Raw genomic sequence first — 71,310 nt, forward strand, 5'->3', positions numbered from 1 at the left:
GTAGGGTCCAGGTGTGGGAGCTGCCTCCCTGGCGTCGGTAGCATTGGTGCTCAGCACGGAAAACAAGATCGACGGAAAACCCGGAAAACAAATCAAAGGAAAAAAAAAGGTTTAAAAAATACTTTCTGTATTTTTTTTATTTTCCCACAAATAACTTCCGGCCAATTATAGTTGGCCGTCTTTTTAAAAATGCGTTCAATTTCGTTTTTTGTTGAATATTAACAACCGGGAAATTTTTAAGATTTGTACCGAGAAAACCGGCAATTTTAAAATGAAAATTCACTGACCAGGTAAAGGGAGAGAGATTTAAATTAAAGTATGCTAAGTTGAAGGTTTTAAATGTAGCTGCGGATTCAATATAAGCTTTAGTGTATGCGCCGAATAATAAAAAGCATGCTATATTGTGATTGTGCTACATTTCCCCGAATGTTACTTCCCCGAATCCCATACAAACATATACCCCATTTCCCGAATGTAATTTCCTCGAATGAAATCCAAAAATTTATAAAATAGCTTGACTGTACTACATTTCTTAGGTTGGTTTCGCGAGCATTAAGAAGACATCTTTGAATATTGCAACAATTAACCCTTAAATAACAGCTCATGTTTAATCAGGGGGGTTTAATCAGAAGGGAAAATCTCTGTTCAAAGTAAATCAATGGGGCGAGAGTTTTAGTGAGGCGGCGGCAGTACCACAAGTGGAAGTGTAAAAATTTGTAATATATTTTTAGGAGATTTTCCCTTCTTCATGTATAAAGAGCAGTTCTTTCAGGAACTTAGGCAAAACTAATACCAATGATTTGACAGATTGATAATATATTTTTAGGAGTTTTCCCCTTCTTTTTAAATTTATTTAGGAGATTTTCAGCCGTAGGCCGTATTTTTTCCTTCTTTTATAAATGTTTTTTTTTTCGAAAACTTTCTCAAAACTTGTGAGATTGACGGTTTGACAAATTGGTAATGTATTTTCAGGATTTTTTTTCCTTCTTTTATAAACGAGCAGTTCTTCCGAGACCTTAGACAATATGTGAGGTCGATGGATTTAAAAATTGATAGCATATTTCTTTTATAAATTCAAATCGACAAATTTGGCAAAAGTTGTGAGATATATGAATTGACAAATGAATCGAGGAATGCTGTACACTCACAACTACTGACAGCATACCCGAGCAAAGTTAGAGATTAAATTGAAATCAGAATTTGCTGTTATGATGTAACTTGTTTTGAATACTCCATTTGATTTCATTTTGGTTGACTTAACGGTTAACACAGCAAAAATGAGAGCAACATTTTACTCAAACGGAAAACTAATCCTGCTTTCAATAAAATCAATTTAATTGCTGATTTTGCATTCATAATGTTTAACTGAATACGGGCCTGGCGTAAATGGTTAGCATCCATGCTTTTCACGCTGAAAGACTTGATCTCAAATCTCACCTCGGTTTAGTCACGAATGACCTAAAATGTGTTAAACAAAACAAATAAACAATAATCGTTAGTTCAACGACAGATGAACTTAAATCAAATTTTAAACAAGAAATTAACAGCAGAACTTCAAGTTAAGTTGCTTTGATTTAAAATATCTTGACTGCATAATGAAAGCACAATATGAAATCAGACTTCTGTCGCGACAGTTGAAATCAAAATGGATTTTTCATTATGATAGGTACTGCAAACTTTAATATCGATTTGCTTTCATTTTGTTAACCGACTTTGCTCGGGTAGCGCCACTTTCTATGGACGAAGAGTTAAACCGAAAAATAATGTATGCAGATTTCAACATTTTTATTAAATTATCGTTTGTGGAGGCGAAACGAGAAAATATAAGAAAACTTCTGTACCATTTTTTTAAAGGGCCGAGAAAGAGGCTCTAATTTAATAAAATAAATATTTTCTGGTTTCTGCGTACAAAACATATCGCCATAACTTATGTTTATTACTGGCACGTGTTGAAATTTGGTTGCAGTAATTTCCGAAACAAGTTTTGCTAAATTTCCCGAAAGAACTGCTTATGTAAAAAAGTAGGAATAAAAATATTTTACCAATTTGTCAAACCATCGATCTCACATGTTTTTTCCAAAGTTCTCGAAAGAACTGACTCGTAAATAAAAGAAGGCAAAATCTCCTTAAAATTTATAACCAATTTGTCAAACCGACGATATTTTGCCAAATTTTTCGATATAAATTCAAAAACGAAAGGTAAATATTCTAGAAATATATTATAAATATATATATATATATTTTTTTTATTAATTACTTTATTTGTACAGGCTCAATCGAATAAACTTTAAAGAGCCGAGTTATCATTTTTGTTATACATTATTGATTTCTTATATTTAAAGTTAAAGGAGCTGGACCGGATACTCGCGGTTGTCTCGAGGTTAGTGGGGATTTACAATTTTTTTTGGATGGGAAAAGGGAGAGGGAGGTTTGAAATGTGGTTTACGATACAAATATTTAATTAATCCTAAAACATGAACTAATTTCTATTCATCTTGAAAACAAACATAAAAAAAAAACCACACGTACAAAATACAAACTAAACACAAAGTTAATAAAACTTACAATCTAATGTTAATATTCTTAAAGTAAACATATATGAGTTTCATAAACTCCAGATCGCGTCTAGCCAAAATATCCCGAACTGGAACATTTGGTTGTCTACCTCGAGCCCGAAGGGAATTGTACAATTCAGATCTGACTCCGCGATGCTCAGCACAAGACCAAATAATGTGATCTGCGTCCTGGTAACCTTGTCCACATTCACAGAGATTGCTGTCCTTCAGCCCAACACGGAACAAGTGAGCGTTTAACGAATAGTGATTGGACATGAGGCGAGACATCATACGAATGAAGTCTCGACCCACATCCAACCCCTTGAACCAAGAACTCTTCGACACCTTAGGGATGATCGAGTATAGCCATCGTCCCAAACTCCCTTCACTCCACTTATTCTGGCAGCTGACGAGTGACTGTTGACGATAAATGAAGAAAAATTCATCGAAGGCGATTTGTCGATCGTAAATATCGCCTTCCATAGCGCCCACCTTAGCAAGTGAGTCAGCAATCTCATTGCCCGGAATCGAGCAATGAGATGGGACCCATGCAAAGGTGATGACAAAAGATCTTAAAGATAAAGCACTTAAAAGCTCTCGTATTTTCATGAGAAAATACGAGGAGTGCTTTACCGGCCTCATAGAGCGAATAGCCTCGACAGAACTGAGACTATCCGTAAAAATAAAATAATGATCTGGTGCAAGTGAGGCGATCGTTTCTAGCGTATAATGTATTGCCGCCAGCTCAGCAACATATACGGAACAAGGAGCTTGAAGCATTCGAGAGGCGCTATGAAATTCGTTAAAAATACCAAAACCAGCGGACGACTCTATTAGTGATCCATCTGTGCAGAACGATCTTGCGGAATCAACTTGGCCAAACTTTGCAGCGTAAATTGACGGAACATTCATTGAACGATGATGTTCTGGGATCCCACGAATCTCCCGCGTCATAGATAAATCAAAACTAACTGAATTGCCGAAGTCGGAGAAGCATACACGATGAGGATTATGCTGTGAAGGGCTGACATCCTGTCGTAGTACAATGACATAAAACGAGTTTGAGGGTTCAGCTCAAGAAGCTTTTCAAAGTTTTCGATTACCAGTGGGTTCATAACTTCGCAACGGGTGAGGAGCCTGAGGGACAATTCCGAGAACCGATCCGATAGTGGCAACATGCCCGCCAACACTTCTAGACTCATCGTATGAGTCGAGTGCATGCATCCTAACGCGATACGAAGACAACGATACTGGATACGTTCCAGTTTGATGATGTGAGTTTTAGCCGCCGACTGGAAACAAAAACTACCGTATTCTAAAACCGATAAAATCGTTGTCCGGTACAACGTTAGAAGATCTTGCGGATGGGCTCCCCACCACGTTCCGGTAATTGATCGGAGAAAATTGATCCTTTGTTGGCATTTTCGTCTCAGATACTCAATGTGGGATCTCCAGGTGCATTTTGAATCGAACCAGACCCCAAGATATTTGAAGGACATAGAATAAGTGATCGGTTTACCCAAAAGTTGAAGCTTTGGTTGTGCTGGGCTATGCTTCCTAGGAAAAAAGACCAACTCAGTTTTCTCCGTGGAGAATTCGATACCTAGCTGAATAGCCCAAGTAGACAAATTGTCTAAGGTATCCTGTAAGGGTCCTTGCAGGTCGACCCCTTTGGGCCCTGTCATAGACACTACGCCGTCATCTGCAAGTTGTCTTAACGTGCAGTTGTCACTTAGACAATTGTCAATTTCTCTGACGTAGAAATTATACAAAAGGGGGCTTAAACATGAGCCCTGGGGGAGACCCATGTAACTAAATCGAGAAGCTGTAGAGTTTCCATGAGAAAAGCTCATATGTTTCTCTGACAGCAAATTGTACAAAAAGTTATTTATTAATGGAGAAAGGCCACAAGCGTGGAGTTTGTCTGAAAGGACTTCAACGGATACTGAATCAAAAGCCTCTTTTTTAGCAAAGGCCAACTGAATTTCTGTGGAAAGCAACGCGAGACAGTCGTTCGTTCCCTTGCCCCTACGGAATCCAAATTGAGTATCTGAGAGTAGGTGGTTCGTCTCAACCCATTTGTCCAAGCGAAAAAGGATCATTTTCTCCAACAATTTTCGAATACACGATAACATCGCGATGGGACGATACGAGTTATGATCTGACGCGGGTTTTCCAGGCTTTTTAATGGCTATAACTCTCACATGCCTCCAATCATCCGGAACAATATTGAGCTCCAGGAACTGACAAAACAAGTTCAACATGCGCCTCTTAGCGACGTCTGGGAGGTTCTTCAACAAGTTGAACTTGATTCTATCAGCCCCCGGAGCCGAATTGCCACACGAAAGGAGCGCGAGTGAGAGCTCCAGCATTGAAAAAGGCTGGCTGATCTCGTCTACCGAATTCGTCGATTCGCGAGGAATCATCTGTGCCGGCACAGAATCAGGACATACTTTTCGCGCGAACTTGAGGATCCAACTATCGGAGTACTCCTCGCTCTCGTTGTTTGAAGACCGGTTACGCATCCTTCGCGCCGCATTCCAAAGCGTATTCATCGACGTTTCGCGCGATAATCCGTCCACGAATTGCCGCCAGTATCCGCGTTTCTTGGCTTTGATGAGGCTCTTGAGTTCGCGTTCAAGAGCCGAGTACGCTTCGAAATGTACGGGTGTTCCACGTTTCCGGAAAAGCTTAAACGCGTCGGACTTTTTACGATAAACCTCAGTGCATTGCTGGTCCCACCAAGGGGAAGGAGGTTTCCTACGGAAAGACGTTCCTGGAACCGGCCGAGTTTGAGCTTGAAGCGCGCTGTCCAAGATCAGATTGGAGAGGAAGTTATATTCCTCCAACGGTGGAAGCCCTTCTACCGACGTTAGGGCATCTTCTATCACATTCTTGAACTTTGTCCAATCGATATTACGGGTAAGATCGTACGCGACGTTAACGGGTTCCGACGGATTGAACCCACTGGCAACTGAAACTTTGATCGGCAAGTGATCACTACCGTGGGGATCTTGGATCACATTCCACGTGCAATCCAACGATAATGAGTTAGAGCAAAGTGTGAGGTCTAATCTACTTCCATTCGAGGATGGGCCAGCCAAACGTGTTACTTCTCCATTGTTAAGAATTGTCATATTAAAGCTGTCGCAGAGGTCATTCATATATCAAAGTAGAACGGTTGTCATCATACAGTTCCCCCCAGCCTGTACCGTGGGAATTCAAATCTCCCATAATCAACCGTGGAGCAGGAAGTACCGAACAGATATCTGAAAGTTGTTTGCGATTAACAACGGCTCTAGGAGGAATATAAACAGAAGCAATACAAAGGCTCTTACCTTTAAAAATAGCCTGACATGCAACAACTTCAATACCTGGAAATTGTGGAAGATTCACTCTATAGAAGGAATGGCACTTTTTGATCCCCAAAAGTACCCCTCCTCCACGCGAATCCTCACGATCCAGTCGAATAATGTTAAAATCATAAAAAGGAAGATCGATATCTGAAGAGAGCCAAGTTTCACAAAGAGCAAATGCATCACAATCATTATTGTGAATTAAAAACTTAAAAGAATCTAATTTAGGAATGAGACTTCGACAATTCCACTGTAGAACAGTGATCAAATCCCCGACCTCGTTTGGAAAATTATCCATCGAAGGAAATGATTGCTGCAATGAGGGGCCACTTCAATGTCAATTGCTTCAAGAGGGTCTTCACAGAAGGAAGCATTGCCAGAACAATGCTTTTGAGAGGATCAGAAATATTGAGGTACTTGAGAATATCGTCCACAATTTTATCAAATGAGAACAACCCGGATGAAGAAGGGGCTTCTGTTCTTAAAAATGGGCCATCAGGGGTTTTTGATGTCCCCGGGAGAGATGGAAAGTTCTGGTTATAGTCAGTTCGGCGGAAACCAGGAGGAGTTGAACTTCCTTTTTTCCATCACTCCTTGATTTGGGCAAGCTGATTTGGGGTTCCTTATCTGCAACTTTCCGCGAACGGATGCGTTTTCGTTTCCGTGCAGAACCTTCCGGAAAACTGAAAGAAACTCCCTCCTCAGCCAAGTCAGAGTCAGACTCGTCATCAGACAAAACAGCAAAGGGATTTTTGTCGTTGGTTGATGGTGTGGCTGTTTTTAGCATTGCTGCAAAAGACTGCCTGGAACGCTCCTTAAGAGAGCGTTCTAGTTTCTCCCCGCGTTGTTTGTACGCCGGGCACGATGAGAGACCATGAGGAGTTCCCTTACAGTACACGCATTTTGGTGCAGTGACTGTGCAGGCGCCATCCTCGTGCTTCTCCCCGCATTTGGAACAGCGTGCCTTGCTGCCACAGTGAGAGGCCGTATGTCCCAACTGTTTGCAATTTTGGCAGTTCATGACCCGAGGAACAAACAAACGCACAGGTAGCCGAAGTTTTCCCAACTCGATGTAGTGAGGAAGGGCTGAACCAGAAAAGGTCACCCGAAACGAGTCTGTGGGGGTAAAGCTCTTTTTACCCTCGCTGAAAGATACTGAGTTCAGCTTCTGGACTTCCAGTATCTCAACCGTGGGAAGCAAGGGGTTCTTGAAACGGCCAACCGCTTGCTTCGCCAAGATCTCGGGGGTCAGACTCGCTTCGGTGACCACACCTTCGATCTCCACATTACGAGCTGGGATGTACACTCTATACTCGAGTGTAAAGAGCTGGGAGGCAGCAATCTCGTTAGCTTGTTTCAGGTTAGAGACGACAACGCGAAGTTTATTGTACCTCACCTTCGAGATTTCGGTCACGGCCGAGAACCGTTTCGTCAGATCATTAGTAATTTGCATTACATTCAAAGGTTTCTTTTTGGGCTGAAAGTAAACAACCCATGGGCCAGTCGAGTCTTCTGGGTAGGCTCGCGATCGGGGGCTTATCTGTCCCTGTCCATTACCAGACTGAGATGACGAACCAGGGATGGCATCATCTGATTTCTGGGATGACAGACGTTTTCGACCCTTCTTGCTATCGCGTGGCAAAGTGGTGTCATCTTCCGACAAAACGTCCATTTCGTCTTCCGACAAAATGTCCATTTTGCCGTACTAGTGGGAGCGAAAAACGCTCTACCACTGCAACGATAATCAAAATTACTCGGACACAATACACGAGAAAAAAAAATACAAACACAGAAACACAAACTTAAAATTTAACTGATGGGAGAAAGAAAGAAACAAGAAACAAAAACTTATCTGATAATCCTATACTACTATCACCGAGCGTTTACACAGCAGCAGCGGAGCGACGCGCAGCTTTGATGATCTTCGATCCGCGTGTGCGGGCGGCCTTCGTTGGTGTGTGCTTGTATGAAGCTCGGCACTCAGCTGAACACACGAGATGGATGAGCGGTTTGAATGTGGAGACAGATGCTGACACTCGATGACGATGATCCGTGTGCACAGGTATGCGTGACCACGCACCGATGGTGCGCAAAATGGTTGGCGAATTGGCAATCGCAAAAACAATTTTCCTTCTGATGATGCCGAAAACACACTTTCTTCTCAGAAAAAAAAACTCACTTTTTGATAAATTTATCGGGAATTATGCCAGGAATCACTAAGCGAGAAAAAACTGATTATTTACGTCAGATAATAGCGAGAAAACTTCCAAATTAACGGAGCGCGAAACAAGTCGACCGTACTTCTTGCTAGGACGCAGTGAGATGCCCGAAAAATTATAGTTGGTCGTCTTTTTAAAAATGCGTTCAATTTCGTTTTTTGTTGAATATTAACAACCGGGAAATTTTTAAGATTTGTACCGGGAAAACCGGCAATTTTAAAATGAAAATTCACTGACCAGATAAAGGGAGAGAGATTTAAATTAAAGTATGCTAAGTTGAAGGTATAAATGTAGTACTAGCTGCCTGCCCGGCCTTGCTCGGGATTCAATATAAGCTTTAGTGTATGCGCCGAATAATAAAAAGCATGCTATATTGCGATTGTGCTACATTTCCCCGAATGTTGCTTCCCCGAATCCCATACAAACATATACCCCATTTCCCCGAATGCCATTTCCCGAATGAAATTTCCTCGAATGAAATCCAAAAATTTATAAAAATACCTTAACTGTACTACATTTCTTAGGTTGGTTTCGCGAGCATTACGAAGACATCTTTGAATATTGCAACAATTAACCATAAAAGAACAGCTCATGATTAAAAGAAGGGAAAATCTTTGTTCAAAGTAAATCAATGGGGCGAGAGTTTTAGCAACAATCAATACGAAACTAACGATTTTAAATTGGCTCACCACTTTAGTAGCCTATTGGTCCCAAGCAAACGATTAACGTACCCTATTCTAGTTGAAATTCTATTACTACACTATGTTTGTTTTGATTCGCTATGAAAGTTTGACAGATAACATCAGGGGTGTGTGGATTCATGCAGAACATGCAGGGGTGAGTGAAATAGCTTGGGACTGCTTGGGACCGTTGTTCTGGTACTGAGTGAGCCAAAAATAATAATGATTTTCTTCGGGACCCAGTGGTCTTAGAGTTACCTCTATGGTTTTAGTGAGGCGGCGGCAGTACCAGAAGTGGAAGTGTAAAAATTTGTAATATATTTTTAGGAGATTTTCCCTTCTTTATTTAGGAGATTTTCAGCCGTAGGCCGTATTTTTTCCTTCTTTTATAAATGTTTTTTTTCGAAAACTTTCTCAAAACTTGTGAGATTGACGGTTTGACAAATTGGTAATGTATTTTCAGGATTTTTTTCCTTCTTTTATAAACGAGCAGTTCTTCCGAGACCTTAGACAATATGTGAGGTCGATGGATTTAAAAATTGATAGCATAGTTTTACGAGATTTTTTCTTTTATAAATTCAAATCGAGAAATTTGGCAAAACTCGTGAGATATATGATTTGACAAATGAATCGAGGAATGCTGTACACTCACAACTACTGACAGCATACCCGAGCAAAGTTAGAGATTAAATTGAAATCAGAATTTGCTGTTATGATGTAACTTGTTTTGAATACTCCATTTGATTTCATTTTGGTTGATGTAACGTTTAACACAGCAAAAATGAGAGCAACATTTTACTCAAACGGAAAACTAATCCTGCTTACAATAAAATCAATTTAATTGATGATTTTGCATTCATAATGTTTAACTGAATACGGGCCTGGCGTAAATGGTTAGCATCCATGCTTTTCACGCTGAAAGACTTGATCTCAAATCTCACCTCGGTTTAGTCACGAATGACCTAAAATGTGTTAAACAAAACAAATAAACAATAATCGTTAGTTCAACGACAGATGAACTTAAATCAAATTTTAAACAAGAAATTAACAGCAGAACTTCAAGTTAAGTTGCTTTGATTTAAAATATCTTGACTGCATAATGAAAGCACAATATGAAATCAGACTTCTGTCGCGACAATGGAAATCAAAATGGATTTTTCATTATGATAGGTACTGCAAACTTTAATATCAATTTGCTTTCATTTTGTTAACCGACTTTGCTCGGGTAGCGCCACTTTCTATGGACGAAGAGTTAAACCGAAAAATAATGTATGCAGATTTCAACATTTTTATTAAATTATCGTTTGTGGAGGCGAAACGAGAAAATATAAGCCACCTTCTGTACCATTTTTTTAAAGGGCCAAGAAAGATGCTCTAATTTAATAAAATAAACATTTTCCGGTTTCTGCGTACAAAACATATCGCCATAACTTATGTTTATTACTGTCACCTGTTGAAATTTGGTTGCAGTAATTTCCGAAACAAGTTTTGCTAAATTTCCCGAAAGAACTGCTTATGTAAAAAAGTAGGAATAAAAATATTTTACCAATTTGTCAAACCATCGATCTCACATGTTTTTCCAAAGTTCTCGAAAGAACTGACTCGTAAATAAAAGAAGGCAAAATCTCCTTAAAATTTATAACCAATTTGTCAAACCGACGATATTTTGCCAAATTTTTCGATATAAATTCAAAAACGAAAGGTAAATATTCTAGAAATATATTATCAATATATATATAATACCACAAATGGTTCAACCTTGTCCCATATTGTTGGAACTGAGTACTGAGAACTGAGAACTAAGCACTTTTTTAAGGTTTTTGTCTATGGATTCCCCATCGACCTTACAAGTTTTATGCCAAATGGGACCTTACGGCAACTTGTACTAATATATTTTTCAGTTAAAAGTACAAAATACAGGAGGGACAAAAATTAGTACATTTACCCAATATGCGGCAGATAGAAATAATAATTTGCTATGGATTTGATTCCTAACTTTTTTTTCGGGGAAGTGTCATTCGGGGAAATGTAGCACAATCCTATATTGTTCGTAGCCCCCCCTCTTATCTAAGGGCTACCCCCTATGAACATCTCCTTATACCTCCACATGCCAAATTTGGTTCCATTTGCTTGATTAGTTCTCGAGTTATGCAGAAATTTCTGTTTCATTTGTATGGAAGCCCCCCTTACAGAGGGGGAGGGGTATCGAACCATCATAAGAACCTTTTCCGGTCCCAACAACCTCTGCATACCAATTTTCACGCCGATCGGTTCAGTAGTTTCCGAGTCTATAAGGGTCAGAAAGACAGACAGAAATTCATAGCAACCGTTATGACCATTTTCAAAAGTGATAGTTATTCCGAATCACCCTGTATATAGTGTTTGAAGGTCATGGGATGTCACTGAAGTGGTTTATATGTAACTAGCTGAGCGTTCCCGGTCTTGCTCGGGATTCAATATTAGGTAGAGTTTTTGCGCCGATTAAAAAAAAAGCACGCTATACCGAATGTAGCCCCCCCTATGACCATCTCCTTATACCACCACATGCCTTATTTGGTTCCATTTGCTAGATTAGTTCTCGAGTTATGCAGAAATTTCTGTTTCATTTGTATGGGAGCCCCCCCTTACAGAAGGGGGAGGGGTCTCGAACCATCATAAGAACCTTCCACGGCCCCAAAAACCCCTGTATACAAATTTTCACGCCAATCGGTTCAGTAGTTTCCGAGTCTATAAGGGTCAGACAGACAGAAATTCATTTTTATATATATAGATAGATTTTCCTCACAGTCGCTGTCCGACGATAGCACATCGGTTACTAAGGAATCAAGCAAGTCATTGAATTGTGGAAAGCCTTTATGCTTAAAGGCCAACGAAGTATTGACAGGGGAGAGTATAAGATAAGATGTGGAGCCAGTGTCATACTTGTTGTTTACCGCAACCATGTATCGTTGTTGAGTTGCTGATGTTTATAATAATAATTATTATTGGTGTGACTTGTCATGAAATATGGATACACCCTTACCGGATTTACTGTCTGCCGGCTGTGTACGCACTGAAACTAGAGTGTAATCTATTCGAATTTTCTTAATCAGCTCTTAGGATGTTCTCACGTTTAACATCTGATAAAATGAAACATTACTGGTCATCTAGTTTAGGTCTCTGTATTTCCCTCGTACTATCGAACAGTCATTTCGTAGCGTATTTCATACATAATAAAACTTATGAAACGCTTACAAAACCTCTCTTCACACGAGTTTCGAAGATCCTTAATCATAACGAAGGGCCTTATGGGAACAAAAAAAAAGAATATAAAACGGAACCAAAGCAAAGCGATTCCCAATCGAACAAACTAACCACACCGCTATCTTGCTAAATATTGAACGCATTCTCCTCGACTTAAACACCCATCTTCTTCTTCAGGTCGTCATCCTGCGCGGACATGGCCGTCAGCTTTTTGCCTATCCGTTCGTGGATTTCCAGATACTTGGCCACGCATCGATCCAGGCAAACGGATTCGCCCTTGCCTACAAAATACAATAGTACCAAGTTCAAGTCAATCGAACATATTAGAAAGCATATTTTGTGGAATTCATACCAAGCTCGGCATCGGCGTACTTGGGTGGGATGCACTTCTTGTGGCACGCTTGGGTCATCCGGGTGTACAGATCGGACATCATTTCGATTTCCATCTCCTGCATCAGTTGCAGCTTTGCCTGCTGGGCGGCATCCATCTGTGGCATACTCATCTTGTCTTCTTCTGTGCTTCAAACTAGCTTCCCGAGGTAGTATTCACTATTAAGATTATATTGGCTGTAATTCGTATTCACTTGATTTGATTGCTTTAGGACTGGTATCTTCGGGAATTTTCCACTGAGTATTCGCCTTCGTTCGATTTTCTCATGCGTTCACGAATTTTCATATTCTCATAACGATTCTTATCGACCGAGCGTTTCGAGTAGACGAAGCCTCCGATTCCTAGCACCGTGATGATACCCCTGTTGGAATTATAGAAAAAAAAAGAATTAAAATCGATTTCAAGTCCGTCAGCATATTCCAGTCCGAGATAACAAGAAAAGTAAAATAAAACTATAACCTCGTTCTTTATGTTTACTCATGTAATCGATGCGCTGATGCATCCGAGTACTTACCAGCCGATTCCGATTTTTCCTAGATGTCCCAATTGCATAATTCGTTACGAAACCAGATAAAATAAAATTTGAAGAATCACGTTTTCCTAGTTTTGTTCTTTAAGAACAAAACAACACTTTTCTGTGCAGGTTCTTACGAAACAACCATCCGACCGATTCCCAACAACGTGCTTTTTGCTTTTGCTTCTGCCCAGACCAGGGTTGCCAAAAGGTAGGTAATCTGTGTTTTTGGTCCAAAAACACTTTTTATCTTATTTTTTTGTCTAGAAAATTTGTGATGATATCCCTAATAAAAAATACTATAAACGAACGGTAACCCGGATGGTAGAACTATCCCTCAATTGGTTTGGATGATACCCTGAACACGTTATTAAGTAAAATAAGCACAAACATTTTATAAGGAAATATATTAACATTTACTGCTTCTGATAATTTCTTATTCTTGTTTTTTAATTGCGCAATTAAAATATGTTGATATTTATAAGAAAAGGTGATTCAAAAGTTGCACTACATTGAAATAAAGATAATGTTTCTATAACAATTTAAGTTTCAGTACAAATCTGTGTAATCTATTTAAAACTAAAAAATATGTGATCTTTGAATACAGCCCTTATAAACGGGTACCATACACAAACGATATCATAAATCGTGTGATCATACCGCATTGGGCCAGGATGATATCGCGTATTGGTGGTTTTCATAATGTTATTGGTTAGGCTTGTATGGTTTCCCTTATAAAAATTGTATGGTTAATTTGTGGAACAGTTCGATCATTTGGTTTATCGTTAGTTTATGGTATTTTTTATTAGGGATGCCTGTTTATGCGGGAGGTTCTTGGTTTTTGAACACTAAAAAAAACTGTAGAAACTCAGTTTAATCGGTAGTTTTGGCAACCCTAGCCCTGGCGGCCGAATCGTCAAGCGTTACGAATCTTTCTGTCAATGATAAGTGCATCATCACGAGCTGACAGTGAAAAGGGTTTGACCTGTTTTACTGAGTTGTGTTTTACCTTGAACTCTTCAAAATGCGTACACGGAGAAACGAAATAACTCAAAATTAAGTTATACTCATCTTGACAGCTAAGTAAAACCAGCGAACTCAATTTGAAGTACCTTGCTAAGACCATCTAAGACTTCGCTCTGAGTAAAATGCTCCTCTTCTTCATTTTTCTTTTCTTGGATGTGTTGATCTGGTCATCTAAAATCAATCATTGTGATTTTACCCATGCTTATCTGAAGAGAATTAATTTTATTAAAATCTTCCTTATTCAGACTCCAATGTGACGTCCAAGTACATTAGCCTCACGTTACATAAGAATAAAACATCTTGACGATGTAAAATTTGACATCAGGACACATAGGTTGATATCAGAATTAAGTATTACATAAGAAACTAGATTCATCACGATGTAAATTGTTGCACGCTTAAAACATTAGATACATCCTATGACACAATAACCAAACGTTACAAAAGAAGCAAACTTCATCACGATGTGAAATTTTGCACGCATATAAAATCAGAACATCTGAATACATGCGATGAAATATTAACCAAATGCTATGTTACCGCGAGGCAATTAATTTCAAACCAAAACCATAAGATAACCACATAGTTGCATCTCGTTTGCATAGCCCTAGCTGACGTTGATACCAAGGCCAAGAATATGAAATGAAAAGTAGGGCAAAAGGAGCGAGAGCTCGTTTTACATAATCTAACTGCAGTATTTACTTAGGAACGTTTCTGCGTTCAAGTAGAATAAACACGCCCACGCATGGCATGCTTGCGCATCTAGGTTACGTTTAGCTTTCCCTCTCTGTTTATCCTTAACGAAGGATATAATTATAATATTTAAACGTTACAAATGTCTCATTCTTATTTGTAGAGCCATATCAGATCTGAGTTACGAAAATAAATAAACTTACAAGATACCTGAGAAATCCCAGATCTGAGAGGGCATAGTATATAAGGCCTGAACAACACAAATTTACCCTTTCAAGGGCGATCGGAATCCTAGCTTATTAGAATAGGCAAATTAGGTTAAAGTTCGGTATTGAAAGGGATATGTTAAACCCTGGACAAATCATGTAAAAGTTTTACATAATTATAAGTTGCTAATGCAACACGTAGCCGTAAGATCACTTTGTACAATTTTGTTGAATAAAATTAAGTTTCGTAGGTTACTCCAGATTCTTCTCTTTTTGAATCCGAAAGAACTTTCGGCCTAGAAGTGAAAACTTCTCTCCTTAACCGGAGAAAAAAGTAGCTCCTAGAAGAACTCTTGACTTGGAAGTGAAAACTTCTCTCCTTAACCGGAGAAAAAAGTAGCTCCTAGAATCGAGAAACAGTGTCTGACCTAGTAAGCGAAAGACTCTCCCTAACCGGAGAAGAAAGTAGCTTTTGGCGGCGACACGCTACATTACAATCAAACTTCATAACGATGCAACTGAAACTGGTCTTCCATTGCCGATTTCTTGCAAACGACCATTCAATCACACAAAGTATACCATCAGACAAAGAAGATAATCTCCAATCTATTGATAATGTTGATTTGAAAGATTTACTCGTGGTAAGTGAGGAGGTTCGACTGCGGATATTCGAGTCCGACTTGTACTTTCAAAACTTTTGCCAAACTGCTATTCTATTCGTTAAGTATATTTGTTGTTGCCTTTGCATGCCACTTTTTTTAAGTTACATAAGAATAATAATTTTTAAATACATCACATCGCGTAATCGAATGTGTTGAAATTCTGGGAGAACATGTGACCCATATTATTTTCTTCACACTCATATATTAGGTTTAAATATTTTTAACCCTTAGGGGGTGTCACTCCTAACTGAGTTTTCAAAATTAAATCCAACTGAACCTAAGTTCGCAAGAAGCACCACCAGATCAAAGATTATAATTGATTATGTTTACTTACAGCTAGTTGCTGTAAAATTTATGTACAATTTGACGATTTGGCTGAATTATCAAAAAGTGTTTAATAATTTTCATGCTGGCTTAAAAGAAGTCTAAGGGTGAATTGTGAAGTAAAAATGTACGAACTGCTCTCAAAAATATATATTGTCCTACAATCTGATGCATGTGTCACTATAACACCACCTTCTGTCAAGACGAAACTCGAAACGTTGTGTAAAAAAATCGGGTCAGGATTTCGAGAAACTAACAAAAATGAATTTATCAGCTCCGTAAAGCATCCGCGATTGAAAATAAAAATGCATAGAATAGCAACATACAGCAATGTGTTGTCTAAATGCGTGGAAGTAGGCGCTGAGAAGAATCATAACACATTACGGTGCATACAATACCATTGAATAAACATAGAATAAAATACATACCTTTCACTGGTGTGCCCGTATTATGAACTTCCATCAGTGCAGAAATTTGAATTTTTATGCAAATATCTGATCTGGTTATTGGAAACTTTTGTCCCAGGATGATAGCAGTAATTACATCCGAACCGTCCATTGAATTGTGTCGTGTTGATTATTTTGCTTTTTCCTGGTACATCTGCAATAACTGCTGCAACTGTGAATTTGTAAATAGTTCCATCGATTACCAGCCCTTCGGAATATAAATGTTCCAGTTCCTGAGTAAATTCTTTGAGAAATACGGCCATTGGTGGGCTTCCGTGATTATTCCGTGGAGATTTTTTTTTTTTTTTTAGCTCTTTATTAGTTCCAAATTCAAAATAAATTACATTTCATTTTTAACCTAGGTGCTCCAGTTACTGCAGTAACGTACCAGCCTTAATTGTTATGATATATATCTAAGTGTTTTTACATTGTTCATGTCTTGGCAATTAAGTATTTTAAACAGGTTTTTTAAACCTGCATGTCAGTATAACAATTGATATCTTAAAACTAAAAACTAAAACTAAATCTTATCTAAGTATAAAGGGAATTAATCGTTGCAATTGAGGATTGCAACGATTTTTGCCTGAAATTATTAATTATTTTGTTGGACATTTGTGCTAAAGTCTCAACATTCGAAATTCTATGTACTTCGGTAGTACTGTACCAGGGAGGCAACTTCAAAATCATTTTCAGAACTTTGTTCTGAATCCTTTGAAGTGCTTTTTTCCTGGTAGTGCAACAACAAGACCATATTGGCACAGCGTAAAGCATGGCCGGTCTAAAAACTTGTTTAAATATTAGAAGTTTATTCGTCAGGCAAAGTTTGGATTTCCTGTTTATAAGAGGATACAAACATTTAATATATTTGTTACAATTAGCTTGAATGCCCTCAATGTGATCTTTAAAAGTTAATTTTTGGTCAATTATTAATCCAAGATATTTCACTTGGTTTGACCAGGAAATTGGAACTCCGTTCATAGTGACTATGTGACTACTACTAGGTTTCAAAAACGAAGCTCTAGGCTTGTGTGGAAATATTATAAGTTGAGTTTTGGAAGCGTTGGGAGAAATCTTCCATTTTTGTAAATAAGAAGAGAAAATATCTAAACTTTTCTGCAGTCTGCTGCAAATAACACGAAGACTTCTTCCTTTAGCGGAAATGCCTGTGTCATCAGCGAACAAAGATTTGTGGCAACCCTGAGGCAAATCAGGGAGGTCCGAAGTGAAAATGTTATACAATATAGGCCCAAGAATGCTACCCTGAGGAACTCCTGCTCTAACAGGTAGTCGATTATATTTGGAATTTTGATAATTTACCTGCAGAGTTCTGTCAGTTAAATAATTTTGAACTAATTTCATAATGTAAAGTGGAAAATTAAACTTTTTCAATTTAGCAATCAAACCTTCATGCCAAACACTGTCGAATGCTTTTTCTATGTCTAGAAGAGCAACTCCAGTTGAGTGGCCTTCAGATTTGTTTGAACGAATTAAATTGGTAACTCTTAAGAGTTGATGAGTAGTTGAATGCCCATGGCGAAATCCAAACTGCTCATCTGCAAAAATTGAGTTCGTATTGATGTGAAGCATCATTCTATTCAAAATTATCTTTTCAAAAAGTTTACTTATTGAAGAAAGCAAACTTATTGGACGGTAGCTAGAAGCTTCAGCTGGATTTTTATCCGGCTTCAAAATTGGAACAACTTTTGCATTTTTCCATTTATCAGGAAAGTATGCCAAATGGAAACATCTGTTAAATAATTTTACCAAGAAAGACAAGGTACTCTCTGGGAGTTTTTTGATGAGGATATAGAAAATTCCATCATCACCTGGAGCTTTCATATTTTGAAACTTTTTAGTTATAGACCTTACTTCGTCCAAATCAGTCCCCCAGGAATCATCAAAAATATTTTCCCGAGAGAAAATATTCAGAAAATCCCGAGCAACCTGATTCTCAATAGGACTAGTAAGACCCAAACTGAAATTATGGGAACTCTCGAATTGCTTAGCAAGTTTCTGAGCTTTTTCCAAATTTGTGATCAAAATTTTACCACCTTCTTTAAGCGCTGGAATAGGCTTTTGAGGTTTTTTCAAAATTTTTGTGAGTTTCCAAAAGGGTTTGGAACTCGGGTCTAATTTAGAAACATTATTTTCAAAAGTTTTGTTCCTCAGGGCAGAGAATCGCTTTTTAATTTGTTTTTGCAAATCCCGCCAGATAACTTTCATGGCAGGATCGCGTGTTCTTTGAAATTGTCTCCTACGGACATTTTTAAGACGGATCAAGAGCTGAAGATCATCGTCTATTATAATTGAATCGAATTTAACCTCGCATTTTGGTACTGAGGCAGCTCTTGCTTCAACTATAGAAGTAGTCAGAGATTCAAGAGCATAATTAATTTCATCTTTGGTTTGCAAAGGAATGTTTGGATCGAAGTTATATTCCATAAATGTTCGATATTGCTCCCAATCAGCCCTATGGTAATTGAAAGTAAAGCTGTTGGGATTAGAAATTATTTCTTGGGATATTTCAAAAGTTACTGGAAGGTGATCAGAACCGAAGTCAGCATGGGTAACCAATTGGCTACAAAGATGACATGAATCAGTTAAGACCAAATCAATAGTGGAGGGATTTCTTGCAGAAGAAAAGCATGTTGGACTGTTTGGATATTGAATAGTGTAATAACCTGCAGAACAATCATCAAACAGAATATTACCATTGGAATTGCTTTGAGCATTATTCCATGAGCGGTGTTTTGCATTAAAATCACCAATAATGAAGAATTTAGACCTATGACGGGTAAGTTTCTGGAGGTCACCCTTGAGAAAATTCTTTTGCTGGCCTACGCATTGGAATGGCAAATAGGCAGCTATAAACGTAAGTTGTCCAAATTTTGTTTCAACAGAAACTCCCAAAGTTTCAAAAACTTTGGTTTCAAATGAAGAAAGAATTTTATGTTTGATTCGTCTATGAATAATGATGGCAACGCCACCACAGGGTCCATCAAGACGATCATTTCTATAAATCAAGTAATTTGCGTCCTTCTTAACCTTATGGTCAGGTTTAAGGAACGTTTCAGTTATAACGGCAATATGCACGTTATGAACTCGCAAAAAGTTAAATAGCTCGTCTTCATTATCTTTAAGAGATCGAGCATTCCAATTTACAATATTTAATGCTTTAAAATCCATTACTGAATTTTAAAGTCATGACAATATTATTTGCAAATTTTACTCCAGTTTGAATAGCATCAAACATGGAGTTAGATTTAAGCATATCAGAAATCATGTCAATTAATGATTTCTGTAAAAATTCCATTTTAGGGGCAGTAATGCTTCCTAAGTCAAAATTGTCAAAATTTCCGTTAGAATTACTTTGGTTAGTATTTTGATTTCTACCCGCTGCAATAGCAGCATAGGTAGCTCCATAAACTCGCTGAACATTGTTAGCAGCGAGGGGAGTAGGTACAGATGAAAAATTTGAAGCAGGGGTGATATTTGTACCTATGGGTACGAATGTAGAATTTGTTCCTCGCTGACCGTTGTTAACAGCAGAGGAATTTGTACCTGGTCGGAAACGTGGAGCGTTTCCTACCTGACGGTTAGAACGAGATTGTAGGATCGCTTTGCGAGTCTTACACTCCCAAAAATTGGATTTGTGGTTTTCACCACAATTTGAACATTTAAATTTCTTAGGATCTTCCTTCACAGGACAGTCGTCCTTTGCGTGAGAGGAATCACCACAATTCATGCATTTAGCTGGCATGTAGCAATTTTTAGTTCCGTGGCCCCAACCCTGGCACTTCCGGCACTGAGTGAGGTTTTGGAAATTTCCTCCAGTCTTCCTGAAGTGTTCCCACTTCACTCGGACATGGAGCATAAGGCTAGCTTTTTCTAAGGCCTTAAGGTTGTTTAGTTCACTAGACTTGAAGTGAACTAAATAAAAATCATTAGAAATCCCGTTGCGTGAATCGCCAGGACGGGATTTCATTTTCATTTTGATTACTTGGAGTGGCACAACTCCAAGTAATTTTGCCAGTTCATCTTTGATCTGATCCAGGGATTCACCACTGGGCAGTCCTTTCATGACAACCTTGAACACACGTTCAGTTTTGGTGTCGTAAGTAAAAAATTTGTGCTTCTTCTCAGTAAGATACTTGAGAAGACATTTAAATCCGTCCAAGGTTTCAGCCAATACACGGCATTCACCCCGACGTCCAATTTGTAGAGAAAACTTAACTTTCACGAAGTTCAAAAGTTCCATGCGAAGAGCATGGAAATCGGAAGTGGTTATCACAATAGGGGGAATCTTTTCCTTCTTGGCATTAAGCCGGGAAAGTTTACTAGAATTTTTCTTGGATGATGGATCATTCTCATCATCCGTGAGCAAATCAAATTGATTACTCAAATTAATTTCTTCAGAAGGGGGGTCAAGAGTTTGCCCCTTTCTTTTGCGTTTAGGCGCCATGGCGGCAGTAAATTTTTATCCAAATCGACTTCCAAGCAGATTACTATAAGAATCTGAAGGATCGAAGAGGAATTTTCCAAATCGATATCCAAGAAGGATTACCTCGGGTAGGGTCCAAACAAGGATCGAAGAGGAATAAAGTTGAACAAGGTAGAAATTTTACATGTTGAGCACTGAAAAGTGCTGTTTAAATTTGTTGTAGCTTTAGGTAGTAGTAACACTTCCTTCAGCAAAAAGCAAATAGATCCGCACGGCAAGAGAGCACGATGCGGACTGATTCCGTGCCGATAGTGATTGGCTCTACACTAGGGGCGTTATACCATAGAGGTAACTCTAAGACTACTGGGTCCCGAAGAAAATCATTATTATTTTTGGCTCACTCAGTACCAGAACAACGGTCCCAAGCAGTCCCAAGCTATTTCACTCACCCCTGCATGTTCTGCATGAATCCACACACCCCTGATGTTATCTGTCAAACTTTCATAGCGAATCAAAACAAACATAGTGTAGTAATAGAATTTCAACTAGAATAGGGTAAGTTAATCGTTTGCTTGGGACCAATAGGCTACTAAAGTGGTGAGCCAATTTAAAATCGTTAGTTTCGTATTGATTGTTGGTTATACTTTTAAAATGCTTATTGACGATGTATTTATTTAATTTTTATAAAGTGCATTTAATTTTCATCGTTTACATCAACCATTCAGTGGGGTGTGAACGTCAAAACAAAGCAAGATATACAAACAAAACATGATAAGAAAAATCGTCTATCCACACGATTTCGGTGGACTAGACAATTTATATGCTGCGCTGCCAACGGAGGTTCCCAGGAAGTTTCGACGGTGTTTCCACCCATTGTCGTCGGACACAATTACATACAGTATGACCAATTCAAAAAAAAAAATGGAAATACAAAATTTCGATGGCATTCTCTTGCGTTCATGGCGGACGAGGTTCCACACGGTTTCGGTGGCGATTTCTGATGCTTCCAGTGGAAATTCTAAATAATTTCGACGGAGTTTTCTCAGCGGAGTAGGATCTGCACGATTTCGGTGGAGGTTTCTGATTTTGTCAGCGAAGGTTCCAGGTAGTTTCGATGCAGTTTTCTGGTGTGTACGGCCGAGAAGTACGATTTCGGTGGATATTGTCGGTGCTAACAACGGATGTTCCAGAATTTCTAAATCATTTCCTCGTGTTTTCGGTGAAGGAGCTTCCACACGATTCTGGTGGAGATTTGCTATGCTGCCAACGAAGCTTCAACGGAATTTTGACGGGGTTTGCTCGTGTTCTCGGTGAAGCGGGCTTAGCACGATTTCGGAGGAGGTTTTCGATGTAGAGTTCGATGGAGATTTTCGGTGCTGCCAACGGAGGTTTCATCAGAGTTTATTGTGTCCGATGCTCCCATCGGCTACAGGGAATTTTGACGGTTTTTTTCCGCATTCTAGGTCGAGGAGCTTCAGGAAAAAAAAAATTCTCGAGTCAGGAGTGTGGATTTGAGCGAACCGATGTGAAAAACAACATGTTTTGGTAGGAACTGTCACTTAGAGCATCACGCTACAAAAAATGCACTGAGAAAATGCATTTATTTTTTTGTCTGGTAAAAATGCATTTATTTATTTTTTGTTATATTTTTTATTTATTTTTTTTATTAGAGAGATTTTTAGCCTAAGGCTAGTTCATCTCTTCATTTTTTGTTATAATAAATGCACCACAAGTGATCTGCCCCTAGGCTCTACCCGATGTTGTCTCTCTGAAAGATTTGTCGTTGCATAAGCAGAATTATTATCAATTTTCACATGCGGCAGTTCACGGCTGAGAAAAAAACGATTCCAATGACGCAGAAAACCGTAAATTTCTCGTGGCTTCCTTACATTTACGGCAATCTGTTGGGCAAATAAAAACAGTTTATAAATAGCCAATCCAAAAGCTTAATTCTGAGCATAAATTTCAACGAAGAGAAAGATAGTTCTACCATAGAGGTAACTCTAAGACCACTGGGTCCCGAAGAAAATCATTATTATTTTTGGCTCACTCAGTACCAGAACAACGGTCCCAAGCAGTCCCAAGCTATTTCACTCACCCCTGCATGTTCTGCATGAATCCACAGACCCCTGATGTTATCTGTCAAACTTTCATAGCGAATCAAAACAAACATAGTGTAGTAATATAATTTCAACTAGAATAGGGTACGTTAATCGTTTGCTTGGGACCAATAGGCTACTAAAGTGGTGAGCCAATTTAAAATTGTTAGTTTCGTATTGATTGTTGGTTCTACCTATCAAGCTGATCAATGCATTAGGTCCTGAGTATAAATTCAGGCACTTTAGTCTTGAGTAACAATGATAGATTCTCTTCGTATCCTCACGGCCATTTTAAGACATTCCCAGCTCGATTCCCAGCTATCTTCAGCTCACAGGCTTCGTGGTGGTGTGGTTAGCGGCGTGTTGTGTGTTGTCCGTTGTTAGTGTTAAGTGTTCAGTCTGTGCCGAGGTATGTGCAGTCTCTGGTTGAAGACGGTGTCATTGTGTTTTATAAGGAGCTATTACTAGTCACTATATTGTCGAGGAAAGAATGATAGGACCTTTTCAATTGTTGGTCTACATATATTGAATTGGTTCCGCTTTTTGATAGATCGAAATTCTATCCGCTAGACTATGAATATAGGGACTATAGCTATTACTACCTAGCTTCTATATAATACGACAAACACCCCAACAAACATTGTAAGCAGAGCTAATTCAGGCAAAATTATGCTTCTTCAGTTGAAAGCGGCTTATTCAGTCTTTAATCAGCAAAAAAAATGTTTGTTAGGACGACAAGAAATGGTTCTGACCAAAGTTATTAACGAAAGAGAGAATCGATCGATGCATTGTTCAGCTTGATATTGAGTAGGGTAAGTGTCTCTAATGTTGGCCTATGGATCTAAGATTGGGCCCATCGCGAAAAATCTGCTATTTATCAGTTTTTTTTTCTAGATGAACGTGTTATTGGGACGTTACTAATGGATATTTTTGGTTGCTATTGAAAATTTTGTCGATTGCTGAATTTATGTATGGGCCCAAATCAGGCATAACATTTGATAACGGCACAAAAGCATTTGTAAACCAACTTTCTAAGGCCCTTTACACGCGAACCAAAGTACGCCCACGCAAACCAACAACATTATCGGATAGGGACAACTATCGACTTTTTCTCTTAGAAAGTTTGTTTACAATTGCTTTTGTGCCGTTATCAAATGTTATGCCTGAAATTAGGGACACTAAGGCCGACATTACCTGCATTTCCCCTATATGTTAGAAATGTCTTTCTCTTCGATGAAGTTCATGCCAGGAATTTAGCTGCTGGAGTGCGAATGAGGTCAAAAATGTGGAGAATTGTGTAGCTCGATCGAATATTTTAAAAGATAGTCATGGCCTGTCGTGGCGATCCAAAGAGAAAAAAGTCAATGAAAAGATAATAAATTGATCTAGTGGAGGTGAAATCTTGGGGAAGTAAAATTGTCCAGTCCCACAACGCGTATCGCCAATGGCAGCCGGGACACACTCCTTACACCGCATCCTCGCGAGCTCTCCTATCCGTCATGGACCACTTTGCTCAAATTGGCAACGAGCAGAGATACGAAATCCAACAAAACGCCAAAGCGCACCGAGAAAAGTCAAAGAAAAGAAGAAGCACAACATTGATTGTGCGGTGTCTGGTTTTTAGTGAAAATCTTGCTAATACTCCCAGAATCGGAAGATTTCCCGCAAAAATCGTTGTTCCATACGTTCATTGTGCAAAGGGCCAGCCGGATTCGGTGGAAGTTGACCGCTAGAGCCAGTGCCAGAGTGGAAAACCCCAGTGCAAAGTGATGCCGTCGAAGAAGAAAAAGTACAATGCACGATTTCCGGCGGTAAGTGGTTTGGGTTGGGTCGGGACGGCCTGCTCCGGGGGCCAGGAGCTGAAGGTAGGTTCTTGCTTCGCCGCTCCGGACTCCGGACGAGTGCGTTCCTACCGAAGAAGACACAAGCAGTACCATTACTGTAGTGATGCGTGGGTGGTCGCCATCGGGGGCTACTGTTGTTCCCGAGTTTTGATTGTTTATATACGCGTTCCGCATCAGCACTGAGTGAGGCTTCTGTTTTTGTTTCTGTCTCTTCCAGGGAAGGATCAAGAAGATCATGCAAACCGACGAAGAAGTCGGCAAAGTGGCGCAGGCGGTTCCCGTTATAATCTATATCCTTTTCATAGGTTGAATTATTTGGTCGTCAGTGGGCAGTGGGGGGGTTGCCGTCTGGAATGTCGACTCACGAAATTTAATTCATAGTAATTCTGTAGCTTGATATCAGTTGATTTTGTTTTAGCGCAGATTAGGTAGGTAATGTGAATTGATTATTTTTAAGACAAGAATGTTGTAAATTAGATTTCTTCGCTTTTGTGTAAATAATATGCACAATATCAATAGACGCAAGGCTATCAGTTTCCCATTATCCATAGGACTTACGTCACGCAACTCATTTGCGTGCAATGAAAGCACTTATTAAGTGATGCATATCATTATGGTGGGTGTTACTGCTTTGTACGTACAGTAGGTATGTACAAGGGCGGTTTAAATTATCCATTTTGCTCCGCAGAGCGCAATCGATACAAAATATCTTCTTGATTATCCTCCTTCTATGAATGGAGCTCCTTTTTATTTTTTGCACGGGTGCATAGTGAGCATCCCGTGCACAGCTTGGACTTCCGGCCGTTCGGAACAAATTGGTTGGTGGTAGGATCAATATCATAATGATATTGAACCTACTACCAGTTGATTTGTTTCATGCAGCTAGAGATCCAGGGCCAAACTGCGGGATGCTCACTATGCCCCACCTGTTCACTATGCCCCTCCTCCCCCTACATCGAATCGAAAAGAAAAGTCATCTGAAATGCTAGCTTCTAGCAAGGGTTGCAAGATAATTTAGATGCAAATGCCTGCCGCCCGATAGTATTTTGGGGCTTATGTATTATGTATGTCACTTCACGGAGAAAACTTGTCACTTGTAGTCACGGTGAAGTGATTCCCATTTGATTTGTACGGCAATCACGGCCCTTATTCTGAGTATCACTTCCTTATCACCGAGTAGTGACACCCGTAATAAGGACCTGTGTTTTCTCTGCTCATATCTCCCTCTGAGGTCCTGCACTACCCATAAATGCATAGCAGTCCCATTTGAATAGGAAATCAAGCAAAGACTGTTCTGAATAAATGGGCATAATTCGGATTTTGGTACGTTAACTAACCTGGTTTGATCACCATAAACCATCAGTCCTAGTCTTCCTGATCAGGGTCGTAACCAGGTTTCAAAATAGAGGTCGGAACAATTAGGTGTTTCATGATGCTTCTGACAGCATTCACTACCAGAGGCCGAGCAGCCTTCAATCGTGGTGGAAAATCGAAACTCATAGGAATTTCTGAGGAGCAGAACTCCAGTGAACTTCAGCGGAACAGTCCAAAGGCATTTTGGGGATAATTTCAAGAAGTTTGTGGGAGAAACCGAATCCGGAGCTTAAGTTTTTGGAGAATTAAATCTGATGAATTCGAATTCGTATGAGGCTTTCAATGTGAGTAGAATTCCAAGGGAAGGAGTGAGATTCAAAAGAAAATCTTAAATTAATTCAATGAAAATTCTGAGAATCTTTTCAAAGGGCTTCTTACTATAGTCGCTATATTCATAGTCTGACGGATATAATCTCGGGAACCAATTGCGCTGGCAAATAGCGGAACCAATCGAACAAATCACGACCAATAAAAGAAAAGAGCACATCAGCTATTGCGAACAAAACTTCGGAAACCCTTTTCTCGTGACTCAAGGCTCGCTTACGCCAACTAACACCATCTTTGGGTTGGTTTCCCCTATTCGATGATGCCAGTAATTTGCGTTCTTTCCCAAAGTCTCGAAACTTCTCTTAAAGTTTTTGTAGTTCTCATGAAGCTGCCCTGAATTTATTTGAACTGTCCTAAAAATGTTTAAGCTTCCGCGAACTTCTGGACTTGTGTGAAGACCTCAATAATTTTCTGAAAATCTGGGAATTTCTTTAAATTTATTTTGTATCCTGTCTTCAATAGAGGTGGTACGAGTCAAACCACTGCGGTGGCCTTCGGATGCGAGAAAACCGGCGTGGAAGTTGTACCGGTGTAGGTGGTCCGCTATCTGCTGAAGCAAACTCTGGAGATGATGCTGATGTAGACGTAGCTAACGACGAGGACGATATAGGTGGCCACGGTGTAGACTCAGCATTCGGGGTCTGAGGATTCGGAAGATCCGGCGAAGTCGATGCTGGCTGGCGGCACCAACGTGGTTTTAGGAATACTCCACGCATCTAGCAGAACGTTGAGTGCTGGCGTTGACGACTGTGGCGCACAGTTGCTGTAGTACCACCACGACTGCGCAGCTGGTTGACGTGTGCTCGAACCATTCTACGATCCTCAATCCAGACTTGAATATGTCCACGAACCTTTCAGCCAGACCGTTTGACTGAGGCTGAAAAGGTGCCGTGGTGACGTTATCAATTCCGTTGTGACTGCAGAACTTGTGGAATTCACTGCTCGTAAAATGCGTACCATTGCACAGTGGTCCAGAATGCAGATTTAGGTGGAATGATATGTTTTGAGCCTGAAATTGAAACTTTAGACTAAAAGTCTCTTCTACAAAGTTGTTCCTTATAGTTAGGCCCTCATTTTTATGATAATGAATTCTAGGGTAGTTCCTATTATCATTTATATAAAAAATCTAACTTTTTTGTTCGAATAAATTAAGGTATACATTCTTGGGCAAAGTTATAGCTGAGCTAATTTCAAGCAACTTTGTTTAAAACAACTTTTTTGTATCTCTTAAATTGGCCTGCCCTAAACTTGAATTTAGTTAGGGTGGCTCTAAAAAAACAGTTGTTTTGCTCTAGTTTTCTTATTTCGAATTTCTTGAAGGGACAAACGGGAGACTCCAAACGAAGTATACGGTTTAACAAGAAAAAAACGGAGAAAAGTTTATTTAAACGTCTGTACTAGACGAAGTGCGATTGTGGAATAAAAAGTTATTAAGGGCTTCCCAACAACGTAACAGGGGAAAGCGACGGCTGATTGCCTACTACGCCAACACCCCCTCTCAATCGGCCATTCCAAGGCCTTGGCACAGCTTCTCCATGCGCACCGCGTCCACTGGTTTGGTGAACAAATCCGCCAGTTGCTTCTCGGTACTGATATACTTCACCGCTACACGTCCATTCGCAATGTGGTCCCGGATGAAGTGGTGCTTGATCTTGATCTATATGCTTGCTTCTCTTGCTTTCACAATTCTTCGCCATACCTATCGCTCCTTGATTGTCCTCAAATATTACGACCGGATCCGCAGGCCGCTTCAATTGAAGATCTTCCATCACTCCGGACAACCAGATCGCTTCCGAAACAGCAGAACTCAGCGACACATATTCCGCTTCACTCGAGGATGTAGCAACGGTAACCTGCTTTTTGCTCGACCACGATACAGGATTACCGAATACCGTGAACAGGTAGCCGCTGACTGACTTCCTGTCTTCCGCATCCGATGCCCAGTCGGCGTCAGCATATCCTACCAACGCTTCCGCTGATTCGTCGCGTACAAACTTCAGGTGCTTCGTTTTCGTCCCTTTCAAATACCGTACTATACGCTTGAGGCATTGCCAATGGTTAACTGTTGGGTTCTGTTGGTAACGGCCCAGGAATCCGACGGGGAAGCACAAATCAGGCCTGGTGCACAGCATTACGTACATAATTCTAGATAGAGCTGGAATTAGGGCGTAACAGCTTTTGTAAACAATGACTTCTTTCGATGATTTCTAGAAAGTTAAGGCTCGCCAACGCAAATCAACAACACCATCGGGTAGAGGAAAACTTCCCCTACACGACGGTTATGTTGGTTTGAGTGTGTATGCCTTGAGTTCATAGAAATCATCGATAGAAGTCATTGTTTACAAAAGCTGTTACGCCCTAATTCCAGCTCTATCTAGAATTGTGCCCAGCAGCTCACGGTACGGTTCTTGGGTTGACTCACCATCACGGGAAACAACCAGGTTCTTCTCCATAGACGTCTTGGTCGGGTTACAATCCGTCATCTTAAAACGTATCAATATTTTTTCGATATTCGTTTCTTGAGAGAGTTTCATGGAATTCGTCGCACGGTCGTATTCTAGTTTCATACCTAGGAAACGACTGATCTCACCGCAGCCGTCATCTTGAATGTCGAACTCAGGGCTTTCTTCAGATTCACAATCGTTTCAATCTTCCTCCCAGCGATGAGCAAATCGTCCACATACAGAATGATATAAATTTCGTCTCCTGGTACCACCCGCACGTAGAGGCAGTAGTCGTGCAGCGATCGACGAAATCCCAAACTCGGCAACCGATCGTTGAACTTTTCGTTCCAGCACCTTGGGGATTGCTTGAGGCCGTACAGGAACTTGAGTAAGCGGCACACTGTATTAGGGGACGCTGCAACACCGTCGGGAACCGCCATGTACAATGCCTCTTTCCGGTCGCCGTGCAAAAACGCCGTCTTGACGTCCATTTGATGGAAGTGGAAACACTGTTGCACTCCGACCGCGAGAACCGTCCTGATGGTGGCCAGTTTTGCAACAGGAGCGAATGTCTCCTCGTAATCGACTCCAGCCTTCTGCAGGAATCCTTTCACCACCAGTCTCGCCTTATGTTTGACTGCATTGCCAGCCGAATCGTCCTTCAGCCGAAACACCCATTTCGATTTCAGAGGCTTCACTCCCTTCGGACATCTCGTAAGACACGCCAGACCTTGTTTTCCTCCATGGAACGTAACTCATCTCGTGCCGCAGCCATCCACATGGCTCGGTCAGCACGCTGGGGCAGTTCATCAAACGATTCGGGTATATCTGCGGAAATCAATTCGACAGAAATAGCTCTATAACCGATAAAGTAATCAAATAACTTACCGGGGAGCCTGCGCTCCCGTTCGCTATGCCTCGACGACAATTCACTAGGAATTTCGCGTCTTTCTGTGGGCGAAGGGAGCGCATTTTCTGGTTCTTCAAGATCATCGTCGGGTTCTGCTTCAATTCGATTGATTTCAGGTTCATTATCATTATTGGCTTCACGAATTTCATCTGTGGGGGCCGGCTGGCAACGTTCCCCCTCTTGCTCGAACGGGAGGTGGACGGTCAATGGGACATCGTCTTCTTGCTGCATCACAGCGTACGGGAAGGACGACTCATCATACTTGACGTCTCGAGCAATCGTAAGCTTTCGAGCCACCGGGTCCCACACGCGGTAGCCGTTCGGAGCGTACCCAACCATGACCATCTCCTTGCTCTTCGCATCCAACTTACGCCTTTGCTGCTTTGGAATCCACACGAAACTCTTGCAGCCAAACACACGAAGTTTGTCCAGATCCGGTCTGATACCGAACCACATCTCAGCCGGGGTAACACCAGAGGGCAACGCACTTGTTGGGCTTCGGTTCATCACAGCTGCTTCGGCACATTGGATTGGATGAGCACGGAACGGACTTTTTCAACCAAGGTTCGCTTGAACCTCTCCGCTACACCATTCTGCTGGGGCGTGTACGCAACCGTTGTCTCTAGCTGTATCCCTTTTCTCTTGTAGAACTGCATCTGATTTGTGGAACAGTACTCTCGTCCCTGGTCCACCGTCATTCTTGAAATGGACTTTCCCAGCATAGCTGTGACCTTTGCTTCGAATTCCTGAAATTTCTCGAATACCTCTGATTTGCGCTTCAGCAAATATATCATCGATGAAACTGACTATGTAACGAGAACCATCCCATGCCGGCGGATCGATCGGTCCGCAAACATCAGAATGAATCCGCTCCAGCGGCCGGCTGGCCCTAGCTCGCGTTTTGTTGAACGCTTCTCGGCATTGCTTGGCTTGCACGCAGGCGTCGCAGAAATCAATTTTAGTTGTTTTTTTTTCATTCATACCTTTCAGCATTCCTTTCCGGGCCATGGTCTTCAATCCGCGTTGGCCGATATGCCCCAGTCGACGATGCCACAGGTTTCCAATCGATACTTCGCAATGGTTCGCTTCAACTTCCTCCAACGACAGCTCAAGCTCGTACAGGCTGCCTCGGAGGTGTCCAGTGGCCAGTAACTTACCACTTTTCTTCAGAACTGCTACGTTTCCAGAGAACAAGACATCGATCCCAGCATTGGCCATCTTCCTGACGGATATCAGGTTTTCACGTAGCTCTGGAACGTAGAGCACATTCTTTAGATTGAAATGTACACCTTTGTTGCTGGTCACGTTGATTTCGCCAATCTGTTCAGCAAGCATAGCTTCTCCTTCCTTGGCGACCTTGATCTCCACGCGACTGGTCATCTTCTTCAGGGCAGCAAAAACGAACTTGTCGCCAACCAGGTGGTCACTGCACCCGGAATCAAGCTTGAAAAGGATTCGTCCAGGCCGCTTTTCCGCAATGTTTGCATCGGCCATGAAACTGATGGCATCTTTCTTCGTTGAATTGGCTTCACGCTGGCGACAATCCTTTTTCATGTGGCCGCGACGCCCGCATTTGTGGCACTTACCGAGGAATTTCTGGGACTTCTTTTGGGATCTTGAGTCATACGAGAACGCTGACGACTTGTCTTCAACTGAATCGCCCTGCCGGTCGGATCGCTTCCTTTCTTCAGCCAATAGACGCTGCTTGACGAGGTCCAAATTCAAATCTTCTTCCGCGACGTTCTCCAGGGCCGTGACTAGGGGATCGAAAGAGTCTGGAAGCGTCAAGAAAAGCTGCGACACCAGATCACTTTCCGCCAGAGTTGCTCCGGCCGTCTTCAACTTTCTCACGAGCCCGTCGAATTCAAGTAGATGCGTCCGCATGTCCCCTTCCTTCATCCGCAAACAAGCCAACTGCTTCCGTACTAACGTTTCGCTCGCGACAGACTTCTTCGCATAAGCCGCCTCCAGACTGACCCACATCTCCTTCGTGGTCGCCTTCTCTCGAACGATCTCGAGGCATTCGTCCGACATGCAACCCACCAGCAACGCCTTGGAGATCCGGTCCGTTTCTTCAAACTTCTTCTTTGCAGCTTGTTCCGTTGGAGCCACCTCGGTCAGCACATCCGCGACGCCTTTGACTTCCAGGAACAGGCGCACTCGATAACTCCAGTTTTGAAAGTCAGCTCCGCTTCCACGCAGCAACGGGTTGTTGCACGAAACGTCCTTCGCGGTGGTGCCCATAACCTTAAAATAAAGTTAGATTTTTGATTTTAATAATAATAGGAACCACCCTAGAATTCATTGTCATAAAAATGAGGGCCTAACTATAAGGAACAACTTTGTAGAAGAGACTTTTAGTCTGAAGTTTCAATTTCAGGCTCAAAACATATCATTCCACCTAAATCTGCATTATAGACCACTAACGAGCGTTTCCGGCATTGCTAGGTGGGCGAAGATGTTCCGCAGAATGCTGATCGTTGCTGTGGATGTTATTCGTTGCGTAGGCACCATTTCAGGTCACTTCAAATGGGCATCGACGGCTAGCAGGTAGTAGATTTCGTCAATGGGGCCGACGTAATCCACGTGGACACGCTTCATTGGACCACGGAACCGATGTGGAATGCGGTGGAGATTTTTCCACGGATGCGCAGTGCTTGCATGCCTTCACGAACCCAACGATTTCATCATCAAACGATGGCCAATACACATAACTCCTTGCTATGAACTTCATGCGTTGTATCCCTACCGCAAACACCACCTGCGTTGTAACTGCCGCAAACGCCACAGTCGATGCTTCTCAGGAATCACCTAGCGTTTACCGAACATGATGTATTTCCCAACAGAACACAACGAATCTCTATGCCCATGGAACCGCCGAATCTCAGGATCTTCGATCGTCGACGCTTCTGGCCATCCTTCTTGAAGGTAGCGATATACTTTGCGCAGCTGCTGATCGACTCGCGCTTCTTGCTCCACAATCTTGAAGCTGAACGGCGGCAGATCGCTGACCATTTCATTTGCAATGAATCGTACATCCTCCTCCAAAATCACGCTCGCAATCACGTAGGTAATCCTCCTCAGGTTTGGCATGATTGTTGATTAATCTTGAGAGGATGTCGGCGTTGCCAAACTTCTCGGTTGGAATGTACTAGATGGAGAAATCGTATACAACAGAAGCGTTAACGCCCATCGTTTAGCGGGAATGCCCTTCCGTGAACCGAATATTCGAATCAAGGGTGCGTGATCGGTCTGCAAACGAAACTGCTTTCCAAAGATTATTTTGTTACGGAGAACGCACAACCATCTTCACCTAGAGTCGCTACATTCAAAGTCTGGCGGATAGAATTTCGATCGATCAAAAAGCGGAACCGTTTCAACCGTAGGCTGGTTCATCTCCGGAAGCCCCTGAAGGGGACTCCCCTAGTAACGTAGTTTAGATTTTTTCGGGAACCCTGAGGGGGTTCTCCTGGGTATAGATGTGCTTAGGGTGTTCCCTTGGTACATAGTGGTTTTTACAGAGTTTGTGTTTCGTGGTTGTTCAGCGTGATTGGCGGTTCATAAAAGGGATGGCAGTGGTCGTTGTAAAGGGTAATCAGATAATCGTTGTGTGGTATCCAGTCTAGAGTCAATCGGGTTCGTGTTCGGTGCGTTGTTATTTTGTATAGGGGGTCGGTGATTAAATTTTATCGAACAATCCAGCATCTTTAGGAAAGGTTATTAGAGCAGCTTCCGTAGATGGGTCGTTAGACAGGGCATTGCGTATGTTGTCCGGGATTCCGTTGTGGGCCCGGATGTTCTGGAAGCAGGGGCAGTAACCGATCAGGTGTTCGACAGTCATTATAATGTTGCAGGTGTCGCAACACTTCTGAAAAGATGTAGCGCTGCCCATATTATGGGTTACTCGGGTGTGTCCAGATCGGAGTCGAGATAGGACCTGTTGTTCCCGTCGACTCATAATGTCCTTCCATTTGAAGATGTCGTCCTTTATTTTCCTTAAGAAAGGCCCCCTTTTTGTAACCCACTCTTGGTACCAGGCGTCTCGAAGGGTTGTCTTCACCCATGTTTTTATGTCTGAACTGGGAACAGATGTGGTAGTCATCCGGCCGGTGCGCCCAGTGGTGGCGAGATGGTCTGCTTCGCAGTTACCGCGTGTACCACAATGTCCAGGTACCCAGACAAATGAAGTGTTCGGTAGTGCGGTCTTTTGTATGCCTTGGATCCAGGGATGTTTTGATGTTGCTGAATTCAAGGCACATAAAACGCTGGCAGAATCTGTTAGAACGCAAATGGGTTTACCGGAGGGCGTAGTGATGGCTAAATAGATGGCCGCGGCCTCCGCCGAGAAGACGGAGCATTGATCGGGAAGTCGAAAGAATAAACTGTTGAACGTATCTGCTACTCCGTATCCTACTTTGCCCGCAGCCTTGGAGCCGTCCGTGAAGCGGTGTTGAAACTTGGCATACTTAGTTCTGAGTAACTCCGCTAGGTGGCTGTGCATAGCGTGAGAGTTGTTCCCTGCCTTAAAGTGCTTGGCAATCGTAAGATCAACATGTAGGGTTGGCTCTGTCCATCCTCTGGCTCCGATCCAGTGTAACCTGGACACGGGTGGGAGCTCCTGATGGACCAGGCTTCCTAGGGCTCTATTCCCCTCTCTGAGGAGAAAGACCTCGTGGTTCCCAGTGGTCTTTTCTAGGTAACTGGATGTTCTGCAGCTCAGCGTTTCGGCGATTTGATATTGGAACGGCAGTACACCAAGTTCAACGCATGCCGATTCAGCGGGTGTAGAGGGCAGAAGACCTGCGACGATCCGGATGGCCTTGTTGTAGGTTGGGGCTAGACGCGTGGTTAGAGAGTCTTTGGAGAGGCAGGTTAGTTCAATCCCATAAAATAGTCTACTGTTTACGGTGGCCTTGGCTACCTTTAGTAGGATCTCTCTGTTGCTGCTGTGGTGTGGTTTTGAGAGTGTTCGCAGGAGGTTTAGTCGCGTACGGCAATTGGCTTTAGTGTCAGTAAAGTGTGCGTTGAACCTCAGCTCTCGGTCCAGGCGCACTCCAAGAACCTGGATGGTCTTTTTGTTGGGTATCGGAATGTTGTTCGCTAAGATGTTCGTTGGTAGCGGCCGATGGCGGGAGCGTCCGATAGCCAGCAGAACGATGTCGTCTGCATACACAAAGATGAGTATTCCCTTTGGAAGGTCACTAAAGACACCATTCATTGCAACCAAGAAGATGGTGACCGCAATGACGGAGCCCTGTGGGACTCCAGTCTCTTCCGCTCGGGGTGAGGAGCGGTGGTTTCCAATCAGAACCTGAAAAGTTCTACAACAAAGGAAGTTTTTAACGAAGTGAAGGATATGGCCCCTTAGACCCCAGTCAACCAATTGGTTTATGACCTGAGGGGACCATGCGCGGTTATATGCCTTGGCTAGATCCAAGGCCGCTATGTCGATGTGGAGTTCCTCGTCCATCGCTTCCTGAAGTACGTCTCCCAGGCCGGTAGAGTACGTTCCGGTGCCGTGGCCGGGTCTGAACGCTTGCTGTCGGTGGTCGAGATGGTTGTTGTCCTCAAGAAACCGTATTAGCCGGCGATTGACCATCCGTTCCATGACTTTGCTGGTACAGCACGTCAGTGAAATCGGACGGAAATTTTCCGGTGTTGAAGCAGCTTGTCCCTGCTTTGGGATGGGGACTACTAGGCTGTGAATCCATTCTTTAGGCAGGGTGTTGTCCGACCAAATTTTGTTTATTAGATTTAGCAGTTCGATTTTGATGTTGGGTGGGAGGTGTTGCAGCATGGGATATCCGATGTCGTCTGGACCAGCCGATTGACTTTTGCTACGGGATAATGCTAGATTAAGTTCTTCGACACCGCTTGGTTGGGGTTGATCCCCTCCAAAAATTCTTCCCAGCTACTTTTCTTAGCATCCCTGATGATATGCCGGCATTCATTTCGCTTGGAGCGGTAAAGCTCGATAGCTCGTTCCCTGTCTGGGTGATTCATGGGTAGGCGTTTGGCTGCACGAAGAGCTTTTCTTCTCGCTTTAATGGCAGACTTTGCTTCTGGACACCACCAGTGTAAGGGTTTCCGGCCGGGGTTTGAACTGGTCTTTGGAATGGAGATTTTTGCGGCCTCAGAAATGATCTCCATGAGTTCTTCAATGCTTGCCACTGGATGGTCGATGTGTGCCTGAGTCACGGTATCGTTGAGTTGGGGAAACTTTCCACAACCTAAAGATGGCGTTAGTTTGTGTAGGTGAGCCTTTGGTCACGAGAAAACGGTTTTCGAAATTTTGTTCGCAATAGCTGATGTGCTCTTTTCCGTTGTTGGTTGCGAAGGGGGCGACACATCTAAATCTCAATTCTAGGTGCTCGAACAATCTAACACTAGCGCAGCAGGTGTAACTGTTCCTTGGTGATCCGAATCAAGCCACACAACACTCATACATCAATGGAAAGATAACCAGAAAACTCACCTTCAATCTGCAACGGGCTACCACTGGCTGTCTTTGCTATGACCGTCAACGCAGACGTTGAAGGGCTTCAAACTTGCACCTGGTTTTCGACGAAATAATCTGAAATCAGAGCCCGTATCGATTTGCAGACGCGTCGGTTATCCATTGATCACAACCGGCACGTACTTTCGACGCTCCTGCACACTGCAAAAATTGACAGTCACTACATTGGCTGCTGGAACGTTGGGCATCCATCGCCTGAATTTTACCTTCGCTGCACTTCGACAGTAGCCATTTTCATGGCCTACCTGGCTGCATCATTGTACTTATGGCCTTTGTACGTGCACTCCCTGGCGTAATGCATGCCACCGCATAGCCAACAAGTTGTTTCTGGACTAGGCTTCCCGTTGCTCGCTCTCCAACTACCCTTCTCACTGCCGGACTGGTTGAATTTCGACGGCGAAGTTCCCTTGAAACGGTGCTGTTTCGTGTTCTAGGTTTTCACAGACATTGAGTTCTCCTATCGTGCCGCAAGTTTAACAAACGTTGACACTCTTCCGACAGTTGTTCCAGCGTGACATCGTTCCGCTCTTCAATCTTCGACAACAGCCGCATCCGCACATCTGCATCCTATTCCGACTTCAAGCCATACACGAATACGAGGCACTTGAACCACCGACGAACCGACATGACACTGGAGCATTTCGTTTGTCCACAATTCAAACGAGCGATTCGAACTTTCAAACGGGCGATCAGATCTGTCAAATAAGGTGAGACGCATGGGTACGAAAGTGACTCCGTTGGCTTCGTATCACTCCAAGACCACATTTGAATAGTGGCACGAAGCTAGATCCGACCAGAAGATCGTAGGGCCCTCGTGTTGCTTCAACAGAGAAACCAGACGCTTCTGTAGACACTCCTTGAGGTAGATCTCCCCGTTTACAGTCCCGGTAGTCACGAACGGCGCACTCCGTTTGCCACATGAGCAGATCACTTGCCAAATCATGTATTTCTTGGCAAACTTTGAAAGTTTCTGCTTCCTTACTTCCTCTGGAACATCAAACTTGTGCTGGGCGGTGAAGAACAATAGCCCGGAAGCTGCCGGAAGTCCACCTTGACGTAAGTCTCATCATCCATGATGAGACAATAAGGCTTCATCAGAATCTGGGTGAACGTTTTCCGGGCCCGTGACTTTCCCTCCGTATTTTGCCGTTCGTCACGATTTGGAGCCTTCGTATGCAGTCCCTCTTGGTCCTTGGCTCTCTGAACGAAAGACTTGGACAGATTCAACTTTTTGGCCACATCCCTGACCGACGCATTGGGATTCCGCTTAAACGCTTTCACGACACGCTTGTGATCCTGATCACTAATAGAACATCGATTCTGACCGCATTTCTGCTTCCGTTCGATGCTCAGAGTTTTGTTGTAACGTTTAATCACACGACTCACCTCACGATTCCGAGTTGTTTTCCGATGTTCCCGATGAGAGAGTTGAGGATTTTCCAGGTGCTTGTGCAAAATCAATTCGCGGCGTTGCTTTTCGGTTGACGCCATTTTTTCAAACTTTCAAAAAACTGACAGCGATAAAAATACAGTGTAAACAATTCACTCTAAACTACATCTACCAACATTTTCAAGACAAAATACCCAATGGGTAATTTTCTACAGCGTTTTTTCCGTGATGCAATTTGATGTGGGACACCCTTTAGTAAACTTTTTCAAAATGCTTTCGCATTTTGTTAATGTTCGTGAATGTTCCTGAAGTTCCTGTCAAAAAAAACTTCGTCTGTACCCTGGGGTCAAATTGACCCCAAATTCAAATTGCCATATCTTAGCGAAATTAGAATGGATTTTTTTTTAATTTCAAATGTTTTGTAAAGTAAATTTAGGGGACTTTAAGTTAGAATGTCACAACACATATTTGCTCCTTAACTCGCTGCAATACCTCGAACCCTTGAACTGTTCGTCGAGTCACTTCTTACCAAGACGCTCCGCATCACGAATGCCCGCAATGCGAAAACCCTTTCGCCATCGCACATGAAGCAGTGCATCATCTCCGAGAGCCGGTTCGATTTCCTACGGGATCTGGTCAAAAACATCCCGGACATTGGCGTCAACGAGGAGCAGCTTTCCGGTTCTGAAGCCGGATACGGAAACGAAGCTGGTGCATCGCCCGCTTCCACATCCACATCGTCATCTTCGAACGGGGGCGCAGTAGCCTGTGCCATCGTCAGCGGCGATGCCAGTTCCTCCGGAGCAGTGTTACTACAGAGGTCAGAATCATACACACCGGCCAGTAGTTCCAGCTATGCCAGTGCTCTACCCATCGCCTCACAACTTCATCATCCATCGCAGTCCCAGTCCCAGCTTCAACAGCAACAGCAGCAGCAGAGTCAACCACAGCCTAACAGTTTGAAGCGAACATTCAACCATGCCAACAGCCTGAATTTCTACAAGGAAATCTCGCTGGAGGACTCGAGCAGTACCAGTAGTCACCGGGAACCTCCTCCGAAGCTCACTCGATTGCATTCGGCACCGGCAGCCACCGCCACCACAACGAATTCGATCCCTATCAAGATCGATATCCTACCAAATCTGCCAAAGCCGGCACCGTCCTCTTCATCAACTTCAACTAGTTCAAACAACAGCCAACCGCAGCTGAAGACCAACAGCGGCGGAGGCGTCGCTTCAAATAGTAATAACTTTAAGGTAAGACACCGTATCATGAAACCGCACTTCTCATTAATCGCCAACATTTCAATTCCCTAGATCACCTACAAAATAGCTGCGACGAGTATCCCAACGACACCGACCGCGAGCGACCAGCCCGTCATCAAGCTTGACTATTCCAACCTGAAACTTCCGATGACGATCGGTGCCGGCGCCACCGAGCAATCAAAACAGTCCCATTCGACTCCGCGCCAGCAACAGCCAACGATCAAGATTGACCTGAGCAATATCAGCAACTACAGGAGTCCCATAGTCAAGTCCCAGTCATCTCCGGTGGCGCTGATAGCCGGAAGCACCATCAGCGTTAAGCAGCAGCAGCAGCAAGTGCCTTCAACGCCAACTACTGCCAGCACTCCGTCGACGCCGCTGTCGGCCTTCAGCAGTGCATCGTCCTCCTCCAGTTGCGGCGGAAGCGGCAGTAGCAGCAGTAAAAATCCGTACGTTTTTCAACAGCAGTCATTGCAAGCTCCGGCTTCGTCGACTGTCGTGGCGGCGTTGGCGTCGGCTTCGGCGTCGGCGGCTGCAGCTTCTAGTTCTAGCGGACCAGCAGCTCCGCTCTATTCCAGTGTTTCCTCGGCGATTCCCGGCATGGACGAGGACTATGATGATATTTAACTCGGATGCGAGTGTGAGTAGAGTCATCTTTCCTTCGCTATTGTTTCATGTTACCTTTTTTTTTGTTTTCGCTGCTTCATCAGCTGCATTTAAGTACTACGTTTCCTCTTTTCTTTCTATCCAAGAGTTGTTTATAATAGAATTTGTAATTTTCCAAATATACAAACTGAACTAGGTAAACTAACTACACATGTGTACAGAACGGATAGTGTTCACCTTTTCAAGCGAGAAGCATATTTTCATCCTGGTTTTAGTCGCTAAGCTGTTTTTAGTTCAACTTTAAAATGATACATATTTAAGCAGATGAGATGAATGATTTCGAAAAAAAATATACAAACCTTTATTGGAATGAAAATGTTTAGTTCAAATGTGCACGTTTTAGTATCATGCATGGAGGAAATAATTATGCTAAAGTGTGTGACGTTGATTTGTTATTTTTTTACAAAAATACATCCACACATTCACCCTTACGCAGATTAACGAGATGGAATGATTTTGTACAATTCATAATGCCGATATTGATAAATAAATTTATTTAGGATTTACGGGCTGCGATGCGGTTTACTGCGGTAGAAATTTAGAGAACATCCGGGAATGATCTTTGAACACGGTTGTAGGAAATATTAGAGCAACCGTAACGGTCGTTGTCATTTGCGCGACTATTTTAACAGCGCACAGCGGTCTCATTTTAGTTTAGTCACTCTTCTCCACACCGGTCGCTGCTATCGCGGTTATCAATTTACTCACCATAGTCCGTATCGGTAGTGAGCATTTTGACAATTCTACGAATAGCAACCTTTCTCCCGCGCTGCTAATAGCAACCGTAACGGTACGCTGCTAAACTCATTTTAGCAGCCCTCATCATAGCGCAGCTACCGTATCGGGGGTTGCCATACGAGTAACTAAAATAGCAGTCGGCTTCTCAGTGAGAAGCGCGTTACCAAATTTAGCAGCGCGATAGCAGCGCGAGAGAAAGGTTGCTATTCGTAGACATGTCAAAATGCTCACTACCGGTACGGACTACGGCGAGTAAATTGATAACCGCGATAGCAGCGACCGGTGTGGAGAAGAGTGACTAAACTAAAATGAGAGCGCTGTGCGCTGTTAAAATAGTCGCGCAAATGACAACGACCGTTACGGTTGCTCTAATAGCAACCGTAACGGTACGCTGCTAAACTCATTTTAGCAGCCCTCATCATAGCGCAGCTACCGTATCGGGGGTTGCCATACGAGTAACTAAAATAGCAGTCGGCTTCTCAGTGAGAAGCGCGTTACCAAATTTAGCAGCGCGGTAGAAAGGTTGCTATTCGTAGAAATGTCAAAATGCTCACTACCAGTACGAACTACGGCGAGTAAATTGATAACCGCGATAGCAGCGACCGGTGTGGAGAAGAGTGACTAAACTAAAAGGAGACCGCTGTGCGCTGTTAAAATAGTCACGCAAATGACAACGACCGTTACGGTTGCTCTAAATTTGGTAACGAGCTTCTCACCGAGAAGCCGAATGCTATTTTAATTACTCGTATGGCAACCCTCGATACGGTAGCTGCGCTATGATGAGGGCTGCTAAAATGAGTTTAGCAGCGTACCGTTACGGTTGCTCTTGAGAGGGTCTAGTATAAGAGACGAGCGGACTGGTTGGTTTTGAGCCAAACGAACTGTCAAAGCCAGAGCCAATCGAGCAGCGCCTATCTTGATTGTATTGGCAGTTTTGCTAGAAATCACCTAGGCATAGGTTGCCAAGGCAGTTTGTTTTGAATCCGCTCCTCTCTTATACTAGAAATATCTTCTATGATGGCATTGCCGATATTCATTATGGGCAAATCACTCACGACGCAGCTAATAAATGTTCAACTAACCCGTGCAGCAGCTTTGAATCCAAATGCCCTTTCACCAACTGTCAGGATATGTGTAATCCCTCTCCTTCGGTATAAAAGTTATTCAAGTTTTTGTTTTGTTTTGAACAGTAATTAATGATAACGAATTACTGAATGCTGTCAGTTTTAATTTACTAACATCATGGGGGCTGTTCATAAACTACGTAGACAGTTTAGGGGGGGGGGGGTTGAGAATTATCCAAAGCCCATACAAATTTTAAAATTTTTGTATGGACAATTGTCTACGCAGGGGGAGGGGGGGGTCAAGAATCCCAAAAAAATGTCTACGTAGTTTATGAACAGACCCATGGCGCCACCCACCTTTCTATTGGCATAATGTTGAAAAAAAAATAATGTACCAGTGTCAATTTTTACATTAAAACCAGTATTTCACATTTATTTTTCATATAAACAAAAACAAATCGCCGTATCTTTTTCTAGCGGCATCGGCTGCATCTAGAATTAAAACTCGCTTTGAAAACGTTGACAACATGATGGCGCTGTGGTTGGTTACTAGACACCAAACGACATCAGCGCCACAGAGAACAGACGTCCAACTTCCACCAAAAACTTGTGTAAAGATAAGTGGGAATATCGTCGCTACGTGGCCCTAGCATCTCCTGATTTCCTCTATAAATTTTCCTCTTTCGACCAATTTGGCGCTAGTATCGACAAATTTTCTGTTGAAAATCGCCACTTGGGGTTACCCTAGGGGCACGCAGTAACCTCTAACCCTAACGCAGGCAACGGCTGTAATTAAATTAATTCCATTAACTTAACAACTGCTTTAATTACATCAATTACACAATGTAGAACGGCAGAACATTAACTGCAATTTAACTCCATTAATTACAGTTGAAATTTCGTAATTAAAGTACAATAATAACATTTTCAATACTTTTAATTACATTAATTACGGATAGATAATTTTAATTAAAGTCAGTACTACTTCAAAACGTATTAATTACATTAAGTACTTTGGATTGCATTTTAACTTTAATACACCGGTTCTTTGTATTGCGTGCCCCTCGGCGTTACCAGCACTTAGTGTCTAGTGTAAATTGTGCAACGCCAGCGCTATCAGGTTGTCAAAGAGGGTTTTTAAGTGGGGAAGTTGCCGTTAGTGACGCCTAAGTCGAATAGGAATCTTTACACTAGTTTTTAGATATATTTTGTTCAAGTTTCTATGTCTGTTCTCTGTGGTAATGTTAAATTAGAAGAATGCTCAACTTTTAGAGGAATCGTTTATTGGCTGGTGGCTTTTTGAAAAATTGAAATGGAATCCGACGCATCTGCCGCCCTGTATGCCGAAAGGGGCCCATGCATAAATTATGTCACGCTAAATCGAGGAGAAATTTCCCCCTCCCCACCCCCCCTATCGTGACGGTTTTCCTATACCTAATTCATTGCTTGTCACAAAATCGTAGACCCCGCCACACAGAAAAAAAAGTTGTTGAATATTGTGCGACTTACCTTGTTAAGAGCTGGTCCGAAAGTGAGTGGAGAGTTGCCCGTATGTGTTTATGAAGCGTTGCCATGGAAACCTCCGTTTACCGGCTTGCGCTTACAGCACATAGCTTGCTAACTCGTTAAGCGTCAAGTTAAGACCTGCTTACACTAGCGCTAATATATGTCACACATGTCCCTCTCTCCTCACAAAAAAAAAAGAATTTTACTTGGTTTTCCTTTTCATTCCTTTAAGAAACGTTTTAGTGCGTCCTCATTATTTTATTTTATTGCTGTACCTTGATTGGTTGGTTACATTGTCGCTTATTGTTTTATGCGCCTGACGAACTGGTCTAGATACGCTGGGGGCTTTTTTTCACGATCGCTTTTACGGTTGTAGCGTAGAGGTAACTCTAAGACTAGTAGGTCCCGAAGAAACGTGCTCAACTTTTTGGCTCAGCTCTGGTACTCTCTTCGGTCCCAAGCTAATCGATTCACCCCTACTTTACCTGTTCTTCGTGGGATTTTCGTCACCGGAGGATGGGGGAGAGGTAGCTCATCGATTCTTCCGGTTCGCCTCCTAGCATCGTGCTATAAGGTACCAGGCGATAACCAGGGTAGTTGATCGATAGCTCGATGACGTCATTTCGTTGGCGTCTGCAATGGGAAATTCTCATAGCAGGCGTTGACGATGGGACGTTGTCGAGTTGTTGAATAGCAACTATCGTGGTAACTCACCGATTACCTGTCGATCTGCCAAATTTGGAAAGGCGTCTGCATTGAATTGTCTCATATAATAATATTCCGCCCACTATATCACAAGAAATTGCGAGTAGCTGAGTGGAATGGAGATAAGTTAAGCATTGGGTACAGGACCAAGTCTCCCCTGGGTGGTGCCAAAAGATGAGCGCAGTAGAATCATCAAGTTGCCATAAGGCACGGAATGAGACTATTGCATGGCTGGGTAGTCAAAGTCTTCCATTCGTTAGTCATTTCAGGTGGATTAGAACAGGTTTAGGTGGGCGTTGGCCAGATTTGGATTTTTCAGATGTAATCCTGGATAGGACTCTGTCATTGAACGTCGCGTGAAAGTGGAACTTAATGAAGGCCTAAGTACTTTTTCGTAGTTTTTAGTTTTCGGATTTTAAAGATCGTCGGTTACAGTGGCCTGCTTACTGAGCAGAAAAACGCTGTCCCAGGTCCTTACATATCAAAGAGATTTATGATAAAATCGCTTGTGTATCGTTTTTTTTTGCGAAACACGTTGTTGTCGTTGGTTCCGGGTTTGAATGGATACACAAATTTGAGCAACGGTATTATGTGATATGAGGGGCTCGGTGGCCTTAGAGCAACCGTTTTTGCTTACTGAGCAGAACATCATGAGTCCAATCTCAGGCCCATCCACATTCAAGATTCGTCAATCGTTTTATTTGTTAATGTGACTACATGGTAATAACAGCAACTCGGTGATTAAAAAGGTGCTCGTCTGCCTAGTGGCAAACGTTTTTGCTTACTGAGCAGAAGACCGTGGGTTTAGTCCCAAGCTCCTTCGCGTTATATGATCGTTAGGACAGCAATTCAGCTTATCGTTTACCAAAACGAACCCTGCTGCAAACCCACCCCTCTTATCCAACATCCCAGTGATTCCTCGTGGAAGTGCAGAGGTGTTCTCGGCTTCCATCAAAGCGAGTGTCATGTCAACACAATCCTTCCCATTCCTTTCTTGACCTGTGTTCGGGCGCGGCCGGCGCTGGTATTGCCTAATTTAAGATCACCAGTTTTTACACATTGAGGATGATTGCTAGTCCCAAGCATCGTCTATTGGTTCTCTGTGTAATTACAGCTGATCTGGCAGTAACAGAGTAGCAACCGTGGGCGGTCAATCAAGCTCAAGCTCAAGCTCAATGGGATTTTCGTCACCGGAGGATTCAATATCAGAGTGCTTCACAATTTGCTGCACGCACCGTCCTGTTCGGCATGCAACTGCGAAATGTCCTCGTTTTCCACATTTATCGCACGTTTCGATGAGAAACGTTGTTGCACCTAGGGCAACGCTTCTGACGCCCTTGTGTTCGTAGGCTGGGCTGATTATCTCTCGCTTGAAGATTGGACCTACCTGTCCATCTCGACGGGTCCAATCGGCGCTCTGATGCTTGCACGAAATCTGAGTTTGTACGACGATGCTTAGCGAATGGGTAGCTAGACTCATGCTGAGAGTTGGCCCTCTTGTGACTCGTTCCATAGCCCCGGCCAACCTGCAGTATATTGGTATCCAGCGGTTGTTCAGTTTTCTTTGACAAAGTTGCTTGCATATTATTGAGAATAACATACGCCCTTTCAAATGCCGTAATTTTTTTTTTTTCGGTTTGCCCCAACTAGAGATATTAACATATGAAAAGTGCATATTTTTTGTATAAAAACGTCAATAACTCTTGATCGGTGAAAGATATTGACAAGCTTTGTGGAGCAAAATTTGCGCCTTCTTAAGATCTAAAAGTTATCTCAAGACACCTTTGCTGAGAAATTCGAAATAAGAAAACTAGAGCAAAAAAACTGTTTTTTTTTAAGAGCCACCCTAACTCAATTCAAGAAAATAGCTCTAAACCAGCCAATTTAAGAGACACAAAAAAGTTATTTTCAACAAAGTTGCTTGAAATTAGCTCAGCTATAACTTTGCCGAAGAATGTACACCGTAATTTATTCAAACAAAAAAGTTAGATTTTTAAATTTAATGATAATAGGAACCACCCTAGAATTAACTATCATAAAAATGAGGGTCTAACCACAAACGAAGTGACAGACGACTAACTGGCGAAGAAATCAATTAAAATAATGTGGTTCGCTGTAATAGAATTTTCTTAGAAGCTTGTGCCATCAGCCACCAGATGGGCTAGTTTTTTTGTTTTGAATTGATCATAGTTGATTTTGTGTGCAATATGATCTTTGACAGTGTGCAAAGAGTGTATCATTTTGTAATTTTTTTTATGCATTTCAGTTTAGAGTAGAGTGAAAGAGATAGAACCAAAACATTCTAGTTCAATTGGTGAAAATGCTAGTTCAATCCAATAGTAGTGTTGCCATGTGGTACAGTCCAGTAGTAGTGGTGTTGCCATGTGGTACACTGAAAAATTGCAATAGCAGGTTAGTCACCAAAGTTTTCGAGCCGCTCCGTCTGTCACTTCGTTTGTGGTCTAACTATAAGTAACAACTTTGTACAAAAGGCTTTTAGTCCCTTTAGGATTGAACTAGCATTGTACTAGAATGTTTTGGTTCTATCTCTTTCACTCTACTCAAAACTGAAATGCATAAAAAATGACAAAATGATACGCACTCTTTGCACACTGTCAAAGAATCATTGTACACAAAATCAACTTTGTTCAAATCAAAACAAAAAAACTAACCCATCTGGTGGATGATGGCATAAGCTTCCAAGAAAATTCTATTACAGTGAACCACATTATTTAAATGGATTTCTTCGCCAGTTAGTCGTCTGTCACTTCGTTTGTGATATAACCACGCTTATTGCTGTTGAATCTACTATGAATTCAGTATAGTTGACTATGAATGTTAACAAATTTACTATGATTCTGGCAATACTACTATGCTTGCTTAAAATGCATAGTTATTTTGATAGAATAGTAAAATGAAATGAAATTGTTTTCTGCAAAAATCTATTGGTGAAGGTATTTAATCTAAACCATCAATATAGTATTTTTGCCAATGGATTTTGTTTCAGTGTATGATTGTCGGGTGGTTTGGTTCAATATGGGTATTTTTTTGAATCGGAGTGACGTCTAGAAATCGAAAATTGATATGCGACGCCATTTTGAAATCCAATATGGCGGCTTCCAGTTTAAGAAAAAGTCGAGGGGGACGACTCTATCTACGATGCAAAAAAGATTGTGTTTTGCTGTGGCTAGCTGCGCGCACGATGAGTAGATAGAAAGAAGATTGATGACGATTCTGAAGATTTCCTGCAAAATTTTTTTTCGAAGATTGTTTAGCTAGTGTGAGATTTGTTGAGCATCTAAACTTGAGATTTAGATGTGTCGCCCCCCTCGGGAAAAAGTGGGAAATGCTGTCAAATACTTATCAATAAAGGTATTTTTAATCGGGATGATGTCTAGAGAATGAAAATAGATATCCGACGCCATTTTGAAATCGAAGATGGCGGTTTACGATTCACGAAAAAGTGGAAATACATTCAAATACACATCAATATTGGTATTTTTGAAATCGGCATGAAGCCTACAGATCGAAAATTGATATGCGACGCCATTTCGAAATCCATGATGGCGGTTTCCGATTTCAGATTAAGCGGGAAATACTGTCAAATACTCATCAATATAGGTATTTTTGGAATCAGGATAACATTTGGAGGCCGGAAATCGATATACGACGCCATTTTTAAATCCAATATGGTGGTTTCCTATTTCAGAAAAAATGGGAAATGCTGATGCCGTCCCATCAATATGAGTATTTTTGGAATCGGGGTGACGTCTGGAGATTGGAAATCAATATCCGACGCCGTTTTGAAATCCATGATGGCGGCTTCCGGTTCGAGAAAAAGTTGTAAATTCTATCAAATACCCATACAAACGGTATTTTTTAGAATCAGGGCAACGTCTAGAAGTCGGAAATCGATATCCGACGCCATTTTGTAATCCAAGGCTTCCAATTTGCGGAAAAGTGTCAAATATCGTAAAATATGGTTATTTTTAGATTGGTTCAAATACCGATCAATGTGGATTTTTTGGAATCGGGCTGACATCTAGAAGCCCGAAATCGATGTCCGACGCCATGTTGAAATTCAAGATGGTGGCTTCCGATTTCATAAAAAGTGTCAAATAGCCTTCAAAATGGCATCGAATATCGATTTCAGCATCTACGCGTCGTCCTCGTTCCGAAAATATCCAGATCTTAGGGTATTTGACACTTTTTGTGAAACCCGTGGCGGCTATTGGATTCCAAAATGACATCGGATATCGATTTTCGGCATCTACACGTTGTCCCCATTCCGAAAATACCCATATTGTAGGATATTTGACACTTTTTCTGAAACCCTATGGCCACCATATTGGAGTCCAACATAGCATCGGATATCGATTTTCGGCAGCCACGCGTTGTCTCCGTTCCGAAAATACCCATATCTTAGGGTATTTGACACATTTTATAAAACTTGATGGCCACCATCATGGATTCCAAAATGACGTCGAATATCGATTTTCGGCATCTACGCGTCGTACGCTGTTCCGAAAAAAACCCATATCTTAGGGTATTTGAAACTTTATAAAACCAATGGCCACTATCTTGAATTCCAAAATGGCTGCGGGAATGGATTTTTAGCATCTTCGCGGCATCCCCGTTCCGAAAATACCCTATCGTAGGGTATTTGACACTTTTTCTGAAACCCGATGGCCGCCATTTTGGATTCCAAAATAACGTCGAAAATCGATTTTCTGCACCTTCGCGTCGTCCCCGCTCCGAAAATACCCATATTGTATGGTATTTGAAACTTTCCCTGACCCCGATGGCTGCCATCTTGGACTCCAGAATGGCCTCGTTAATTTAATTTTCGTTTAATATAAAATAATATATTATTACCAACAATCAATACGAAACTAACGATTTTAAATTGGCTCACCACTTTAGTAGCCTATTGGTCCCAAGCAAACGATTAACGTACCCTATTCTAGTTGAAATTCTATTACTACACTATGTTTGTTTTGATTCGCTATGAAAGTTTGACAGATAACATCAGGGGTGTGTGGATTCATGCAGAACATGCAGGGGTGAGTGAAATAGCTTGGGACTGCTTGGGACCGTTGTTCTGGTACTGAGTGAGCCAAAAATAATAATGATTTTCTTCGGGACCCAGTGGTCTTAGAGTTACCTCTATGTTATTACTACATATAATCCGGATGCCATCCCTATCGGCAACCAATATTGTGCGGATATTATCCGGCTACACAGTTTGATGCCTGCATCGTCAGGTCGCATGAGCCCCGAATTGAAGTGAAAGTGGAAAAAACGAAGGAAGCAGTTTTCGAGTCATTCATTGCGTCAATTGAAACAAGTCTGAAGTGCTGAAGTGAAGCACTAGACGAACGAAACAAGTAGTAGTCCAGTCATGTTTGAACAGAGGAATGTTCATCGTGACCCGATAACAAGAAATACGATGACTTACACGAAAATGATATTGCTCGAAATTAAGCGATTCTGTGGAGAGTTCATTTTCTTTTCTTAGTTTCGAAAAAGCAGAACCCTAGTTTACAGTTCAAAGCGAAGTGAAAAATTTGCTCATTACGTTTTTCACGCTGGTGAAAAATTTAGTATTTTGTATGAGATTTTCGCTTCGCTTCGATCTATATACAAGCCTTAACGTGGTATAACCAACAATCAATACGAAACTAACGATTTTAAATTGGCTCACTGCTTGACTAGCCTATTGGTCCCAAGCAAACGATTAACGTGCCCTATTCTAGTTGAAATTCTATTACTACACTATGTTTGTTTTGATTCGCTATGAAAGTTTGACAGATAACATCAGGGGTGTGTGGATTCATGCAGAACATGCAGGGGTGAGTGAAATAGCTTGGGACTGCTTGGGACCGTTGTTCTGGTACTGAGTGAGCCAAAAATAATAATGATTTTCTTCGGGACCCAGTGGTCTTAGAGTTACCTCTATGGTTATACCACAAACGAAGTGACAGACGACTAACTGGCGAAGAAATCAATTAAAATAATGTGGTTCGCTGTAATAGAATTTTCTTAGAAGCTTGTGCCATCAGCCACCAGATGGGCTAGTTTTTTTTGTTTTGAATTGATCATAGTTGATTTTGTGTGCAATATGATCTTTGACAGTGTGCAAAGAGTGTATCATTTTGTAATTTTTTTTATGCATTTCAGTTTAGAGTAGAGTGAAAGAGATAGAACCAAAACATTCTAGTTCAATTCAGTGCCAACATTTCAAAGGGGCGTAATTGCATTTGTAAACAATGGCTTTAGCCATCGATTTCTCGCGAATAAAAGCTCACTCATGAAAAATAATGACACCATTAGGTAGAGGAATGTTTCCTCTACCAGCTAGCATTGTTATTTTGAAGAGGTAAGATTTCATTCGCGAGAAATTGATGGCTAAAGTCATTGTTTACAAAAGCAATTACGCCCCTTTGAAATGTTGGCACTGAATTGGTGAAAATGCTAGTTCAATCCAATAGTAGTGTTGCCATGTGATACAGTCCAGTAGTAGCTGGGTACTGCAGAGTCGACCAATTTTATTTTGCAAGCCAATGGAAAAATGCTTGAAAATTTTCTGAAGTTAAAAACTGGTTTGCCTTTTCTCAGTCGATTGCCGCCAAAAGCTCTGAGCCAGGAATGCTCGAGCCCCCATGACTCTAACAAAGTTTGTTTACATACATGTTTCGCCAAAGTATGTTTGACTGTAATTGAAAACTCAGCTGCCTCATAAAAACTACACACCAAATTTATATTTTGAGTTTCAGCAAAACAGTTTGCTGGAATGGGTTCAGCATAATAATATTTTACTGGAATTCAGAATTAACATTTTTGGCATTGCCGACACCCAGCAAACAGACGAATGTCAGAGTATTTGCTGATAATCAGTAAATTGAACTTCCTAATGACAGTCGGGAAAAGCTTGCCTACACTATCTACTTCAGATTTTATTTTTCATTGACGTTTTTTCGTTGCCGTGCTTCCAGGCACGGTACGTTTTTGTTTTTTTAACTATGAGATATTATAAAGTTTCGTGTATACATGGAGCAATGAAAATTGTTGTCGAAAGCGATAGACAACTGGGATGCCGAGAATTGTTTTGTAAGTTGATTTTTTAGTTATAAATTATGTTTTTGCAGGCTCCAGTGTTTTTTTGCAAGCATATAATTGGAGGATAGCAGGAAAGTTGATTTTCTTGCACATGTAAAATTGCCCCACGGGCCCCGCGGATAAAAAAGTACTCTGAAATTTACTAATCGCCAATGAATAAAATTGTGATTTGCTGTATCGTACTTTTAAATGTGTTTTTTGTGTGTGAGTGTGTGTGAGAAAATACAATAATTTGACAGCTGGTTCCGAACTATGAAGCTGAAACTTGCTGAAGAATCAGTAGAAACGGATATAATTAAATTTACTGTTGTTTCAGTAATGTTTCGTTGAAATTTGCTGGAAAATCAGTTAAACGCTGTCATTTACATTTGTGCGGCAGCTTCAGCAATACATAACAGATTTACTGAAAATTCAGTAAAACGTTGTCATTTTGACAGAAGTTCGAATTTCTGGAAGTTTCAGCAACATTATTTTGCTGGAAGGTTTGCTGATCTTTCGTCAAGTCCAAAATCAGCAAAATTTTGCTGATTTCCAGTAATTTAAATTTGGTGTGTATGCTGGTTTTTATACTTTCATCACTTAGCCTGTTGGTTTCTATCTTTGAGCTTAACATTACGAATGTGTTATGAAAAAGTATAGATCATTTTTATGAGATTAAAATGCTTGACGGTAGATAAGAACAGTAACTGCATTTGCTGCGTCTGAATGTTTGGCTCCCGCTTGACAGTTCACACTGGCTCCCAAGTGACAAGCACCTTGAGTGAGTCCACAGTACTCAGAGTAGTAGTGGTGTTGCCATGTGGTACACTGAAAAATTGCAATAGCAGGTTAGTCGCCAAAGTTTTCGAGCCGCTCCGTCTGTCACTTCGTTTGTGCTTTATACGGTAGAGCCATAGAGGTAACTCTAAGACTAGAAGGTCCCGCAGAAACGTGCTCAACTTTTTGGCACAGCTCTGGTACTCTCATCGGTCCCAAGCTAATCGATTCACCCCTCGAAACATAGGAAAAACCAATAACCCCTCATTTTATCTGTCAAACTTTCATAGCGAATCAAAACAAACATTGCGTAGTACTAGAATTTCGACTAGAATAGGGTACGTTAATCGTTTGCTTGGGACCAATAGGCTACTAAAGTGGTGAGCGAATTTAAAATCGTTAGTTTCGTATTGATTGTTGGTAGAGCAGAGCCCTGTACCGCAAAGGTTATCCAAGAAAATATTTTTTCCTCGGCAACATTTTTCTCAGTGCTGTCCATGTGTGGATCATGTTTTACAACTGTCACTGGTAGCACAAACGGCTTTTGTATACAAAAACAGCTGATAGCAAATTGAACCGAAAACCCCGAAATCGCTTTCTTTACGTTTTTCACGGGCCTTTCTATTTTCCGGTTTTGGAAGAAGCGAATATATTCCATAATGTCCCTATTTCCTGCCTACACCACAACCGCCATCAGCGACTCACAAGGTATGTACTGTGCATCATTGGTGCTCACGAATTCCAGATCCAAATTGTCACAAATAATTCCAGGTCAAGTTCCAGCCCAAACAAGCGATCTTGCATGGCTAACCAATCAGAGTTTTATCGCATTCCCAAGCACGGTGCAAGAGGATGATAGTGCCTCGGAGGAAGAAGAGCACAAACCGAGTAACAGCGTTCACCGGCATCGGGATCGGAAGCGAAAAAGGAAAAAGAAACACCACAAAAAAGAGAAGAAACACCGGAAGCAAGGCGGTAGTGACAGTAATGGGAGTACTAGCCATTCCGAACGTTCCGATGACGATAGGAAGAAGGTGAAAAAGGTTGAGCAACAACCGGTCAGGGTTTCCGAGTTGGATTTCTACACGGACGTGGATGCTTTGAGGATCTATCTGACCGTGGAGACGTTGCATCGTCCGGCTTGTCCCAAGTATAAACTGGGACCGTACCGGTTCGATCGCTTAGGTTGGAGGAAGAGAGGTGTGAAGGTTCAGCGGTATTTTAGGTATTTTAAGAAGTTCAGAGAGAACGCCAGTGGGGGTGGATCGGAGGGAAACGTGTTGGATAAGGAGATGGAGCTGGAGAAGGCCGCTCGAGGGGATTCCTCGGTGGAGAAATGGATTGAATACTACAGGTTTAAGCAGGACAATCCGATTCATGCCGACAGTTATCAGAATCACAAGGCGGAGCTGGCGGTCGTTGAACGGGCCATGCAACGTCATCCGGACGACGATCAGCTCATGGAATTGTATATGGACGGCATTGTGAAGGTTTATCCAACGGATGAAGTGCTGGAATTGATCCAGAAACAGATACGAATGGACAATACGAACGTTCTGCTATGGGATGCATTGATCAGCAATAAGCAGTCCTCGATGGCTCAGTGCATAGCTCCAAACGTGCTGAAATTGTACGAGAAAAGCATCCGGTCGCTATTTTTGGCCAAGCGCAGCGATGAAGTGATGTTGAAATTCTTCAAGAAATGTGCGATTTTCTGCAGACAAAGTGGATTGTGGGAGCAGTTCTTCGGGCTGGTTCAGCTCACCATTAGTTTGAATGTTAGTGGTAATTTTGGGAGCGGAAGACACCTGTTTGTGTCCCCGGAACATAACAACCAGTTGATTGAATACGAAGAATTGATCCTGAAGTCGGGTCTTCCGATGAACGAAATTTGGTTGAGGATCGAGAAACTGCGAAGTGCTTTTCACTTTCTGCCCTTTCAAGGGTCTCACATGTGCGGCGACCCACAGAGAATGGTTCTTCAGGAGGATATCATTGGATTCGTCTATCCGCTGATTAACAAAGAATATGCCTTCGATCTCGTAATTTTGATCCTTAAAATGATGAAGTACCCATTCGAAAGCTGTGCTTTCGAGAGATGTTCATTTTTCGAACCGGAACCGTATGAGTCGGATCATTCCGAGCAGCTGTTGCCGTTGTTTTTGGACTTGAACAGGAATAAGAAAGTCGATTCCATTGTGCTGAATATGATCAAAGAGCTGAACACCCCTCCGTCGTTCATCAACACGAATCTAGCGTTCGAATCGTATTTGGATCTGATGCGAGCATTTCTGATCTCTGCTGCGGAGCACTTCTCCGACGAGAAGAATGTCATCTTGCTGCTTCTGTACCTTAAGCTAGAACGAATTCTTCTGGTGTTCGACAAGCACTCTGGTCCACTCACCGATGAACGTAAGAAAGCCACACGCTCTCGCGTCAAAAATCTTCTCAAAAAAAGCAAGTATCAAAACAACCTCAATTTCTACATCGAATACGGATTGATCGAGTACGAAATGGAAGAACTTGGCCCCAGTTGCGTGAAGATCTTCAAAACCTCTGTACAGGTATTTTGTGCTCAAGATGATCAACTAGATGACAATGATCTCTTCACACTGGTCCTGAAGCTCACCGAAGTCCTGCTGAAGGAAGGCCAAAAGACTCAAGCGATTTATATTATGACCAAGCTAGCACTGAACCCCAAAACCATCAGCTTCGACTCGGCAGAAACTGTTACGGATCCTACCAAGCTGTTAGCCTTGCAAAAATTCAACGAACGGGCCAACCAGTGTCTGACAAAGGATAGTCAAGTCGACGAGTTCATGTCCTTGGAACAGTATTTTATCACAAACCCGCTGATCAACGGCCTCAGAGCCTACCTCTACTACATGGCCTTGATCAAGTCCAAAGCGGAAACTACCAAGAAGATTGATGGTTTCCTATTCCACTTCAACGATCGGGACAACCCCAGACATCGATTCGTTCGGGAACAACTGTTCGAGATCTATCTGAAAATCCTGGAATTCCGGTTGGAAGAGTTTAGCAACGATTGCTTCCTGCAGGTCATCGATCGAGTGCTGCACGAGTACCCGGAGAATCTCACCGCCATTCGTATGTGCACCTATTCGGAATCGCTGTCCTGGTTCCAGATTCGGACGATCCTCGGAAAGCACCTGACCACCAAGTCGGTTCTCCTGTTGGTGACCGCCGCCCGGATTCGTAATCTTTACTCCATCCAAAAACAGACAGCGGAAGAGGAAACTTACGACGACCAGGTCTACAAAAGGCGGATTTTGAATCTGCTCAAGCATTCGGTGCGGAGAGAATCAACGCTTCGGCAGAACGCTCTACTCTGGCGGCTGTACCTGAGAGAGTTGTTCGATCAACCTGGCGGAGATTCGGGAGGGAATGCCCTGGAGCAGTGCAAGCGGACGCTCTACATGGCCCTGGAGGCGTGTCCCTGGAACAAGGTGCTGTATCTGGATGGGGCATTCTTTGCGCCGCAGGAACTGTCGCAGCTGTTGGATTTGCTGTTGGAGAAGCAACTGCGGATACACGCCATCCCGGAGGAGTTGGAGATACTGAGGAATGAGTGAGGATGTTGATGGATGGATGTGAGATTTGTAAATATACGTAAGGTTTTGAATTTTTAGCTTGTTTTTTTCTATGTGACAAGTCTCAATCTTAGTTTTGCTCTTTCTTTACTGTGGATGAGTTATAATTCACAAGCAATATACAGTGCCGACATTTCAAAGGGGCGTAATTGCATTTGTAAACAATGGCTTTAGTAGTCGATTTCTCGCGAATGAAAGCTCACTCATGAAAATGAATGACACCAGCACGCAGAGGGATGTTTCCTGTACCAGCTAGTATTTGTAATTTAGAGGGGTGGGCTTTTATTTGCGAGAAATCGACGACTAAAGCCATTGTTTACAAAAGCAATTACGCCCATTTGAAATGTTGGCACTGATATGTGGGTACATTACGGTACAGGTTATCTAAAATATCACATTGAAAGCTTATCTCATTAGCTTATCAGCCTTGGGCTGATTCCTCTCATCAACCTTGGACTGTTTCGTCTCTGGGAATCCCAGATGGGGAATCCCGTATTTGAGGGGGGGTGGTAATTCCAGAGGGAGATTACCCTAACAACATAGTTTGGATCCCAGAGGGGAATTCCGAAAAAGGGCGTGGGGCCCCAGAAACAGAGTTTTTAATTTGGTGGCCCTGGAAGGGAACCTCCGAGGGGTGGGGCTCTGAAAGGGGTCCCTTAGTTGCTTAGTGGCTGTCTTAATACTGTCATTTTGTTGGAGAATTCCGTTTTCGTTGCGTTGGTCTGTATAGATGCTGATGTGGGTGGTTAGTTGTGAGATTCTGGTTCCGAGTGTGATCTGGTATGGTGGTGGTGCTGATGATGGTGAGTTAGGTGATCAGATTAGATCGAACAGCTCAGCTTCCCGCAGGAAAGCTAAAAGGGCTGTAATTCTGGTAGGATCGTTACCGAGGGCATCGCTGATGCTTCCCGGGATGCCGTAGCGGGTTCTTGGTGCTTCGTATTTCGGACAGTGGCAGATAATGTGATCCATCGTTTGCGGAATTCGGCATAGATCACAGATCCTATGGAAAGGTCCGTCTCCCTTGTAGTTGTGGGAGATGTTTGTATGATGTGTTCGAAGTCGGGATACTATGACCTGCTCTCGATGTATGTGGTGGGTCCGCCCACCTGGAGATGTCTCTTTTAATTTTTCTGATGGCAGGGGTTTCACTGGCCGCCCAATTGTGAGCCCAACCTTCGTTGGTGATTTTTGATACCCATTTTTCGAGGTCCGGACCAGGTACAATTCGCGTGTACTTGGCCATACAACGACCTGAGTTGGCTAGTTGGTCCGCTTTTACGTTACCATGGACCCCGCAGTGTTCAGCTATCAACACAAAGACTGTGTTGTTTGGCTTGTGTTCCTGTATAGCCTGGATCCAAGGGTGTTTGCTCGTATCGGATTCCAGTGCGGCTACCACACTAGTGGAGTCGGTGAAGATGGCTATTGGTCGGTCGTCGGCAATGGTGGTTGCAATGAAGGCGGCAATGGCTTCCGCAGAGAAAATGGAGCACTGATCCGGGAGTCTATGGCATTCCGCGAGGTTTGGACCGAAAATCCCGATTCCTACCTTTCCCTGGGCTACCGAGCCATCCGAGTACCGAATGGTGTATCCTCCGTATTTCTGGTTCTGGAGTTCGAGTACCGCTTGTGCCACCGCTGAAGGATTGGCACCAGCTCTGAATTGGTGTTTGCTGGTGTGGTCGGTCAGAATCTTCGGCTTGTTCCAACCCCTCGCTCCGACCCAGTAAACCTTGGATATTGGGGGAAGAGTCGGTTTGGATGCTTCCCTGAGTGAATTGTTCGCCTCCGTGAGGAGTTTTGGAGATGAAGCGATCAAAGGGGAGCAGTCCTCCTTCGATGCAAGCAGCTATTCCGGGGGTACCTGGCCAAAAGACCCGAACAGATTCGGAGAGATTGTTGATAGACCGGCGCTAACTTTTCGATCAATCGGGGCTTGGCATGGAACGAAGCTTCGATTCCGTAGGTTAGGCGTGAGTTGATGATGGTTTTCGCCACGTTCAGTCGGGATCTTCGGTTGGCATTTGGATGTCGTCCCGCTAGAGTTTTGAGCAGGTTCATACGCTGTTTGCATCCGTTTTTGACATCGTTGAAGATGGTTGAAGTTTGTGTCGAAGGTGAGATGTCGGTCAAAGCAGACCCCGAGGATTCCGATCGTTTTCCGAAACGGAATTAGGCCTTCTTTGATGCAGACTTTGGTGCTGAGGACTTGGTATTTTATCGGAAGCTCTTAGTAGCGGATAGCTGGAAGCCGGCCGACGAGGTCCATGCCGATACGTAGGTGATGGCCTGAATAAGCTTTCTTCGCAGTGCCTTCACCGTTTTCTTGACAGCCTTTAGGACGATGTAGACGAAGATGAAGATTCCAACTGGTAATCGCGTGAAGACATCGTTCATCCGAATGAGGAAAAGAGTAACGGCGATCACGGAACCCTGTTTCCTCCTCGAATGGTTTTGGATCGGCAGTTTCCAAGCGTGACTTGGAAGGTACGTTTGCACAAAAAGTTCTGGATGAATTTTAGGATGTGTCCCTTGAGTCCCCATTTCTTCAGCTGGTCAAGCACTCCCGGCATTCATGCCCGGTTGTATGCTTTGGATAGGTCGAGAGTGACCAGTTCTGCGTGAAGGTTTTTGGAAAATGTATTCTGAAGGGCCTCGCTTAGGGATCCGAAGTAGGTGCTAGTCCCGTGCCCCGGTCTAAATGCGTGTTGGCGGTGGTCTAGAAGATTACGTTCTTCCAGGAATCTGAGTAGTCTCCTATTCACCATCCTCTCCATTATCTTCGATGCGCAGCATGTTAGGGAAATCGGCCGGTACTTGTCGACTTCGTGTCCCACAGAGTTTGGTTTGGGGATCGGGATGGTAAGACTGTGCCTCCATTGTTCCGGGAAGGAATCTTGTGTCCATTCTTGATTAAGGAGTTCCAGGAATTTGGCCTGTTCTCCCATGGGAAGATTTCGAATGAGAGGGTAGCTCACCTCGTCCGGTCCGGCTGAACCTCCTCTGGCCTTCGACAAGGCGAGTGAAAACTCCTCCAAACCAAATGGTCGGTTGATCTCCGAATTCTCTGCATCTTCGGGGATTTCAATGTCCCCGATCGAGTTAATGGTCGGGTGGTTAGGTCGACAAAACTCATCGTCGTAACTGTCGATCGATGAAAGCGAAGCAAAGTAGTTCCCGATGGTGTCGACGATTTCAACCGGATCATGGATAGCCACACCTTCATGTACAATGGTGATACCTTGAGCTTTCCTCTTTCCACTGATTGCATTGCATCTTGCGGTTCTCATCATATTGCTTTCGTTCTTCGTCCTGTTCTTGCCTATCTAGCTGCTTCCGAGCCTGCCGCTTGAGGCAGGAATTCATCCGGTGCCCCTTCAGCTTTGTTCCCTTGATAGAATATCCATATATACACCACGTACACCAGTGTACATTAGGGTGCTTCATTCTGAAAAAAGTGATGAATTTCTGATGGGCCACCCTCCAGTTCGATTCATAGCCCCAAAATATGAACCTGTGCAAAAATTGGTAAAGATTGATGAAGGTTTAGAGGTCGCGCCAATGATTTGAAATTTGTATGGGAATTACTATGGAAGAATTTAAAAAATCGCTTATATCGCTATAACTTTGCTTCTACTTGTCCAAATGTCGAAAAAATTTAGTATGTTATTGCTATGGCAATAAACAAAAAGCCTACAGTTGCTACGCTCAGTTTTGCAGCGTATCAAGAATTATAAAAATGTGAAAAAATGGCAAAATAGGGTAAATTGACAGATGAATATGTACAAGGCAACAACGCCAATTTCATCGCAACAACAACAGGCTTGTTGATCATTGTCATGACAACCACATATTTTTTTTTTTCAACGTTTGGACAACTACAACCAAAGTTAGAGCAATGTAAACGAAAATCAATAATTTCCCATACTAATTCACCAAAATCTCCATACAAAATCCAAATCATTGGCGCGACCTCTAAACCTTCATCAATCTTTACCATTTTTTGCACAGGTTCATATTTTGGGGCTATGAATCGAACTGGAGGGTGGCCTATCAAAAATTCATCACTTTTTTCAAAATGAAACACCCTAGTACATGTTGAAGCCAGGGCTGACAAATGTCATTTTCAATGAAAGATCTCACGCGATATTTACAGACATTCGCCATTTCACCCCATGGGGAGTTTTGCACTTCCATCCATTATCAAATTGTTTCCAAGGGTTTCGACAAGCGATCGAGTTACATGCAAAGAACAAACGCGTTCCGAGCAATCACGATCGACACCGAAAGATACAACTGCAGCTGCTTCTACAGCTGAAAGCTAATTGTTCTATTAAGTTGCGAAGCGGCGGATGGCCGAGGCTTGGAGGTTCCGTCAAATCACGACATCTAAATACCACAACTTTAATACAAAAATGCTTCTCTTTTATTTCAGTCAGGATTTCCTTTTTCCTTAAACAAGTTTAAAACTTAAATCCAACACTTCCCATCATCTATGAACCTGATTCACATGAGTATTACGCCTATCAGCCTAAAAGTTACAAAAATGGCAAACATTTCTTCCCTGGAGTCAGTTCTGTGTTGGTGTAAATTCCGGATTCCAGAAGTCCGGTGGCGTCTCGTGCAACTGTGCCAATCGACACTCCCGACAGCTCCTGGGCAGCTTTCTGCAAGCGACATCCGGCGGCAGGCCCCGGTTCAGCAGAAACTGGTACTGCTTGGTGCATTCCGTACAGCGACGCTCGTTCGGAATGGTCGACGGCATAGGTTTCTTCAGCACCGACAGGTCAGATTTAACCGGAAATAGACTTTCTTGTTTGTCGTCGCGCTTAACGGGACCCATCACGTTGAGGACGGAAAGGCGAGCGCTTTCCTCCTTGCGACGTTCCTCGCGAATCGCCTCCATGAAGAGATCTTTCTTGCTCGGTTGTGTCTCCTCAATCGTAATGACTTCCTCCTGCGAGATTGGCTTTACGAACATGATGCTACTCGTGTCGGATTCCTGGTCCGATTGAGTTTCCCCGACTAGCATCGGTGCCTTCGGCTTCTTCTGGGTTACTGATTCCACTTTCACCCGGGGCGGTGGCACAAATGGGCGGGCAAACGGTTTCGATCGAGTCAGATCCTTTTCCGCTTCGGAGAAATAGGTTTGATCGATGTCAAAGTCGTCGTCATTATCGGGAATTTCCTTGATCTTAGTCGTTACTGGTTCGGATTTCTTTTCGGTGGTTTTCGCCACATTATGGCTGGCAATTAACGAGGATTGCTCTTTCTTTTTGGCGCTCTTGAGAAAACGAGTAGCACTCAGAACCGTTGCCGACGTTGGACTCGGAACGACGAATTCATCGAAAAATGTTTCATCCTCATCCGTCATGGACTTATTCAAACTGTCCGGGAACTTCAGCTTGGTTTGTCTTAATCTGCAAGAAGATTCCTTTCAACTCTACCTTAAAATTATCAATTTCGATATAACCTACCTCGTCCGATTGAGCAACGAGTTGCCTTGCTTGGTGCTACTGGTGGGCGTTTTTCGCATACTGGAATCTATCCTTCTGGCACTGCCCGGAGTAGTTTTCTTCGCAGTCCATTTTCCCACCGGCGGTGCTACATTTTCCTGTTCCATAACGGCCTTCGGTTTTGGGGTTGCCAATTTCTGCCGTACAGGAAGCAACTCCGCTTGCTTGCTCGTCTCCGGGGACATTTTGAAGCTACTCGAAAAGCGACTCAACGAAAGAGCCCCCTTCTTTTTCTTCTTTTCCACTTCACCCGTCTTAGAGCCATCGTCTTGTCCAGAAAACAAGTCCGTTTTAAACCAACCCTCCCGTTTTGGGGGAGTCCTAGGAACATTCTCCTCCAAACAACTGGTTGGTCCTTTTGGCGAAAGCGGTTCCCGGGACGGACTTTGAGTGAGTGCAAAAAACGAGTCCTCCGAATCCGGTAGATTTATGTTCTGATCTAGAACCGAAGCCGACACTTCAGGATCGGATCGGTTCCGCAGTGCAGGCGAATCGTCCGTCCGGACGACCGTTGAAGGCGAATCGAACGAGTGTGCTTTTCGACGCTTGTGCGGTGGGGCCGGCGGAGTGGACGTGGGTTCTGGTTTGGATTGCGTTTTCAGTAACTTCAAGATATCGTCGTATCCGGTATTCACATCCGACACAAGGGGTTGCATACCTAAAAAGTCGGAAGCATCGTGAAATTTCATGGACAAACAAAACCAATAACAACTTACACAAAGCAGTTTCAATTATGTTGTTGAACAGCCGCAGAAACTTTTGGTGAACCTTGCGATGCTCTTCGTATTTTTCTATCAAAATATCGTGGTCGCACATTTTGAGGGTTTACTATTAGTCACATTCTGGAGTTTTTCAAAATTATTAAACAACTGAAAAATTTAAGCAAATTTAAGATAATTACCTTTATGGCACTCGGAGAAATTGAAAACAAAATCAATTCACGGCGAATGATAACGACCCAAATTTGAGTTTAGTTCACTCATAATCGCCAAAAGTGCAGGAACTCAGCGATGAGTAAATTTGCCTCATGTTTTCCCAGGTTTTTCTTGGATTTTGCAGGGAAAAATTCCTGAATTTGAGAAAAGTAAATATTGGATTCACTCAGTCTATTGGTACTACTCCGAGACTGAATAAAATTTTCGTCAATTTCCTCATTTTCCGGCAGATTTTTTAGGTTTTCCACAGGAAACCATATAAGGCAAATTTTACTCATCGCTGAGTTCCTGCACGGCGAATGAGAACAACACAAATTTGAGTCTAGTCCACTCATAATCGCCAAAAGTGCAATCTTTACTTTTCTTAAATTCAGGAATTTTCCCCTGGAAAATCAGGGAAAAACCTGGGAAAACAAGAGGCAAATTTACTCATCGCTGAGTTCCTGAACTTTTGGCGATTATGAGTGAATTAAACTCAAATTTGGGTCGTTCTCATTCGCCGTGTATTGCATGCGCGCAGCGAATTTTGACAGTTCTGGCGGTCGGTTTGGTTGTGGATCAGATATTTTCCATGCACTGGACAAAATCTGAGCCTCAAATATATGTATTCCTGCCCATAAGAGCGCCGGTATTAGAACATTTTTATTTATGGTTTGAGAACTAAAATGGTAATGATTATAGTAGTTAGTAAGTGTTGCAATGACTGGTAACCTTGTAACCTATGAGAGCATTGATAAAGTGAAGCTTGTAAAGCGAATACTTTTGTATCTCTTCGTTAATATTCCAACATATTGGCGACTGAAGATGGGATTAAATTCAGAAAAATTTGCTTAAATGCTCAATTGCGTAGCTCTGCCTTCTAGGAAGCGGTCGTATCAACAATCAATACGAAACTAACGATTTTAAATTGGCTCACTATTTGACTAGCCTATTGGTCCAAAGCAAACGATTAACGCACCCCATTCTAGTCGAAATTCTAGTACTACACTATGTTTGTTTAGATTCGCTATGAAAGTTTGACAGATAAAATGAGGGGTTAGTGGATTTTCCTATGTTTCGAGGGGTGAATCGATTAGCTTGGGACCGAAGATAGTACCAGCCAAAAAGTTGAGCTCTTTTCTTCGGGACCTTCTAGTCTTAGAGTTACCTCTATGGTCGTATCTGCTTCACTACGCTGGTTCGGAAGTACAAAACATATTTTTCAACATCGAAGGACACAACGCTGCTTCCCCTGCGGGTTCTGATGCAAATAACCAAGTTATTGGTTTGCTTGATGCTCATTTTGCTCCGTTGAATAACATCCCAAATAGAAATTGTAATGTAGGAAACCTCGTAGGAAACATCAGTAGACATCTTCAATACATTAAATTTTAACATGTATTGCTGTACCCTTAATGTATTCAGACTTCAGTGTGACGTCCAAGTACATAAAAATACATAAGCCTCAAACGTTACATCAGAATCAAACGTCTTGACGATGTAAAATTTGACATCCGAATACTTCATCACGATGTAATTTGTTGCACGCATAGAACATCAGAATACATCCAATGACAACAGAACCTAATACCCCGGACAGACTATGGCTTGTATCATGTAATATAGGCTGTCTTGCAATGAGCACTCATACATAGGATTTCCAGTGAAAACTAGATGTATGAGTGCTCATTGCAAGACAGCCTATATTACATGATATAAGCCATAGTCTGTACGGGGTATAACCATAGAGGTAACTCTAAGACCACTGGGTCCTGAAGAAAATCATTATTATTTTTGGCTCACTCAGTACCAGAACAACGGTCCCAAGCAGTCCCAAGCTATTTCACTCACCCCTGCATGTTCTGCATGAATCCACACACCCCTGATGTTATCTGTCAAACTTTCATAGCGAATCAAAACAAACATAGTGTAGTAATAGAATTTCAACTAGAATAGGGTACGTTAATCGTTTGCTTGGGACCAATAGGCTACTAAAGTGGTGAGCCAATTTAAAATCGTTAGTTTCGTATTGATTGTTGGTATAACCAACAATCAATACGATTTTAAATTGGCTCACTACTTGACTAGCCTATTGGTCCCAAGTAAACGATTAACGTATCCCATTCTAGTCGAAATTCTAGTACTACGCAATGTTTGTTTTGATTCGCTATGAAAGTTTGACAGATAAAATGAGGGGTTATTGGTTTTTCCTATGTTTCGAGGGGTGAATCGATTAGCTTGGGACCGAAGAGAGTACCAGAGCTGAGCCAAAAAGTTGAGCACGTTAATTCGGGACCTTCCAGTCTTAGAGTTACCTCTATGGTATAACCAACAATCAATACGAAACTAACGATTTTAAATTGGCTCACCACTTTAGTAGCCTATTGGTCCCAAGCAAACGATTAACGTACCCTATTCTAGTTGAAATTCTATTACTACACTATGTTTGTTTTGATTCGCTATGAAAGTTTGACAGATAACATCAGGGGTGTGTGGATTCATGCAGAACATGCAGGGGTGAGTGAAATAGCTTGGGACTGCTTGGGACTGTTGTTCTGGTACTGAGTGAGCCAAAAATAATAATGATTTTCTTCGGGACCCAGTGGTCTTAGAGTTACCTCTATGGTACTACCAACTACGACACTTTTAAATTGTCCGTTAAATACTTGTTCGATGAACAACTTGCGAGAGTTATGTCTGTTTGTCTGTGGTATAACCATAGAGGTAACTCTAAGACCAGAAGGTCCCGAAGAAACGAGCTCAACTTTTTGACTCAGCTCTGGTACTATCTTCGGTCCCAAGCTAATCGATTCACCCCTCGAAACATAAGAAAATCCACTAACCCCTCATTTTATCTGTCAAACTTTCATAGCGAATCAAAACAAACATTGTGTAGTAGTAGAATTTCGATAAGAATGGGGTACGGTATTCGTTTGCTTGGGACCAATAGGCTAGTCAAGTAGTGAGCCAATTTAAAATCGTTAGTTTCGTATTGATGGTTGGTATAACGTTTACATATAAAAACATCCTTAAAACGTTTGGTACTAATGTCAATAGATTGAAATTTTTGACGTCAGACCGACATTAGAATGGCAAAATTTTGTTCCAAAATTTCTGATGTATACACCATGTTTCGTTGCTTAAATACAACTAAATCATAATGTTTTCTAATGTTTGACATCAGGCATACATTTGATTTCGACGCTGATCAAAATCAAACGTTGGGCTAATGTAAATTTCTATTCGGGATACCATATGAAAGATGTGTTTTTCGGAAAATGGAACAGTATCAAGAGCAAATTGTCATTACGTCGAATGTAACAAAGGTAAACAAAGTCGAGCTATCAGTGTCAATCGATGCTCCTGCTATTACACTATATACTGTCCGAATATAGGATCACATCCCATTTTTAAATTTATTTACCAGTCGAATTGCTTTTTGACGTAATCACCTTCCGATCAAAATAGTTTTCGATGTTACTTAAGTCATCCGATTTCTATGGAGATGCCGTTTGCCTTAAGTAACAGCACTGAGAAACCCGCGAAAAGTGTACTTTCGTCGTTTCGCCTTCTCATTATTAAAGTGAATAAATCGAACTGTTTGTTGTTAAGATGATTTCGGTGGTCCTAAAATGATGAATGGGCTGCACGTAAGGAGACGTAATTGATAATTCTCCCGAATATCCTGGTAAATACACTTTGACTTAAGCAGTGCTGAGATTTGTCATTGTCATTGACAGACTTTTGCACGATATTGACAAAATTGTTTTTCACATAGTCAATGATAGAATTGATCCTCAAAAAAATCTTTGTCAAAATCTCATTCATTTTTTCGTCAATGACAAAGATTCACCTGGTAACAGAAAGTTTAATTTCTTGCATTCTGAGACACATTATTGTTATCCAAGCGGTTCAGGACGTAGATGTTTATTCACTTTAATTGCTCCATGTAATTGTTTTGCTCAAGCCATTTAATTTCATTTCAAATTTAGCTAATAAACAAATCAGCACATGTTCGTCACTGACAAAAATGGTACTGACAATTGACATGGTTTGCCTTGACGATGACTGTTAGCTCAAACGAGTGACCAAAGCAGAATTTTGAGTATCACCGTGTATTGTCGAAATTTTGCAGCACTGGACTTAAGTAACAATAGGGGCCACCAAACGACGTATAATAACTTTTGACTCAAAAACCAGTATTTCTTAGCATGAAAGCTAGCGATTTGTCTTTGTATGGTTAAAACCCGGCTGAATATGTTAAACATTGCTATCACTATGAGAATATATGTGTTTAATTGGAAATAGGAATAACTTTTCGGTCATCAAAACAAAACTTTATTTTTCTCGGATCGGTGCGAATGTTACTTACGACATAATGAAAATTTGCTCTTGAGTTGAATAGTGCAGGGGCGCAGCGCTGCCATTTATACAGATTTATCTGTATTATACAGATTTTTTAATCTTAATACAGACCCGGTACAGAATACAGATTTATCACAGATTTTTAAATTACAATACAGATTTATACAGATTTTTATAAAATGCTTGAGAAAAAAAAATTCAAAATTTATAAAAACAAAATAACTTGCTCGATTTTATCAGCGAACCCCCTTCTCACCAAAATTAATTGTTGTGCTAAAAACCATATTTTTTGCAGTGGGATCTGCTCGAGGCGTTGCTGTTTCTTTTATGCTTCTCTCACTCCCTCCAACGGAAAACGCAGTCACGCCCGTCACGGTAGTTTCGTACTTAGCTCTCATTTTTGTTCTGTTAGCCATCAACTCCATCAAAATTAAATCAATTTGAGTTATCAGGAATAATGAAAACAACATAATTCTTGTTTTCATTTTGTTCTCACCCTCTGCTCGGGAACCTATCAAATTTCCATCGACAATTAATCATGTTATGGTGTTTTTGACAGCATTCACAACCAGAGGACCAACCGCTTTCGGATGCATATGGAGCTGGTAGTAAACCTAATAAAAATAACCATAAAAGAGAGCTTAACGACGTATTCGGGGTAACATCGAAACCATTTGTAGGATAGTTTACCCATCTGGTGTACAGTTCGTTTATGGTATTTGTTTATTAGGGAAACGATTTGAGATTGTATGGGGATTTACAGTATTAATTGAATATTTCCAATATAAGCATGTATGTTAAATACAAGAAAAGTGCCCGAGCACATTAAAATGGTACAAATACAAGTACTCGTAAACATTTTACTTGCATTGAAAATGTATTTCGTAAGAAATTGCGGATTTTCTGATATTCTCCATACTGCAAAAATGATTTTACCAGCACTGGCGGGGCGACATCTCTCGACTTTTCGGTGTAACTACCACACAAATGATGTAATTAATTGTATTCATTTATATTAAAAATATCAAATAGTAATGAACTCGTGCACTTTTTTGCATTTAAAACTGCTTATCAGGAAGATAATGAATAGAAACTAAAATCTCAATACATTTTCAAACGGCTTCATATCACTCTTATAAATAAGTACGGACGATATCACAAATGGCGCAATTATATCCCGTATGGTTAGTACGATAGCCCGAATAGGTGGTTAAGCACTTTTTATGGTTATTTTGTATGCACTGTATTTGTAAAACAACAAAACATGATTAATTAAGAAAAAAATCGTCAATACAGATAATACAGATTTTTTAATAGAGTGGATACAGATTTTTTATAAAACCACCTGGCAGCTCTGCAGGGGCGGGATGTGCTGTGAAATCTGCCTACTGATCATCCATCCACGATATGTAAATCTAGATAACTAGCCTCAGGCTGAAAGCCTCCTAAATAAAGATAAATCAATCAATCAATCGATTTTGTTGCGAACCAAAGTCCGCCAACGCAAACCAACAAAATGAACAGGTAGGGGAAATTCTCCTCTACCCGATTGTGTTTTAGATTTGTGAATGTAGGTTTCGATTCGCGAGAAAATGGCCTTACAAGGTTTGTTTACAAAATGGAGTTGATCTTGATATGTGAATTTGGTTCCAAACATCAACAAACCGTCGTTGCAACGCATCCTTATGGCTTGTTGTCATTTGGAACCAGGCGACGATTGTTCGTATTTGACAGGCACCTCTCCCCTCCTTGGAATAGTGAAACAGTCGAGAAGTTCATCCATGTTCCAGGGCAGACTTTGCGATTATGGAGCGGCCCTGGAAATGCGGATTATCGAACCGGTCTTCGATAAGTGTTGTTTGGATTCTCTGTGGGAGTCGATATTAGGTTTTGCACCGTCGGGGTTAACCTCAATCTGATGACAGTTTAGTGGTACTGTTTACGTGGGCTTAGCCGATTTTTTCTTGGGTGGATTTTCTCGATAATTTTTCAGACTGCAGTGAGATGTAAACCACATTTCTGCAATGTTCACGAGCAACATCCTTGCAATGCGCTGTTCCTCGACAATTTTCAAGTTAAAATTAGGAAATTTTAGAATTTTTTTTTTCGAAAAAACGACTAAGTGCTTGTAAACAGTACCACTGAACTGTCAAAAAGGTTCAGCCGATTAACACTGAGTTCATTCGTGACGTCACGCTGCAGAACCTAATTGAAGAAAAAGCTGATGACGGTCACACGAGTGGAACTTCGGATCAGAAAGTGGCTCCACTTGTCATTTCCGAACACTAGCGCACCTAGCGGTAGAAGGCATCTTCTGCCTGCAGTTAAGATATGCAGCATGCTATGATAGTGTGAGTGCACATAGAAAGCCCGTGTGGAACGCTACCACAACACATTGCTTGTTGCCCGAATAGAAATTGTAATGTAGGAAACATCAGCAGACATCTTCAATACATTAAATTTTAATGTGTATTGCTGTACCCTTAGTGTATTCAGACTTCAGTGTGACATCCAAGTACATAAAAATACATTAGCCTCAAACGTTACATCAGAATCAAACGTCTTGACGATGTAAAATTTGACATCAGAATACATCCAATGACAACAGAACCAAACGTTACATAAGAATCAAACTTCATCACGATGTAATTTGTTGCACGCATAAAACATCAGAATACATCCAATTACAACAGAACCTAACGTTACATTAGAATCAAACTTCATCACGATGTAATTTGTTGCACGCATAAAACATCAGAATACATCCAATTACAACAGAACCTAACGTTACATTAGAATCAAACTTCATCACGATGTAATTTGTTGCACGCATAAAACAACAGAATACATCCAATGACAACAGAACCTAACGTTACATTAGAATCAAACTTCATCACGATGTAATTTGTTGCACGCATAAAACATCAGAATACATCCAATGACAACAGAACCTAACGTTACATTAGAATCAAACTTCATCACGATGTAAATTGTTGTCCTTCGGTCCCTCGTCGCATGCAAAGTTTGTTTTGTCCTGAGTCAGCACTACACGGTGAATGAGAACACCCAAATTTGAGTTTAGTTCACTCATAAATCGTAAAAAGTACAGGAACTCAGTTTTGAGTTAATTTACCTCTGTTTTTCCAGGTTTTCCAGGTTTTTCCAGTAAAATTTTTCCGAATATAAGAAAAGTAAAGATTGGATTCTGTGGATTTTCGTCAATCCTAATTTTCCGGAAGATTTTTGAAGTTTTCCACCGGAAAACATGAGGCAAATCTCGAGGCAAATTTACTCATCGCTGCGTTCCTGCATTTTTTGCGATTTTGAGTACACTGTATTCAAATTTGGGTTGATCACATTGGCCGTGTACAGTTTTTTTTTCGCGGTGTCCGTCGCGAGTTTTGGTGGCGATTCGGTGTCCGACGTTGCGGCAAATCCTTTGGTTTGTTTTTTCCGTCGATCTTGTTTTCCGTGCTGAGCACCAATGCTACCGACGTGCCAGGAAGGCAGCTCCCACACCTGGACCCCCGCCAGTTTCGAAGATTGCGAGTCCCGCGATCGCCCTTGGAAAAGGAAGGCTGTTTTTCAGGTAAGTAAAATTTAAAATTTTAAATTAATGTACTGTAATTATGTTTTTTTTTAGGAAAGTGCACCAGTGCGAAGCCGGATCCCGGTAGGGAGTCCGAAGCTGGATCCCGGCGGGGAATTCGAAGCCGGATCTCTTTGCAGGTTAGTGAATGTGTTTATTGTTTTTTTTTTATTTGATTGACAAATAAATAAATAAATAGGGGAAGAGGGGCATAGTGAGCATCCCGCAGTTTGGCTTTGGATCTCCAGCTGCATGAAACAAATCAACTGGTAGTAGGTTCAATATCATTATGATATTGATCCTACCACCAACAATTTTTTTTTCCGAACAGCCGGAAGTTCAAGCTGGATGCCCACTATGCCCCACCTGTTCACTATGCCCCTCTTACCCCTACTAAAAGCTAAAATAAAGTGGAAAATGACGGGTTCCGTAGGCGGATCCCGATGACGGGTTCCGTAGACGGATCCCGATGACGGGTTCCGTAGACGGATCCCGATGACGGGTTCCATCGACAGATCCCGATGGGGAAACCGAATACGGGTCCCGATGGGGATTCTGTAGACGGATCCCGATGGGGATTTCGTAGACGGATTCCGATGGGGAAACCGAATACGAATCCCGATGGGGAAATCGAGTACGGGTCCCAATGGGGAAACCGAATACGAATCCCGATGGGGAAATCGAGTACGGGTCCCAATGGGGAAACCGAATACGGATCCCGATGGGGAAACCGAATACGCATCCCAATAGGGATTCCGTAGACGGATCCCGATGGGGAAACCGAATACGAATCCCGATGGGGAAACCGAATACGGATCCCGATGGGGAAACCGAATACGGATCCCGATGGGGAAACCGAATACGGATCCCGATGGGGAAACCGAGTACGGGTCCCAATGGGGAAACCGAATACGGATCCCGATGGGGAAACCGAATACGGATCCCGATGGGGAAACCGAATACGCATCCCAATAGGGATTCCGTAGACGGATCCCGATGGGGAAACCGAATACGAATCCCGATGGGGAAACCGAATACGGATCCCGATGGGGAAACCGAATACGGATCCCGATGGGGAAACCGAGTACGGGTCCCAATGGGGAAACCGAATACGGATCCCGATGGGGAAACCCAATACGGATCCCGATGGGGAAACCGAGTACGGGTCCCAATGGGGAAACCGAATACGGATCCCGATGGGGAAACCGAATACGGATCCCGATGGGGAAACCGAATACGGATCCCGATGGGCAAACCGAATACGGATCCCGATGGGGAAACCGAGTACGGGTCCCAATGGGGAAACCGAATACGGATCCCGATGGGGAAACCGAATACGGATCCCGATGGGCAAACCGAATACGGGTCCCAATGGCGAAACCGAATACGGATCCCGATGGGCAAACCGAATACGGATCCCGATGGGGATACCGAATACGGAGCCCGATTGGGAAACCGAATACGCATCCCAATAGGGATTCCGTAGACGGATCCCGATGGGGAAACCGAATACGAATCCCGATGGGGAAACCGAATACGGATCCCGATGGGGAAACCGAATACGGATCCCGATGGGGAAACCGAATACGGATCCCGATGGGGAAACCGAGTACGTGTCCCGATGGGGAAACCGGATACGGATCCCGATGGGGAAACCGAATACGGATCCCGATATTAAATATTAATTTCTTTAAATTAAATCAAGAACTTTATTATTCTCTTCCGCAATCGTGGGAATGGGAGTGATAGGGCTGCAGATAGCAGTGGTGGGGGACTTGGTGACTAATCCGATGAAACTGTTACTTCTTGATGCTAATCTTTTTCGTATTTCT

General features: G+C 42.3%; 5 protein-coding genes across 6 annotated transcripts; 2 read left to right on the forward strand and 3 right to left on the reverse strand.

The window, feature by feature from the left end:
• Positions 1 to 11,962: 11,962 nt before the first annotated feature.
• On the reverse strand, positions 11,963 to 12,656 carry Tim10 (translocase of inner membrane 10). The gene is made up of 2 exons (XM_065234005.1): positions 12,406 to 12,656; positions 11,963 to 12,334 (listed from the first exon to the last, which is right to left on the reverse strand). The coding sequence occupies exons 1-2, from the start codon at positions 12,554 to 12,556 to the stop codon at positions 12,207 to 12,209; spliced, it is 279 nt and encodes a 92-aa protein (XP_065090077.1). The 5' UTR covers positions 12,557 to 12,656; the 3' UTR covers positions 11,963 to 12,206.
• LOC135711224 (uncharacterized) lies at positions 12,638 to 13,132 on the reverse strand. The gene is made up of 2 exons (XM_065234006.1): positions 12,959 to 13,132; positions 12,638 to 12,805 (listed from the first exon to the last, which is right to left on the reverse strand). The coding sequence occupies exons 1-2, from the start codon at positions 12,994 to 12,996 to the stop codon at positions 12,652 to 12,654; spliced, it is 192 nt and encodes a 63-aa protein (XP_065090078.1). The 5' UTR covers positions 12,997 to 13,132; the 3' UTR covers positions 12,638 to 12,651.
• Positions 13,133 to 24,434: 11,302 nt separating this feature from the next.
• Positions 24,435 to 40,098, forward strand: NC2alpha (negative cofactor 2 alpha). Its single transcript, XM_065234018.1, has 4 exons — positions 24,435 to 24,666; positions 24,917 to 24,989; positions 38,154 to 38,917; positions 38,978 to 40,098. Exons 1-4 carry the CDS (start codon positions 24,625 to 24,627, stop codon positions 39,551 to 39,553), a joined length of 1,455 nt encoding a protein of 484 aa, XP_065090090.1. The 5' UTR covers positions 24,435 to 24,624; the 3' UTR covers positions 39,554 to 40,098.
• An 11,958-nt stretch (positions 40,099 to 52,056) lies between these two features.
• On the forward strand, positions 52,057 to 55,098 carry LOC135711225 (nuclear exosome regulator NRDE2). Its single transcript, XM_065234007.1, has 2 exons — positions 52,057 to 52,188; positions 52,252 to 55,098. Exons 1-2 carry the CDS (start codon positions 52,140 to 52,142, stop codon positions 55,071 to 55,073), a joined length of 2,871 nt encoding a protein of 956 aa, XP_065090079.1. The 5' UTR covers positions 52,057 to 52,139; the 3' UTR covers positions 55,074 to 55,098.
• Positions 55,099 to 59,528: 4,430 nt separating this feature from the next.
• LOC135711226 (uncharacterized) lies at positions 59,529 to 61,528 on the reverse strand. Of its 2 annotated transcripts, XM_065234010.1 has the most exons (4): positions 61,512 to 61,528; positions 61,327 to 61,452; positions 60,572 to 61,268; positions 59,529 to 60,514 (listed from the first exon to the last, which is right to left on the reverse strand). In XM_065234010.1, the coding sequence occupies exons 2-4, from the start codon at positions 61,424 to 61,426 to the stop codon at positions 59,665 to 59,667; spliced, it is 1,647 nt and encodes a 548-aa protein (XP_065090082.1). In that variant the 5' UTR covers positions 61,427 to 61,452; positions 61,512 to 61,528; the 3' UTR covers positions 59,529 to 59,664. The 2 variants fall into 2 exon arrangements, with proteins under 2 accessions (XP_065090082.1, XP_065090081.1); XM_065234009.1 differs by lacking the exon at positions 61,512 to 61,528 and having other exon boundaries at positions 61,327 to 61,469.
• Between the last annotated feature and the right edge of the window lie 9,782 nt (positions 61,529 to 71,310).

The sequence above is a fragment of the Ochlerotatus camptorhynchus genome, unplaced genomic scaffold (genome assembly GCF_037179485.1).
Source record: "Ochlerotatus camptorhynchus isolate MF236.1 unplaced genomic scaffold, CSIRO-AGI_Acam_v1.1 ptg000428l, whole genome shotgun sequence".
NCBI lineage: Eukaryota > Metazoa > Arthropoda > Insecta > Diptera > Culicidae > Ochlerotatus > Ochlerotatus camptorhynchus.

Bases quoted from the DNA above. Each gene is read 5' to 3' on its own strand.
- NC2alpha (XM_065234018.1), top strand. From the start codon at position 24,625: ATGCCGTCGAAGAAGAAAAAGTACAATGCACGATTTCCGGCG. The intron at 24,667-24,916 runs GTAAGTGGTTTG...TGTCTCTTCCAG, and splicing joins ACAATGCACGATTTCCGGCG to GGAAGGATCAAGAAGATCAT. The intron at 38,918-38,977 runs GTAAGACACCGT...TCAATTCCCTAG, and splicing joins CAAATAGTAATAACTTTAAG to ATCACCTACAAAATAGCTGC.
- LOC135711226 (XM_065234010.1), bottom strand. From the start codon at position 61,426: ATGTGCGACCACGATATTTTGATAGAAAAATACGAAGAGCATCGCAAG. The intron at 61,269-61,326 runs GTAAGTTGTTAT...CCGACTTTTTAG, and splicing joins CATAATTGAAACTGCTTTGT to GTATGCAACCCCTTGTGTCG. The intron at 60,515-60,571 runs GTAGGTTATATC...ATCTTCTTGCAG, and splicing joins TCGTTGCTCAATCGGACGAG to ATTAAGACAAACCAAGCTGA.
- LOC135711224 (XM_065234006.1), bottom strand. From the start codon at position 12,996: ATGCAATTGGGACATCTAGGAAAAATCGGAATCGGCTG. The intron at 12,806-12,958 runs GTAAGTACTCGG...TAATTCCAACAG, and splicing joins GGAAAAATCGGAATCGGCTG to GGGTATCATCACGGTGCTAG.
- LOC135711225 (XM_065234007.1), top strand. From the start codon at position 52,140: ATGTCCCTATTTCCTGCCTACACCACAACCGCCATCAGCGACTCACAA. The intron at 52,189-52,251 runs GTATGTACTGTG...AAATAATTCCAG, and splicing joins CGCCATCAGCGACTCACAAG to GTCAAGTTCCAGCCCAAACA.
- Tim10 (XM_065234005.1), bottom strand. From the start codon at position 12,556: ATGAGTATGCCACAGATGGATGCCGCCCAGCAGGCAAAGCTGCAACTG. The intron at 12,335-12,405 runs GTATGAATTCCA...TGTATTTTGTAG, and splicing joins GTACGCCGATGCCGAGCTTG to GCAAGGGCGAATCCGTTTGC.